This window comes from Arvicanthis niloticus, chromosome 16 (genome assembly GCF_011762505.2).
Source record: "Arvicanthis niloticus isolate mArvNil1 chromosome 16, mArvNil1.pat.X, whole genome shotgun sequence".
In the NCBI taxonomy this organism is placed as follows: Eukaryota; Metazoa; Chordata; class Mammalia; order Rodentia; family Muridae; genus Arvicanthis; species Arvicanthis niloticus.
The window spans coordinates 15540742-15612072 of NC_047673.1; the positions used below are offsets into that span (position 1 = coordinate 15540742).

The 71331-nt window shown below is 46.6% G+C and overlaps 1 protein-coding gene across 1 annotated transcript; it reads left to right on the forward strand.

Moving 5' to 3' along the window:
- The first annotated feature begins 11417 nt into the window (after positions 1-11417).
- On the forward strand, positions 11418-50445 carry Sfrp1 (secreted frizzled related protein 1). Its single transcript, XM_034520006.2, has 3 exons — positions 11418-12222; positions 17111-17188; positions 47024-50445. The coding sequence occupies exons 1-3, from the start codon at positions 11679-11681 to the stop codon at positions 47344-47346; spliced, it is 945 nt and encodes a 314-aa protein (XP_034375897.1). The 5' UTR covers positions 11418-11678; the 3' UTR covers positions 47347-50445.
- Positions 50446-71331: the final 20886 nt, after the last annotated feature.

A 71331-nucleotide genomic window follows, 5' to 3' on the forward strand; every position in this document is an offset into this window, starting at 1 on the left:
CATGGCCAGACCAGGAGAAACATGAAGGGCAGAAGGAAAGGGTAGGGGCTTTGGGGTGGAGCCTGGCTTGTCACATATGGCCTTAAGTGTAACAAATGAGGCCGTGGGAGCTGTTGTCTCTATTGTTCCGCTTTACAAACCCAGGCCCACATCCAGAACCTTCCTTGGTGGAAAAAGGAAGCTGGATGGTTAGGCTGGCCCCAGTGCTCGTCCTAACAGGACCCTGGGTTGGAAATGTGGCTTTCTTGGCTCCTGGGCTGGATGAGCTCACTCCTCAGAGCTCGCTCTCCTTTTCTGGACATCGGCACTACCTTGTTATTTCTCGTCCTCTGTTCTGTCCCCTCCTCCATTATCAGTGAACTTTCCCTTATAGGTACCTGCCTCTGTCTTATAAAGAAGCAGAACGAAAACCTACTTTTTAGAACAGTTTGGCAAGGAACGAACAAGCAATGCAAATGTGTGCATGTGGATGTGTGTATGTGTGTGCTTGTGTGTGCTTGTGTGTGCATGTACATGTATGCATGTGTGTATGCCTGTGTGTATGTGTGTACATACATGCATGCATGTGTGTGGGCGTGTGTGTATGTGTATGCACATGCTTGTGTGTGCGCATGTGCTCACGCGTGTGCATATGTGTATGTGCCTGTGTGTGCGAGTATGTGTGCATGTCATGTGTGTATATCCATGTGTATATATGTACCTGTGTGTATATGCATGTGTATGTGTGCCTGTGCCTGTATGCATGTATATGAGTGTACATGTGTGAATGTGCATGTGTATGTGTGAGAGAGAGAGGGAGGGAGAGAGAGTGAGAGAGAGAGAGAGAAAGAGAAGGGGGAGAGGCACTCAGTATCATCATCACAGGCTCACACACAGCGACCTCATTTCCTTCCAGGAGGCCTATTTCCTAAATGTTCTATTCTTTCTCAGTAGAGGCTGGTGACCAAGCATTTAGCACACAGGCTTTGGAGTGTTTAGGATCCAAACTGTAGTGCTGACTGTGTGTCTCCTCGGGCTCAGCTTCCCATCTCTACCTGTCCCATGCCATCATGCTGTAAGTTCTGTTTCCCTTCTTATCTTTGCATGCGTCTCTCCTCCTCCCTTGGAGGCCTTCTGGAGTTAGGGATTAGGCAGTCCATCTCCAGGTTCCCTTATCTCCACGGGATCCAGCTCCAACCCTGGGGCACTGTGTGTAGATGGTCCACACATGATCGCTGACCACTGACTTCTGGAATCTGGGGAGCAGGGCTTAGAGAGCCCCGGCTACAAACTGAGCTGCATCCAGAGAGACAGGGAAATTAGACTCCCATGTGAAATCCTCATTAATTGTGAGGAGACAATTTCCATGGGAGGGGAGATGGAAATAAAACCCAAAGCTGGGAATTCAAATGAGTTGAGGCCATGCAGAATGTGGAACATTTCATCCTCCACAGAGAACATATTCTCCTTTCAGAGGACATAACAATAGCAGTAAAAGCAGCCCTGCAGGATGAAGCACGTGAAGACTTCGCAAGTACTTAAGCAACAGCCGGTTATATATTTTTTGGATGGACCCAAACTGTTGTAAACCCCTTCACACCAGAGGAGGGAGTGCAGAACTTGGAAAGCATGCGTTAAGGCTAAGGGACTTTATTCGACACATTGTTATTTATGAAGCTTTAGACTGCATATTAAATAATTCGGTGGTCTGACTATAGTTAACGAGCAAAGGGGTTTGATGGACAAATTATGGGGGGACACTGTGGCTTTTCCTGTAACACTGTTTAACTGTTAGGAGGATCTAATAAAAGGCTGTTTTTGTGCAGAGACAAATCTGAATATACTGAGTGTGAAAGAGCTAGGCGATCCCAGAAGTCTCCACTCCCCGCCCCACCCCCCATTCCCTGTTCCTCTGCCCACCCAAGAGTCTAATGTCATGCCTTCCTCTGAATTATCTGCACTCAAGGAGGCTGATAGACCCCTCAGCGTTCAATCTCATCTTTGGAAAAGTGGGCCTCCAAGGACTCCCTGGGGGGCTGCAAGATAGAGGGAGACAGTCTAATGTGTGCTCACAGGCTGACACATCCAGCTACACCAAATAGACTGTCACAGCATGTGGCGGAAGCAGGAGGCCACCACCAGGTACAGGGGAGAGGTTCCCAAGGTGGAGGTGCATCTCTGTCTTAAGTACACGTGAAATTTCCTTAGCTCATGGCACCGCACATTCGGATGGAGCAGTTCTGGATGCAGCAGCTGCTGGTGCTGGTCTGGAGACCGTGTTTTGAGTAGAGAATTGCAAGGAAATAGTAAAACTTGATCTTTCAGCCTTTACGTTTTCTAACTGCCCCGAAAAGCCCTGTGTTAATGATCTGTGACATTTACTGTGCTTTTAGTTGCCTAAGATAGAAAAGCCGTTGAGTCTGGATATAGTGTGATCGGGATAACGTAGGTCTCGCCTAAAAGCGTTTGGGCTGGGCAGCTCTAGGGTCCTTCTGCCTTTCTGTCCCAGCATCACTATGTGATTCACAGTCAGGCTTTACCTCCTGGTACTGTACCTGAATTTCAGACAGGAGAAAGAGAAAAGAGCCAAGTCATGTGGCCTCTAAGGCTGTCTGACTTACAACACTTTCCCACATACCAACATCTATTTACTGGTCATGGGTTAGAGCCGGGTCATAAAACTGATTTCAAGTAGATACTCAGCAAGATAGCTCACTGGGTACAGTCATTTGCCACCAAGTCTGATGACCCAGGACAAACATGGTGAAAGGAGAGAACCTATTCTGGAAAAGTGTCTTCCAACCTCCAAAGGAACATTTGTGACACACATACAAGCAAGCATGCACATACATGTACATATATACACAAGCATGAACACACACATGCCCACATGCACACACATGCACATCATACAGACACATACACACACATGTACACACATACACACAAGCATGAACACATATATGCCCACATACACATATATGCACATACACAGAATATAATAAAAATATACAGTTTCTGTTCTCAAGGACCTTCCTTTTCTATAAGACAGGTAAGTGTGTTTAGCTAAAGGCTATGGAAGTTGTGATCCTGGGGAGGTGCCAGTTTCTTGGTCCTGGTAGGAAGCACACTTCTGCTTATGGGGCAGCCTGAGCTCAGCCATGATCCTGAGACCTGAATGTCTGCCTCTGAGTTCTGTGGAGCTGCCCCAGAGCTGCCCTGGCTGCACGGCTGGTTTCTCTGTGTGCTGTCTTCTTGGTTAATGCCTCGTTAGGCGTAAATTACTCGTTAGGCATAGATTCTGTTCACTATCAGCCTCAGAAGATTCATGCAACTCCAGCAGACATTTGCCTCATACCTGGTCTCCTCATGGGCATATCCCGAGCCTTCTCAGCATTTCTATCCAGGAGAGTTCCTCTGGGCCACCTCGTATCAGCAGACTGTCTATGTCATCTTCTGGGCAGCAGCATGCACGCTAAGACAATGCTGGCTTAGCTCTTCCCTGTGGCCACCAATTATGATCTGCTGCACCTGATCTGCTGTAGTGTTCACTGTTAATTCTACCCTCCTCCCATTCCAGACCCAAAAGCAAGGCACCTCACACGCTTGCTTCACCCAGGACCTCTTCTCTTTCCCCTCAAAGGCTCTTGAAAAAGTCTGGTATATGAATTCACAGTAACACGTCACTAACTGCCCAAAGTGCTCAGGTCCCTCTCTTTCCAGGAATTAGCCAAAGGCAGTCAAAGTTAGCCCAAAGCCCAAAGCCTTGTGTTCCTGACCTTACTCTACAGTGCTTTGGGGACTGGGCTACCGGCAAGGGACCCACTACTCTGAGTCCCTGTATTTGCTTCTGTTAGATAGAAACACCGAATCCACGGCAACTCAGGTTTTGAGGAGGCCCACACATGATAACACACATCAAAGGAAGCTGAGGATACATATAAAAGTCAGCCTGCTAGGAAAAGGGGCTTACTTAGCCGAGGTTAGCCATGCCCCTCAAATCCTGGAGGACTGAGGTACCGATCAACCAGGTGGAGCTAGGATGTACATTACAGTAGAGAAAGTACATTCAAGGCGGACCATGGAGGACTTTCCTGAGGGGCGGGGCTGCTCCTCTTCTCTAGCTAGCACCTGATTCCAGGGGGCCTCTGTTCAAGCCCTTCATGAGGGTGGCAGACATCTGGCCTGTGAGTAAGGGTTATGCAAATTAGCACATGGCCCTGAGGCATGCGCTCTGGAGTTGGCTTGTCCCTGGGGTGCAGTGTGAGCAGATTTATGGGCCTCCCCTCCTTTTCACTTTCACTCCCTGCCAAGAGCAGACCGATGGTCAGCCTGGTTTCCTCGAGGCTAGTTTCTCCTGCTCTGTGATATCCCCAATCCCTGAAGCTATGACCTGGAGCTAGGTGTCACCCAGGGAGCCCCTTGCTATTAGCTGCCTTTCTCCTCCCCCAGATGCTGCTGCTGGAAGCTCCCAGGACACCCATCCCCCTTCCCCTCGTACTGTCTGTGTACTGTCTCCTGTTGTATATGATACTGCTTAGGGGTCTGTGTGCCAAGGGCAAGATTTCTGTCCGGAAAGCTCTTATCTTTGCCCGGAACCAGCTGCTCTACTCATGACCACCCATCTCCCATCCTCTACTGAGCAAATTCTTCCTTGGGGCAGATAGTGGTAATGGGGGTAAAACTGCTGCACACAGGGTGACTTTGGGGAGGGAAGAAGCCTATACAGAAGGCTTGTATTCTAATGTCTTCATAAGGCACCAACAACCAGTCACCATAGGATTCAGACCTGGGAGATATTTTTCTTTGCCGAAAACACAGGGAACCACATGAGCTACTTACACATACTTACTTCCTTGGTTCTCAGAAATCTTAATGCAAAATCAGTGTTCAAGGGCAGTGCTCCACCAAGCCTAGGCCTTTTTTTTCCCTCTGTGTGTTCTTACCAGGATGCAGGGCTTCGACGTTCAGTGTATGTATATACCTGGTACGGTGTTAGGGGCTGCGATGCAGTGACTGCTGGCAAGACGTACCAAGGTCCTGCCCTCCATAAACTCAGAGACGTGCAGCAGATCCTCAGAAGCCAGCAGCTGTGCAGTGTAGACATAGAACTACTTTGAGATGAGTGGATGTCTTGGGTGCCTTGGAGAGATGAGAGGAGGGGGAGCAGGAGAGGGATCGGGAAGGGGAGAGGAAAGGGGGAGGGAGAAAGAAAGGGTCAGACAGAGCAGCCTATAGGAAGCATCACTGGAAAGAGGATGGGCAGGGCTGCCAGACAAGAGACAGGACACCCAGTGAAATCCAGATTTTACATAAACAAGAAGTGCATTTTTTAAAAAGTAAAAGTATGCCCCAAATATTCTATGGGGCACACTTACACTGCAGATGACTTATGGTTTATCTAAACTTCAAATCTGACTGGACATCCTATTTTTTACTTATAAGTTTGTGGACCATAGAGAAAAATGCACATACAAACAAAACCCCAAGAGATGGGGAAGGTCAGAGGGTGGCAGGAAGTGAAGCCAGGGGAGCACTTTGAAGGACGTGCACTGACATCCTGATACTGCTGGACTCCATCCTGCAGACCTGGGATAAAGTCAACTTAATCCGAGGTCTCTGAGGATTTAAATCATAGAACTAGTTGACTACTTTTCTTTCTCTCTTTCTTTCCTTCTTTCTTTCTTTCTTTCTTTCTTTCTTTCTTTTTTTTTTTTACAAATTTGTGTCTAAATTGTGCTATTTAACTCTGATTTCTTTCTCTCTTTCTTTCTTTTATGATTATTCTCTCTCTCTCTCTCTCTCTCTCTCTCTCTCTCTCTCTCTCTCTCTCTCTCTCTCTCTCTTTACAGTCCAGTCCTTATTCCCCCTTCAGGTCCAGGTCCACCCTCTGTTCACCATCCCATACCTCCCCTGCCTTGTCTCCAAAAGGATGTGCCCACCCACCACCCTCACTCCACTAGTCCTCCCCAGTCCCTGGGGCCCCAAGTCTCTCTAAGGTTGGGTGTGTCTTCTCTCACTGAGGCCAGACCAGGCAGCCCTCTGCTGTATATGTGTCAGGAGCCTCATATCAGCTAGTGTATGCTGCCTGGTTGGTGGCTAAGTGTCTGAGAGATCTTGGGGGTCCAGGTTAGTTGAGACTGCTGGTCTTCCTATGGGGTCACCCTCCTCCTCAGCTTCTTCCAGCCTTTTCTTAATTCAACTACAGGGATCTTCAGCTTCTGTCCATTGGTTGGGTGTAAGTCTCTGCATCTGACTCTTTCAGCTGCTTGTTGGGCCTCTCAGAGGGCAGCCAAGTTAGGCTCCTGTGTGTAAGCACACCATAGCATCAGCAGTAGTGTCAGGCCTTGGGGCTTCCCCTTGAGCTGGATCCCAATTTGGGCCAGTCTCTGTACCTCCTTTTCCTCATGCTCTTCTCCACTTTTGTCCCTGCAGTTCTTTCAGACAGGAACAATTATGGGTCAGAGTTTTTGACTGTGGGACGTCAACCACATCCCTCACTTGATGCCCTGTCTTTCTGCTGGAGGTGGGCTCTACAAGCTCCCTCTCCCTATTGTCGGGCATTTCATCTAAGGTTCCTCCCTTTGAGTCCTGAGAGTCTCTCACCTCCCAGGTCTCTGGTACATTCTAGAGGTCCCCCCCACCTCCTGCCTCTGGAGGTTGACTGTTTCCATTTTTTTTCTGCTGACCCTCAGGGAACTTGATTCTTTCTGGAAGATAGTACTTAGTTCACAGTTCATAGATTTGTAAACAAATTGCAATATTCAGGAATGAATAAAGGTGTGTAGGTTCAATTTCACAAAGAACCTCCTGGAGAGTGGGGAGGTTTATCTTTGATCAGAGAAGCAGGGATAGTGACCTTAGCGTCTCATGGCAGCTAAGGTCTTCCCAGGACCACTGCTGGGCTGAAGGTAGAAAAGAAGGCTATGCCACCTGAGGGGAAGTAATTACTGGGCGTGAAAGCTCCCCTGCAGGGAAGAAAGAACATTCTAGTGGACTGCATCCACAGTGGCTGTGTCCCAAAGACAGTGAGATGGTCTGAGAGTAACAGTGAGATTTGCAGCTGCTCCAGCTGAGAACGGTCCTAAGGGATGTATACATTGGGATGGCCTTTGGTCCTGACCCCCTTCCCCTCTCTTATCTCCCATTCTGTGAAAGCCTTCTGTGCAATAAGTCCCCTTCCTATCGTCATGTCGTTGTTTGTGTGTGACCCCTGGCATTCCACCAGAATTGCTTGCTTGCATGCACATCCACGGCAAGTTATTTACCGGGGCACTTACAAGTGGCTACAACACCCTCTATTTTTAGCAAACTTTTGATGCCGATAGAGTCTCTGGGAGGAGATGGACGTCATGCCTCCCCTCACTCCCCATCACAATTAAACGTTGCTGGGCCCAGTCTTGTGCAGTTAACCACAGCTGCAGTGGGTGAGCTCGACACTGCAGTGGGCATGCCATGTCCAGAAGATGCTGGTTTTTGTCTCCCCGTCCTTTGGCCCTTACATTCTTTCTGCTTCCTCTTCTGAGACTCTCCCTGAGCTCTGGAGGAGGAAATCCAGATGTCCTGTTCAGGGTCAAGCACTGCGTAGTCACATTTTGACCAGTTGTGAGTCTCTGCACTAACTGCTACCTGCTGCACATGAAGTTTCTCTGACGAAAGCTGAGAGCAGCACTAATCCATGGCTATAAACATGAGTATTGAGAACAGGTTGGCGTTACAACTGTTATGGTTTGCATATGCTTGGCCCGGGGAGTGGCACTATTTGGAGGTGTGGCCTTCTTGGAGTGGGTGTGGCCTGTCACTGTGGGCGGGGGCTTTAAGACCCTCATCTTAGCTGTCTGGAAGCCGGTCTTCTCTAGTTGCCTTTGGAATAAGAGGTGGAACTCTCAGTTTCTCCTGCCCCATGCCTGACTGGATGCTGCCATGCTCCTGCTTTGATGACAATGGACTGAACCTCTGAACCTGTAAGCCAGCCCCAATTAAATGTTGTCCTTATAAGAGTTGCCTTGGTCGTGGTGTCTGTTCACAGCAGTAAAACCCTAAGACAATGACCATTTGGCTAAATAATAGTAGTAGCTTCCCTTTTAGGACCTTTGACCTCTCTATCATGATCTTCTCATAGGTTCACAGAACCAGGCCTGACTAAGGTTTTAAGATTATTTCCAGACTTTCCCATAGCCACCGAGGGACAAGTCAGTTGGTAAAGGAGTCAGGAGATTCAAAGTTACTCACCCAAAGGTGGACTGGAGAAGTCTGTCTCAGGACACAGCCCCATCTTTTGTGATATCTCACATTGAGTACTGTGTTAAGGCATTCATACGTGACTGGAAGTGTACCTCATACCATCCTGGATACTGGTAATTTAATAATTTTGGGGGTGGGGTGGGGAGGACAGGGTTTCACTGTGTAGTCCTGGTCAGCCTCAAGTTTACAGAGACCTGTCTGTCTGAGCATTCACATCCTCTGCTTTACAAGCATCGGAGTACAGCCGAATACACATGCATATTAAATAGCTTTGCACGACAAGCAGGCTACCTTCAGAGACACAGGGTGTGTACTTCATGGGAGCTGGAAGCATGTTGGGGGCATGACATAGTTCCTAACTCAGAGGCTCACACTACTCTTTTCTGTCTTATGTTAGAGCCACCATACCCACCCGGCCATGGGCAGGAGCCCTCTGTCTTCCGCAGCTCTGCCAACTGGTGAGCGTATGCTGTTCTTATTCCTGGACAGGATGAAAGTTACTGGTGAAACAATAAGAGGATGGAAGAGGAGCCAAGGCCTAGGGAGCTTCCTCCTCATCCAGTTTTAAGTTCTCTGTGTGAAGAGGGGCAACCAGCAAGATACTGGGAGGCTCCTCTGTGACCCTCGGTCTCCTGTCAGCTTTAGATTAGTAAATGTTCCCTGAAGCCATGGAAGAGCCTATTCCAATCTTCATGTACAGGCACTTCAATGTGTGGAAACAAAACAAAACAAAACAAAACACGGAGCTTTCCCAAGGTGAGAAAGGAAAGGCAGGGTATAGAGCTCCATTTTCATCCCTGCTCACTTAAGCTATTAGGGCAGGAAGAAGCTGTGGCATTCTCCTGGTTTAAAGTCCTCAAACTTAGACACCAAGGTTTCTGGGAGCAGTGCTAGGACAATAGCATTTTAAACACCCTTTGTTCTAGAATTTTCTCCTGTGTATACACTATCAGAGTAAGAGAGATTAGAATTTAAAGTGTGAGACCTGGTGACCTGAAAACTAGGGAGTAGGCACAGACACTGTCCTGTAGTGTGGCCTACAGGGACGTCTTTCATCTCAAAGGGATGGACATCTATTTAGATCAGGACTCAGAGACTTCCCTTCCCAGCTGGACCTTAGAAGGATTCAGAAATATACAACTACTGACATTTCTTATCCAACCTGATAGTTGTGCCTATAGCCTAGCCCCAGAGGGCAAAGCAGAGTGGTGAACACAGGAGACATCAAAATCAACAAAGCTGACTGGATGTAAGTTAGTTCTTCCTGTGAATGGACGTATGACGGCTTCCGAAGCCACCCGAGGTGGAGTCCCCTCCATTCGTTCTCAGCATTGTAACTGAAGGGAGAGCCAAATTCTCCTGCTATTTGGGAGAATGGTACACAGGTGAGTGAGGGGGTGGGTGAATTAATCTTGAGATTAAAGCAGAGGGCAAAGGCTGTTGTTTATCTACCAACACGAATCTTTCCAGAGGATAAGCGAACAGACATCTGAGCCTGGAAAGAGGATCTGGCCTGGGGAGAGAACAAGGACGCTCTCTAGCAAGCAGTTTCAGCCCTGACTGCTACTGAATGGAGACACAGTCGCCTGCCCTCTGTGCTCTCTGAAGAATGTGGCTCCCCAGCTCCTGAGGGAGGACAGCACTGAGGACTGTTTCTTGATTAACCCCTGGCCATCCGTAGCTTTGCTCTGCATGACTTTTTTCCTTACCCAAACGTGCCTGTTTGGCTCTGGGCCTCTCTCATTGGCCTAGGAAGGACAGGCATGTTGACCACCTGCTGCAACTGCAGTAGAGTCACAGCATCAACGTGTGTGTGATTGCTTTAAGAAGGTATCCCCTCATCTTTGCAAGCTCCAGAGTTTTTACTTGGAACGGAGAGATTGGGTCTATTGAGTTGAAAGCAAGGGTCCCCATAGCTTTATAAACAAGCTGCCTGGGTCAGCAGCATCTCCAACCGGGTTGGGCCTTGCAAGTAGGTGTGGCAGCCCATTTGCCACCCAGTATGGCAACACACTTCATCCACAGGCTAACCCCTCCACCCACCCTGAAGAACACAGAATGTGGAGATCCAGAGAACTTCACTGACTGCTTGTGCGGTCTACTCTCTTGATCCCACCCCTAGCTCTCTGAATTTAAGGGGAGTATTTGGAACACTCAAGCAATTCCCAGGGAGGTGTGTGTGTGTGTGTGTGTGTGTGTGTGTGTGTGTGTGTGTGTGTCGGGGGGAGGAATAGGGGGCAGGTGTGCGTGGGGGGGGGGCTGGCGGACTCAGCTATTCCTGCTTGCTTGGCTTCTGCCTTATGGGGGAGGGGGCGACACACCTTTGGGTTTGACCTCTGAATTAGCGTATGTATCTGACCGATACAGTTGGTATCCACCCAGTCATGCTGGTATTTTTAGGGCTTTGGCTTTCTAATCCACAAACATGTCTCTCTGTGTGTATGTTTGTGCACAGATGTGTTGTCTGCAGAGCTGAGACTTTAGTAGGGTCTTTAAAAACATAGTTTAAAAATGTAAACCGTCCTCGGGAGCTAACAACTACGTAACCAATCTTTTCCTCCACCGTGAGCCTCTTTCCCGTTCTGCCTTCCATCACCTGGAAAGATGTTGCATTTTGAACACATCCACAAGCACCACGTTTGCAAAAGCCCAGACTCCTGGGAAATTTAAAAGATCTTTCCAAGTTCAGTCTGCCCATCCAGCAGCTGGGAAGCAGCCTGTCTCTTTACATAAGATTAAAACCATGGAGCGAAGGGTTTGCTAGTCTGTTGCGTTGTTCCTTGGAATTAGGAAAACGAGTAGAAAAAAAGTCTTCACAGTCGCATCAATTTGCAAGTATTAAGAGTCCCTTTCTTTTTCTTCTTCTTTTTTTTTTTAAGCAAACCGATTCACGATAATTACAGCGTCCAACACCGTCTCCACCCACCCCGCACTTCAAACCACTCTCTTCCCTTTGCATTTGCCTCCCTCGAAAGTACTTGCTTAGTTTTTGGTTTTGCTTTTTAAGGGGTGTTGACCTGGGTTTAGGTCTAGTAAACCGATCCCTCTGGCCGGCTCGGCGATTGGTTAACTGCGCGGCTGACTGACGGCGGTGTGGAGAGCGGCTCCCGGCAGCGCGGAGCTGATTGGCTGCGCGCGGGGAGATCCAGGGCTCGGCCACCCGCACACCGCGCACTCGAGCTGCAGCGTCGCAAGTAGGTGCAGCAGCCCGCAGCCCGCCGCGCCTCCGCGAGCCGGGACGGCACTCGGTCCCGCGCGCTCCCCGCCCCGCGCCAGCCCCGCCGCGGCGACCTGCGGCAGCCGAGGACCCCATCGATCGGATACCCGGGGCGCAGCTCGCGGCCGCGAGCAGGACGGGGCCGGGCACTGCGCCTTTGTCCCCGGAGGCTCCGGGAAGTTTGCAGCGGGACGCGCGCGTGAAGGCAGCGTGGGCAGCCCGGACGTCGCCAAGCAGCATGGGCGTCGGGCGCAGCGCGCGGGGTCGCGGCGGGGCCGCCTCGGGCGTGCTGCTGGCGTTGGCCGCCGCGCTGCTGGCCGCGGGTTCGGCCAGCGAGTACGACTACGTGAGCTTCCAGTCGGACATCGGCTCGTATCAGAGCGGGCGCTTCTACACTAAGCCCCCGCAGTGCGTGGACATCCCCGTGGACCTGCGGCTGTGCCACAACGTGGGCTACAAGAAGATGGTGCTGCCCAACCTGCTGGAGCACGAGACCATGGCAGAGGTGAAGCAGCAGGCCAGCAGCTGGGTGCCGCTGCTCAACAAGAACTGCCACATGGGCACCCAGGTCTTCCTCTGCTCGCTCTTCGCGCCCGTCTGTCTGGACCGGCCCATCTACCCGTGTCGCTGGCTCTGCGAGGCCGTGCGCAACTCCTGCGAGCCGGTCATGCAGTTCTTCGGCTTCTACTGGCCCGAGATGCTCAAATGTGACAAGTTCCCCGAGGGCGACGTCTGCATCGCCATGACCCCGCCCAATGCCACCGAAGCCTCGAAACCCCAAGGTAAGGGTGCACCTTCCCACGCCCGCGAACCCCCGCGCCCAGTCGCACTGGCCCCGGGCTCTAGAAGGAAAAGCCCGGGAGTCGCGCACCGCAACCCGCAAGGTGTGCAGACGCGATCCCGAAAGCTTCTGGGAGGCCCAGGCGTCGCTTGGCGCTTCTCCCGACCCAGGTACTCCGTGATTGCTGGGGAGTCTCGGCCCGGGGGAGGCCTGGAGCTGCTCTTCTTAAGCTCCGGTCTATTTTCCATACCTGAAACAAAGCAAAGCTTAAGTTTTAAATAAAAGGAGGACGTCCATCTCTTCAGGGAGAGCGCGGGGCCCTCATCCAAAACTGTTAACATCCTAGATAGACACTGCTCCCTTGGAAAACCACTCGCTCAAACTACAAAAACAAACAAACAAAACAACTCCAAAACCTCAGACTGAGGGATTTATTTTCATAAGTTTGTAAACTATTTTTTTTCTAAAAACAAAACAATCAACAAGAAATCCTCTCTGCTTGGCTGATCTTGCAGTCGTGTTGCAGAACTGGCTGAGGAAAGTTTAGAAAGCGCAACTTCTGTTTCTTCGCCTCTAAATTCAGGCAGCATCCTTGAGTTTAGCAAACCTGAGGGCCAGTGTGTGTGTGTGTGTGTGTGTGTGTGTGTGTGTATGCAAAAACCTCTCGTTGCACCAGCCTTGCATACCCCTGCCTCTCTCCTTAACACAAATCCTTAGGTAATTAGAAAGATAAAAATGTAATTAGCTCATTGTTTATCTCCTCCTGGGGGGTGGGTGGGGTGGGGAGTGAGGACCTGCAAATTGGGCGATGCAAATACTGAACCCTGGGGGACCAGAATTTCTCTTGGGAACCCCGTGTTTAGAGGGAAATTTTCATGTGAGAAGGAAAAAGAAAATCTGGAGATTCAAACACAACAAAACCAGAAACACACACAGACCCCATAGGTGCACCACAGCAGCCTGGTGGTGTGAACCCCGACTGGGTTCATTCCTGTGGAGTGAGCCTCAGGAATATATAACAGATATTCTTGTTTAGCGTCCCTTGTCACAGAAGCGGGTGCCTCCCGGCCATTTCTGAAGGGGAGACTTTACTTGTCTTGAAGTGTTGAGCGACTTGGCTTTCTGAAGCTGGGTCTTAGTCTCTTGGTGTACAGCCCAGGCTGGTCTTGAACACAAATTCTTCCTGTTTCAACCTCCTCATTTCTAGGATTACAGGCAGGCACTCACTGCCAAGTGCCTCTCATTGCTGCCTCATCTAGCTGCCTCAGCGTGAGGACTGGGGTAGGCATGAGGAAAGTTTGAAGGCTCCTATTCATTCTAGAAAGGAAGGTAGGTCCAAAGTGACTGCCCTTGTCTGGCGTGGGAGCCAGCCTGTAAGGTGAAATGGTAGCCCTGGGCACCTCTGTCCTCAGGGCTGGTATGTGTAGCCATTTGAGGTGGCTCACTGGGGTTGAGCATTTCCCTAGACCAGCACTGTGTCTTCTATCCCCATTGAGCACCCCCAACCCCCTGCAGACCACAGTTTCCTTTCTAGCTCCTGCCTGCCAGGCCAGCCTGTGACCAGCTTTGCTTGAATTCTGTCCATTCCTCATGGCCACTGATTGACTGCCCTTTGCTGGGGCTATTGGTGGGCTTAAAGTAGAAGCCTGTGAGAAGCAGCTTTGTGTAAAGGGTCTGATGTTTGCAGGCAAGAGGACACGGTGGGGGTGGTGCTGTTTCTGAGGGAGAGTCCACGAAAACAAGTGCCACCAAGGGCAGGGCAAGGGCACACTCACCCTCACCCATTTGTGGATGTCTCTGCGTGGTTCCACGACTCTGGTTCCTCCTTGCCTGGTGCTCAGATGGAGGAATTCTTTGCTGAATCAAGGTGTGTGTGTGTGTGTGTGTGTGCGCGCACACGTGCGCACGCTTGTATTGGTGTGTGTATTGATGCGTGTGTACTGTTTGTGTGTGTATTGGTGTATGTGTGTGTGTGTGCTTGTATTGGTGTGAGTGTGTGTGTACTGATGTGTGTGTACTGGTTGTGTGTGTATTGGTGTGTGTGTGTATTGGTGTGAGTATGTGCGTGTGTGTGCTGTCTGGCAGGAGTGTGATAAAAATCTTAAGTGATTTTAGCTTTTTGTGAAAGGTACCAGTGTCTGCTGAGAGACATCATTAGAAGGGTGCTCCACAGGACGGACGCCCACTTTTGCCCCACAGGGCTGTCCAATTATCAGTTGAGTGTTAAGCTGTCTATGGGAAAAGGTTAAGACAAATGACACTACTGGTCCTCAGAACCTTAGGCTGGTGGCTCTGGAATAAGTCCTGGACCTTTGGGATGATAGTAAGTTTCACACAGGTGCCTTGTTCTCTTGCTCATCTATCCTGTATTCCTAGTACGGAAATCTAAATTTTCAAGACAGCATCACACCTTTGAATAAGCTTGGACACAGGTTTTGGGAGTATTGGAAAGCCCCTTGTTATTAAAGGTAAGCCCAGTCATGAGAAATGAGCCAAAGACTTTTTTTTTTTTCTCTTTCAAACAGTGTCTGCTCATGGTACCTTAGCTTCTGTCGGGGAAAAGCAATTACGTTGTCCATCCCGGGAAACTGACTTCTAAGTCTTGGACATACATTACACTCATTTAATAAATTGTCGTTCTCCTACCCTGCCAGGTTTCACTGAGATGTAAGAGCGAGCCCGTCTTGTTCAGTCCTGTTGTTTAGGCATGTTGTGCATTAAATCAGCCAGGTTAAGTCACAGACTGGAGAGGCGGGTGAGCCCTGGCTTCTCCCTGACTTCCTCCTCTTCCCTTTGGGAGCAAGCTGCCCAGGGGAGATTGATCTCCCTGCTTTGGCCTCTCCCTTCCCCCACCTCTCTCTCCCCCACTCTCTCCTTGTACACATTGATTTCACAAAGTAATCTTAATCTAGACTCCAGTGTTGGCCTTTCTCCTCCATTTCCTCATACCCATTAAGTATTTCATGCATTTTCTTTGCACTTGACCGCCATGATTCCGTTTACCTGTCCAATGGACGTCTCAGTCGCTTGCTCCTGTGAGGCAGCCTTGCAGGGCCCCAGAGACACAGGAGGGGCAGAGATTAATATTGCATTACCTCTCTCTCTCTCTCTCTCTCTCTCTCTCTCTCTCTCTCTCTCTCTCTCTCTCTCTTCCCAGCTCTTAGCTGGGAGTACTGAGAGGAGGGAAAGACACATAGAGAATTCACAGTGATCCACCCCTCACCCTGCATGCTCCCCCCACCCCCAACCCCCAGAAGCCACTGAGAATGCTTGCAGGCTGGGCTCAATCCAGAGATTGAAACTCTCGTCCTGTTGGAGTACAGAGCCTGGAAATGCCAGTTGAGTTTTGGGGAGTATGAAGGAGGCCTAGAGTGCCTTGTTCAGCATTTTACACCTTTGAACTTTGCAATGTGATAACTTCTACTTAAAAAAAAAAAAAAAAGAAAAGAAAAGAAAAAAAAAGCCACTACATAAACAGAGGAAACCCAAACACACTGTTGATTTAGGTCACATGGTTCCGTCTATAACTTCCTTTCCTTTTTTTTTCTTACTTTACATGGAAAGTAGACACCATGATGGAGATTTCTGGGAAAGGTTTGTTTGTTTGTTTTGTTTGTTTGTTTGTTTGTTTGTTGTTTTGTCGGAAACATTACTTCCAGAACCTAACTACAAGCTCTGGGAGCGAAACCGGTGTATTTCCAACATCTGGCCCAAAGAGGCTCGCTTAGCCTCTGCTTGCACGGCGCTTCCTTCTACGCCTAAAATTTGAAAGGCAGCTGCCAGAGTGTGGTACATGTGGGAGAGAACTGGTAGATACAGACTGGAGATGTGTTCTCAGCCTTGGAGGGAGAGGCCTGGGGAGCAGCAGGTCCCAAGGGTGCCCATTTTACAACCTGAGCCCTGATGGGGAGGGGGAGAGATCAGAACCGGTGTTGGTGAAACCTATGGGATGGGAAAGGAAAGCCAGCGAACCTCCCTTTGGCTTCTGACTCAGGGCGACTTTCTTTCAGCTCCAGCCAGGCTCTAGCCTCCAGTGTCCAGGGTGAACTATGTTTAGGTTTTCTAGGCCATCAGTAAACTGTGCATCGTTTGGTAGACAATGAGCAGCGGAGAAGGAATTCAATCCTTGAAGAAGTCTCCTATAAACACAACGTCTCCGCCCTGGCAAAGAGGCCTCTAAAGCCCCTTCCTATGGGGGTCTAACTGCACACGCACGCACGCACGCACGCACGCACGCACGCACGCACACACGCATCTCTTCAAAGCACTTCATGAAAGATCATCCAAAGGGTTTCCTTCCTGGCCAGCTCTGTCCTCCATTTGGTGGCTCTTGCTAGTTCCTCCCCTCCCCCACCCCACAACCTATAGCATTTCAGGGTCCTGGGCTCGAGTAATTGAGTATTACTGTTCTCTTGGTCCTAGAGACCTGGTCAGATTGATGGGCTGTCTCGTTCAGAATCTGCAGATGGGGAAGGGCTGGAATCAGAGGGGGCAAGATAAAGGGAAGGGGGAAGACCTAGAAACAATTCATGAGAAGACCTATTTTGGCTTATAAGCTGGTTTATTTTGTTTGTTTTTGTTTTGTTTTAGCTTTTTTTTCCCCTCAGGTACCCCCAGCAGCCTGGACCTGCCCCTACCTAACTCAAATAGCAGTTGAATAAATAACCGTCACATTCAGCCTATCTAGGCCTGAATGTTGGACGAAAGCACTCGTCTGCTTGTGCGTTTGGTTCTGAGTTCAGAAACCCTTCACTGCCACTCACAGGAAGCCTTTCAGGAGCCCAGAAGACCTCCGGTGCTTGTTAACCTGGCTCCTGCCTGGCCTGTTGTCCGGGGGTCCCCATCACTATGACTTACGGCGTCTGTTTCTGCTTGTTTTCCCTTGCTAGGTACAACAGTGTGTCCTCCGTGTGACAACGAGTTGAAATCGGAAGCCATCATTGAACACCTCTGTGCAAGCGAGTTTGGTAAGACAGAGTTCCAGCCTCCTGTGGGGCTTTGGGATCCCTGCCTTTCCCTGTTCCGTATTCCCCACCCCCAACCCCCACCCCATGAAGACATGGGCTCATGGGAACATAGTGTTTGAGCTTCACATCTTCTGCCTCCACCCTCTCATTTTCTCTCTTAGGCAAAAGGAAGTCTGTCTAGGCAGAGTGAGCATGGACCATCTTTTGTCCATGGCTGTCCTGGAACTCGCTCTGTAGACCAGGCTGGCCTCAAACTTAGAGATCCCCCTGCCTCTGCCTCCCAAGTGCTGGGATTAAAGAAGTGCACTACTGTGCCAGGCTTGGACCATCTTTTCTTCAAGTTAGACTGTGTATGCCTCTATGTTTCAGATTTTGAGGAGCTTTTGTTAATGGCAGAGGGGTGCAGACTTAGGGACAGGGATGAAGCTGAGGTTCTAGACTGCAAAGTTCTCTTCACCTGCTGCAGAAGCAGCCCTGAGTTGGCTCTTTATGGTTTGATTTTTTTTATATCCACCCCTAGGTGTCAGCACTACTCTACCCTGGACTGAATCGGCTCAGGGTGGGTGGGGTGCCTTGCCAGGATGGGGAGATTTCTGTGCCTATGGGAGTCACCTGAGGCCCTAGTCTGAGTCTTCCAGGCAAAGAACATTAGCATTGCCTCAGGAGTGTGATTTCTGTTCCTACTTCCCAAGTTACTCTGGGTTGAGAGCGAATTCTGAATCAGCACCTGCAGCTTCCCAAGCGGGGCTAGCCTGGGCTAGGGAGCAAATCCAGGATCCATGTAGGGATAGCCTCTGACCCAATGACGTCTGAACCTCTGAGAACACAAATATGAGCTGTGTCCTTTGGGCGCCTACTCCATCCCTTTCTTGGGTCCCCACTGCTGGACATAAAGCAGCAGCCAGGGCCAGGACCATCTTGCTTAAGGACAGACTTGGGCTTGCAGTTCTAGGGTGGATTTCTTCCAACTTCTTAGGAGAGAAGGCATAAAGGTAAGTAACGTGAGTCTTCATGTCTATTCAGAGCCACTGTGTTTTTATTAAGCCGACATGATAAAGTACAGGGCGAGTCTGATATTATAAGGTACGGTGCTCCAGTGGCCTCCACACGGGTACGGGAACACTCACAAGCCCAGGTAGTTTGTGCATCATGGTACACATATTCTCCGTGCCTGCAGGTGAAGCTGGGCTGTTTCAGCCCTTTGCCACAGAAACCTTAATGGAAATAGATGTTTATTTCTTTTTTAACTACGTGTATGTGCTCGTGCATAGAGAGATGAGAGAAGGAGGTCAGAGAACAGCTTGAAGGAGTTGGTTCTCTCCTTCCATTTGCACGGGTGCTGGGGATGTCAGGCTTGGTGACAGGCACCTTTCCTCACTGAGCCTATTGGCCACACATTCTTAAAAAGTTGTATTTATTTCTCATGGTTTTTAATTTTGTCATGAAGCGTTTGTATCTGTCTCATTTGTTACCAATAGTACGTGTAAAAAAAACACCCGGTTTCTGCTACATTTTGTTGCTTGTATAAGCCATACCCCCCCCTTTTTTTCTTATTGTCTCTTAAAAAATTTTAAGACTTTTTTGTTTTTTAAACAGTCCTGGGCCAGGTGGTGGTGGCGCACGCCTTTAATCCTAACACTTGGGAGGCAGAGGCAGGCGGATTTCTGAGTTCGAGGCCAGCCTGGTCTACAGAGTAAGTTCCAGGACAGCCAGGGCTACACAGAGAAACCCTGTCTCAAAAAACAAAAAACAAAAACAACAACAACAAAAAAAACAACAACAAAACAAAATAAAACAGTCCTGGATGTAGCCCAGGATGGCCTTTCACTGGCTATGTAACACAGGCTAACTTTCGACTTTACATCTTTTTCCATCTGCTTCCCTATGTTGATTATATACGTACAGGACACCATATAATATACCTACAGTTTTATTTCGAGTTTTATTTAAAATGTTAGCAAGAAATTGGGTATAGTGGTGCATACCTATAATCCCAGCACTTGGGGGTGGAGGAGGCAGGAGGACCTTGAGTTTGAGACCAGTCTAGGCTACATAGCCAGGTTCCGTGTCAACAAGCAAGTTATGGATGGTATATGTGTAGTGATTCACTCAAAGTCAGATGACTCTTCCACTCCGGTCTTGATGTTAAGTCTCTTTTCTGGCCTCAGGAGGAGCCCTAAACTGGGCTCAGACTGGTGGGTACTCAGCCCCATATTGCTGCAGCCAAAAGCTTTTTATCCATGAAGATAGACAGGAGTCCTTCCCAAAGATAAACCTGGAAGGAAAGGAAACAAGAGGGTGACTAGAATCTCAGAGGAGCCCTGACAGGAAGCCTTTTGTTCCATGGGGGAGAGCTGGAAGAAAGCCAGAGGCTCCCCAGGAGGCCTAAAGAAGGGGTTGTTCTTCCCAAGTCATCGATCTTAGAGATGGTGGACCCGAGTGTTCCCGGTTACCGATTGCCCTGACATTGTGTGAGCCTGGGGGAGCGATCTCAGATGGAGCCCAGAGTGCAGTGCTCTGCTGGATGCCGTGTGTTTGTGGGGTTTTATCAGGTTTAGGGGTGTGTGATGGAAAGCCCTAGAATGGAGGCGATTGATCAGGACTGACTTTCTATTCAGGAAGCTCCCAACTTGGTGTGTGTGTGTGTCTGAGTCTTTATCTGTGTTTTTCCTTTTACTTAACGTTTATTGAGTACAATGAATTATGCTAGACTCCAGTCCAAATCTACCTACCTGGAATAAATTAAAACTCAGCTTTAGATTTTAAAATCCCGACTAGACACTAGTCGCCAACTTTCAGAGATTGGTGGCTTTCCTTTAGAGCAGAGATTATAGAAATTAAAAGGCCGAAGCCGGTCTTGTTGAGAAAGTGGATGTAGGTCCAGAATCTTTGTCTGGAACTTATCAACCCCAAATGATCATTAACCTCCACCCTCACTCCCTTCCCCTAAATTCTTTTCCTGGGGGTGGGGTGTCATTGTGGCAGCTAACGTAGATACATTTGGAAGTCAAGGGCTAAAGAGGCAAGACTTTGAGAGAACCGGACAAGGAAAGGTTGAATTTCTAACAGAGGCAGAAGTCCCGAGGATGTGCCTCAACTTATCTTTGTCAGTCACTCCCCCACTGTTGTAGGTTCCTGCCAAGCCAGCAGCCCCCAGGCCAATGATACGTAAAGGATGGAGCACCTCTTATTGATAACCAGTCGGTCTCCGTGGTCCACAGTGATGCGCTATTTAAGATTGCCATCTTGTAACCCTAAAAGTATTTTCTTGTTAGGTTCATGAGGTCCTCCAAGACCTTGCATATGGAATCCTCACAGTGATGCGAAGGAGCTAGCTGCCTTTCTCCCTTGGCGTGCTCTGACACCGAGGGGCCTCCTCCTCCTCCTCGCCAGTAAGATGGAGAACAGTATGTGACTATGGCACACAGGTGCCAAGTGTGCGTGGTGAGCACTGGGTGTCAGGCTTTTCTGAGGGAGAGGAGAGCATTTTGTTTGTTTGTTTGTTTGTAAGGTTTTTAGAAAATGACAAATAGGATATTCTCATTCTCTCTCTCTCTCTCCCTCTCTCTCTCTCCTTCCCTCCCTCCTCTCTCTTTCTCTCCCTCCCTTCTCTCTCTCCCTCCTTCCTCTCTCTCCCTTCTCTCTCTCTCTCTCTCTCTCTCTCTCTCTCTCTCCCCCTCTCTCCCTCCCTCCCTCCCTCCTCTCTCTTTCTCTCCCTCCCTCCTCTCTCTCTCCCTCCTCTCTCTCCCCCTCTCTCCCTCCCTCCCTCCTCTCTCCCTCTCTCCCTCCCTCCCTCTCTTCTCTCTCTCTCCCTCCCTCCTCTCTCTCCCTCCTTCCTCTCTCTCCTCTCTCTCTCTCTCTCTCTCTCTCTCTCTCTCTCTCTCTCTCTCTCTCTCTGTAGGGACTGAGCTTAGCCCTGCCCTTTTTAGCTCCCTGCAGAATGCAGCCTTGTTGAGAAACTTGTTGCCTAGCTCAGTTCATTGCAAGGAGGAGAGGCAGTCAGCCACACTGATGGGATTCAGTTAGAAAACAAAAGCATTGACAATGCAAGCTAACCCAAGGCAAAGAATGTTTGACTCCCCACTCCAGGGATCAAGCTTTGTAGTAAGTGGCCCTGGTGTCCCCAGTGGGAAGATATCAGTTGCTGGAAAGCATTGTGTGAGCACACACGCTCACTTGCTCTCCTTTTGCGTCCTAGTCCCCTCACCTCACCGCCAGCATGGAGCCAGACATGCGGAGCCTGCTACCTTCCCCCCTGAATGATGCATTTTTCAACCCTATGTCCTGTCTGCCTTGCCATATTTTTTGCTCTTGCGCTCTACCCTCTTGGTGCAGAGCACATTTTTCCCCCCTCAACAGGCAAAAACAACAGTAGAAAGTGCGTGTGCTGATACTCAGGAATGCAGCCAGATCAGCCTGGATCAGGCAGCAGATGTGGGGAGCCCATGGTTAGCTGATGCAAAAGCCTTTGCTTTCAAAATGGTGGTAACCCTGACTGCTCAGTTCTTCCCTGCATTTCCTACTTCCTACTTCCTTTAAGAACTGGGTGCTGTGCTCAGTTCTTAAAGAGGCCAGGCCAGTGAAGCCTTTGCAAGCTTCCACATTGACAACCTTAGTGGCCTCCCCCCCCACTCCCTCCCCCCCACCCCCATTCATTTATCTTAGAGAGAAGCTAATCTGATTCATGGCCACCATGGCGTGTTTATTCCACTTCCAACTACTTTGATTCTTTTCCACTTTCTGTGAGTTCCCATAGGCCTTTCTTTCTGAAGCATCTGTGGGATGGTTACAGTCCTTTCCCAAGGAAGTGGGGTGCTTCCCTTGTGCTGGCATCTTTACTTTTGGGGCCTGACAGTTCTTGTTCAGCCCTGTGTTTGTGTTTCCTTTTCACTAAAAAACGGTGTCTTTGCCACCACCACCACCACCACCACCCAAAATTTTCCTTGCCCTCTGAGAGAATATCTTCCCTTCGTTTGTTTACATGTTTCCTCAAAGAGAAAAACTGTACCTGGCAATAAGTAAAATTAGTCAAACAGGAAAGGAAAAGAAAATCTACTCCGAGCCAGCACTGGGAATGTTTCCTAGAAGTATTTCCCGTGGTCCCTGCTCCTCTGTGGATCTGTTCTCACTCTGCCTCAGGAATCTCTCAAGCTATGTTGGCTGAGCCGTTGTCGGCGGTTCACTGAAAGGCAGTTTGCTCTCTTGCAAAAAGTCAGCTCAGACTTTCCAAACTAAACTTTAGGTTTCCTCTTGGATATGGGGGAGACCAGCTGCCAGCATGGCAATTATAACAGCGTAGCTGCTCGAGGGCAGCTCTGTGTCTGGGGCCATATTTACCTTCTGTGTGATTAATAGATGCTCTCTCTGCCCAAAACACCGACAAAGAACACATTAACCTCATTGCTAAAATGTGAAGAAAATCCGAGGCTTAGAACAAAATAAGGCCCATTTCTGCTTTCAACTAGTCCCCGGACAATGTCTCAGACAGAGTAGGCACACAGTGAAGGAGAGCACCCCTTCCAAGTGGATCTGTGCAACTTGTTGTTTAGTTGATAGAAACAACATGCTTGGTTTGGAGTGTCCTGGTCCAGTTCATTCAAAATAAAATGAAATAGAGAGGAGGGAAGCGGGGGGGGGGGGGGGGGGGGACAAACAACTTGGGGCACCTAGAACACTGGTCTCATCCACACTTGCTCTCAAGCTTGGGACAGTTGTCAAGTGTCCCGAGTGCAGGGAATGGTGAGTTTGGCGCTTAGATGCAGGCACTATCTGGTGTAATATGGCTCGCAGCCTACATCTCATCTTAACCAGGTTTCCTATGGGAATCTGTGTTGAAACCGTGATGAACTAAAAGCCTCGAAATTGTCTGGGGTGATGTAGCTGATATAATCGCCAACTCATCTGTGATCACATATCAGAGAGTTCCTATAAAGGTTTGGGACCCAAGGGACTGACCCAAGGAACCAGGGCCTAGGCAGGAGAGTAGCTGGGTTGAGGTCACACATTGAAAAATCGGGAGTAAAAGCTGTAATATTCTCATCCAGTGAGCAAGGTGTGCCCTTCCTCTCTCACCGGTTCTTGGCTGTCAGGAAGATGTTGAGGCAAATGTCATGGAGCATTGTGTCATCACCTTAAAACCGTGAACCCAGGACGGGGCTGCTGTACCCTCAGGTGCAGAGTCACACTCTTTGAGTAGCTCTTTGCTGTGTTTGGGCCCTGGCCATGCTGAACAAGCCTCTCCAACTCTTTGTGCCTCAGTTTCCCCTAGCAAGATGGAGGTTGATAATGGGTGCAGATTTGGTGAGAAACAGGGGATGAAATGTTCACTAACCCCCAAGCTGGATTCAAGCTCATTTTGTTGCCTGTTTTTTTGTTTTTTGTTTTTTAAATAGATCTGTCTTGAGTGAGTAGGGCCTTCATGGCTTTTACCCGAGTTAATAAGAGGTGACTTTTGGATGCTCTGGCACCTCTCCTGTGTTTTTTTTTTTTTTTTTTTTAAACCTTTTACCGTCTTCATGCTGGGATGTATGGCTACAGATTACCTTACAGATTGAGGTATATCCACATTAGGATCGGCTAATGTGGTCCAGTCTAAGGGTCTAAGTTTCTAAGTGTCCAGTCTCTAGTTAAATCTAGTTCTGACCAGGTTATTCCCTGGGACCAGTCCTTTTCATGCAGCGCCATCTAGAAGTCTTTGGGAAGTACCTTCCTCTGGATGCTGAGACTCCCTGGTCTTGAGTACTCTGGACCGCAAGCTTCCTTCTTTTGCTACAATGGTGTACCTAACAGAAATCTTACCATTTCAGGTGTTTCTAAGTGTCCAGTAAGTGGTGTTAAGTACACTGGGGAGGGAAGTCACCAGGTCTGTCTTTGGAGTTCTTATTACCTGCACTGAAACTTTGTGCCCGTTAAACAGTAATCTCTTCCCTTCTCCTTCAGCCCTTGGCAAACACCATTCCTCCATGCTTTGACGAATGTGACTACTCCGAGGACTTCAGGGGAATGGCTGAGACAGTATTCATCTGTGCATTTGGTCTACCTTACGAAGTCTGATGTCCTCTCTCCTTTTATTATATGATGGCTATTATAAATAACAGTCATGAGTAAGGTGACCAAAGAGGATTTGCCCTCAGATGTCACCCTTTCGAGGCCTTTCTGGTAGGTGATAGAGAAGGACAGAGATAGGGGACCATTGGGATGTGGGGAAAGCCTAAACTGCTTATGTCTTTGAGTGCTGGGTGGCTCACTGGTACCAGTTTGTCACTGGAAAGGTAGTCTGAGTTGGGTGGAACCTCAAAGACCAACCTGTTCCATGCCCTCCCTTTAGAGACTAAAAAGCAAGAGAAAGGCATTATTAGCCCAAGGCTGCCTGACCTGGACTGGCTCCCTGACAGCTTTCCTTTGCTAGTACTTGCTGGGCAGCAAGCTAGATGATACTGTCAGGTCTCACCTTCTCGTCCTTGCACACCCATCACCTCCTCCTATCCTGCTGAGACGGTGGAGGAGCTCCTAGGCAGGAAGACGGCAGAGTGCTCCTTTGGTCTCAGAATGTGGACTTTCAATGCCCTGTGCCTTACACAAAGAAGGTACTCAACCTTGTTGGCTTTCTTCTTGGTGGAGAGGCCAAGCTGACTGAGCCAGACAGACTTAGGTTAAATGAAGAAGCCTTTAAGCTGGGCTACCACCAGGAAGTCTCTCAACCTCCCTGGGCCTGCTTCTCAAATGGTAATTACAACAGTATGTTGTTCAGAGAACTGAATTAATCAAGTCGATTAATTAATTCCATTTCCTGGACTACGGAAGCCACAGCAATGTTCACTTAATGCAAGGAACCATTTTAGGATGGAACCCAGTCTAGGGAGAAGAATTCTCAGGAAACCATCTTGTTGGGCAAAAAGAGAAAACTTTAAAAAAAAAAATGGAAAGCTTAAGAAATACAATGGACTATCTAGGTGATTCTCTGGTTAGCAGAAGGTTTTTATGAGGTAGTCTGGAAAACTTAAAGGATTGTGTTGCTTCAAGATACTGTGGTTAACAAACCAAACATGAACAGGCAGCCCTGCCCCTCCTCCAAGCCTCAGAACCTCTCTATTCTAGAAGTGAAGGAGATCCGGGAGCTTGCATTAGAAGACACCTTCAGTCATGCAGCTGGAAGCCGCCAGACAATTATAACCCAATCTACAGCAGGTCCAGGACACGCCCACTGAAGTTGTCTTTTGTGTCAATGTGCTTTTGAGAAATCTTATCCGTAATATATTCTGCTCATAATTTATTGGGGTCTGTTTCAGAGAGATTTGAGAGCCCCCTTTGTGTTGGGGGCACCTCCCTCTCCCTCCCCTTTTTTTCTCAAGCAGTATTCCAGTCCGGGGTTCCTTTTCAAACCGGTTCCTTGTGCCACTCAGCCCCACAAATAGGCTACATTCAGAAGAAAGGGGCCTTGAGATATTGGTAGGTTTCATCCAGTTTTGCAGAAACGAGCCAAAAGCTTCAATCTGTATTTTTTTTTTTCCTTAAAAAAAGGAGAACAAATGGCCAAAGAAATGTCAGACCCTTGCCCTGCCCCAACCTGCTTAGAGCAGCCAATTAAACACGCATTAGCTTTGCAAGGCTTCTCAAAGGCTGCAGATTACGCATGAGATCTTTGTTTAGTCTTTCAGGAACACTGTCACACGGATGATTTATCAAAGAAAGTTGTTTCTCTGGCAGTAAAATAAACTCTGGGCCTGCTCAGACTAAGATTTCCCGTGAATTTCTACCAAGGTAAACAGTGGTAACTGGCAGGTTGCACATTCTGTGTGAAAGCCAGACACATACGATAAATATTTGAACTATGGCTTTGGCATGTAAGGGGCCCCGCCTGTCACTAGTGCTGTCACTCTGGCCTGCCTGAGAAGACCTGGCTCTGCAGTTGTCTGTAGAGCTGCCTCAGCCACCTTGGCTTTCCCGTTATGAGTGCCACTTAGTGCTGGCACTTGGGACTTCCTGGTTCTGGGAGGGGCAGGCCTCAGGATGGCCTCCTTTGAGGGAAGTGAACCAGAAGCCGCCAGCTTAGGTTTCTTTGAAAATAGGCATTTGTTGAGTCAAACGAGTAGGGGGCTGGTTGTATTGAATGCTTTGGAAGCTGGGGCCTGTGCATGGGGGTGCGTGTTGAAAACACGTTTCTGTATTCTGCCGAGTTTGAATTCTAGTGGGGGAAAAACACAGGCAGACACTGGGGTTTCTTCCTCTGCTCCCTGGTGGTTTTAAGGGAATGTAGAGGCACAGAAGTCGGTGCCCAAGATGTGTTGAAACGACAGAGTGAGCAAATGAGGGATTGATTGGAAGGAAAGGCGGGAAGTCCTTTTCAGGGAAGATGTCGCCTTAACTGTTCACACAGTTGTAGTAGCGACTTTTTGCTGTGACTAAAAGCCTGAGAGAAGCAGTGTAAGGGAGGAAAAGGAAAGGTTTGCTTTGCCTGGTGGTCTCAGGGTTCAGCTCATGATTACTTGGCTCCATGCACTTGGGCAGAGCATCATGGCGGTGGGTATGTGGGGCGGAGGAAGATACTTCATGGCAGACAGGGACCAAAGATCAAGAGAGGAAGGAACTAGGGCCGAAGTACCTCCAAGGACCTGCGCCCTGTAACTTATTTCTGCCTCCCAAAGTTCCCACGGCCTCTAAAGTAGCACCACGAGCGAGGACCTGGCTTTCAGATGGGAGTTTCCAGGGAATATGTGATGTCCTTGGTAGCTTATTCAGGGGGCCTGAGCTGTAAGTCTCCTTCTGTGGCTGTTTAATCTGCTGGAGCCATAGGATCATACTGGCTTTGAAAGGGGCTGCTAGTAAGGACTGGTCTGAGAAGTGAGGTGAGTTCATCCTATAACTCAGGCTCCAACTGACTCCTTCTTCAAGAGGCTTGAGGGAGAGCAATCATTTGTTTAATGAGGACAAGAACGTTGTGGGTGAGGTCTAGGCTCAGGTGAGGCAGTACGGCCTTGGTCCCACAGACCCTGTGAGACAAGGCTGTTCTTTAGGTCTGATTCTCAGCTAAGAGGCATTTACATTTAGAGGAATAAAGGATCATTTTCTTCAGGGCAGGAATTAAGGGAAATTATTTACAAATTCTGAAAGGATGTTGTGATCCAAGATGGGGTGCCAAGAGAGTACTTTGGTCCTGGTGAAAAATGAGGAGTTGGTTTTCCTAAACTGAATTCTTTCTCACTCAGGCAGGATTAGGGGATTTCTCTTGCTATTCCTCTCCCCGCTCCCCCCTCTTCCCATCAGCAGCCTCCATACAGTATTTCCTCTTGAGACTATCTCGGGGGTGCCTTTTGTGTGCATGTTTGGAATTAATTCTTAAGGTGTTTTCCACTGAATATCCATTCAGTTTTGGGAAGTGGTTTGGATGGAGGAAATCTCAATGTCTGGGGCCTTGGAATGAGAGTGGGCCAGACGAGCCGGGTGGTGGTAGCACACGCCTTTAATCCCAGCACTTGGGAGGCAGAGGCAGGCGGATTTCTGAGTTCGAGGCCAGCCTGGTCTACAGAGTGAGTTCCAGGACAGCCAGGACCACACAGAGAAACCTTGTCTGGGGGGGGGGGGGGGGAAGAAGAAGAAGAATGGGCCGGATGCATGTGCTTTTAACCCCTTAGACACAGCCACTTCCACATAGCGTGATCCATCCCTCAAGGCATCATCAGCCTGTCATGTGTGATCCCTCAGACTCACAGACTACACGTTCCCTCCCTGTACTTCCTTTAGTCTCAGCTCCACAAAGAGGGATTCATTCTAGCCTTGACACATTGGAGAGGACCCTGGCAGGTCACTTCTGATAAGTGATTTGCAGTTTCATCTTTCAGGCCTGAAGGTTTTCTATGGGGTTTAGAGAAACTGGGAGAATTTCTGTAGCTACTAATCAGAGTTAAGGACAAGAAAGAAGTCAAGAAGGGTATTCCTGGGTTCAGGGGTCAAGGCCAAGGAGGGGGATTTAGGAACCCCAACAAATACTAGTGTTGGAGTATCAAAGTTGAAATCAGATAAATATGTGAAGAATGTTAGCCATGGCCCAAGTTGAGGCTTGGAGGTAGGAGGGAGGGAAGGAGGGACTCCAAGGGGGTACTTGTTAGCTGTGGACAAGGTCTTGAGGTATAGGAGGACAAGACTGAAACTCTGCAGGAACCCTCTAGCCTCCAAGTGACCCACTGAGGTTTCCTGTAAGGAAGAAGCTTTGGCTCCCCCTTCTCGTCCAGACGAGCAAGGAGGCTCTTCCAAGTGCCAAGTGTTGCTAGGGGCTGCCTTTCAGATCACAAGCTCTTCACTTGACAGTTATCCATTTAAATACAGGCTCACGGGGTATGTGAGGTTTCTTATGCAAATCTAAGCATCCATAGAAAGAGTCAGTGCCTATGCAGATTGCAATGAGTCCAGAATGTCCAGAATCTCTTTACAAAGATCTTTCCATATCCGTGGAGTCTGGAATCATCTTCTAAAGATGTTTGGATTGCGTGGATGGAAGTGTTTGTGTTGCTTCTCCGGAGGATATGGGAAGAAGTGGGATCCTGCTGATCAGCCAGGCAGCCAGAGAGCCAGCCCTGCTGATCAAAAAGGTGCAGGTCTTTTCCTTTCTTGGGGCGGGGGTGGGGGGTGGGGGGGTGGGGTGGGGTGGGGTGGGGGTGGGGTGGGGTGGGGGGTGGTGGGGGGTGGGAGGGGGTTCTGAAAGCAGCCACAGTCAGATTCTTGGGGAGGGAGGGAGGGGAAATCTCTGTTGTCCAGAAGGCAGCGCTTATCTTTGTAAATAAGTATAGGTTGGAGAGGTTGCAGTGAGATAATTGTTTTACACTGTATGATGTCCTTCATGCCTCCATTCTGCTTCCCAGGCCATAGTACCTGCCTCGATGTTTCTCCTGATGTTAGTTCTGCTTGGGGTGTTTGTGTGTGTGTGTGTGTGTGTGTGTGTGTGTGTGTGTGTGTGTGATTGCCTTGATGGAGGCTTCCTGGGGGAGTCTGGGATTGAATCGGTGTATTACAAGACAGACTTCCCCTGGTTAGTCAAATGACATGGTCGTTCAATATGACTGGGATGCAATCCCTGCCCCTTCTGCAGCCTCATAATCCAGAGATCAGAAGCCATATGGGATAATGCCTTTCTAAAGGCTTGCGTTCAAATAGTAGCCAAGAGTTGGGGCCGTGTGGTAGAGAAGGGAAGAAGCGTTCTTCTGATGAAGGGGAAAGAACCACAGGGAACAGTCACCTGCTCCAGCTGGGTCCAGGAAGAGCTCTCTGCTGGGTATGCCTGGCAGACTAGCGCCTGAGTCATCTCCTACACAAGACACCACAGAGCTGGGTCTTAGCGAGAACAGCTGTCCTTAGAAGCAGTTACAGCGCCATGTCCTTTCTCTCCGGAGCTTGTGAGTTATCCCGGCAGAGAACAAAGTTTCTAGAGCTACCCTATAAAGGATAGACTGGTAAGGACTGGTCATGGCTGACAGACCATGACAGACCATGGCTGGGTCAGCTCAGGTGTCTTGGTTTCTATGGGGGAGGGTGAGAGTGGCCATAGCTATAAATAAGGGATGAAGAAGAGATGCATGTAGAGTGTGTGTGTGTGTGTGTGTGTGTGTGTGTGTGTATGACCCATGCATATATTGTTTACGTTCTGGGTACTTGAGTGTGTCTGCTGGGTAGGTGTCAATGCACCAGCACAGTCTTTGGCTCTGTACCTGTGGCTCTTGTGTGTTTGTGAGTGTGGACGCACAGTTGCCTAATAACGTGGCTGGGCTGCTGAGCTGCTTGGAAGCCAATGGCTGTCTGCCTCTTGTAGCCTGCCTGACTCCTCCTGTGCAGGGTGTCCACTCCTGCTCCCAGGCCTTTCTCAGCCCCCCACTGCTTTTTAGAGAAGCCCTGGGGAGTGTGCTACTGCTGTCATTTCTACTCTGGCTGAGGTTGGGGGTGGGAGTGTGGAGGAGCTTCTGAGGGACCTCTCTGGTGTGGTGGCTTTGTGTAAGCCAGAGCCACCTTCCTAAGTTCGGGGGACACTGATTACTTACTCCACGTGCCAGTATGTCATGTGCAGGCTTTAGTGTTTGCTGATTCTCTGGGCAAAGTCCCCTTTGAGCAGATTCCAACAGTTGACAGGGATTTCATGAAGGGCATGTTGGAAAAAGTTTGCTTAGGTACAGAGTTGTTAAGCCTGAATTCAGTGTTTGGCTCTTCTGACTACTAGGTTGGCACAGGCTGCACTTGCTCTGTCTGTACCTCAGTTTATTCATCTGCCCCAAACCAAAAATAAATGTTTCAGTGTTAAGAGATAAAATAAGGGGCTGGAGAGATGGTTCAGTGGTTAAGAGCACCGACTGCTCTTCCAGAGGACCTGAGTTCAATTCCCAGCAACCACATGGTGGCTCACAACCATCTGTAATGGGATCTGACACCCTCTTCTGGTGTGTCTGAAGACAGCTATAATTGTACTCAGAAACATAAAATAAATAAATCATTTAAAAAAAAAGAGATAAAATAAGAGATGACAAAAAAAAAGAACAACAACATAAATTTTGGGGTCATCGGAGCTAATTCTAGATTGGTATTGAGTAACCTAGTAACTGTGACTTGAGCTAGTCAGTTAAAATCTCTGCACTTACTTCCTTAAGCAAGCTGAAGTGTCTCGTAGGTGAGATTTCCATCTTGGGACAGGTGGCCTTATCAAGAGTGTACGCCTCACTATTGGAAGCACCCAGAGGCAGGGTATCTACAGTCTGTGACTTCTAGAATGTAACTTGGCAGAAATCAGAAGGTATTAACCACACACTCTTTTCTAACCCTTCATATCCCAGGAGAGTAATTCTTGGAGCACCTGCTGTGTGTCTTCCAGAAGGTGGAGGAAGCAGGGTGACAGATAACCCTGCTTCATCTTTCCTGGGGAGGAAGATGGCTTTCTTTTGTGTTGCTGTGATAAAGCACCGTGACCAAGGCAACTCATAGAAGGAAGAGTTATTGGTGGCTCACAGTTCCAGAGGGATGAGAATCCATGATGGCAGAGAGGAAGGAACAGGCAGCAGGTGGTTGGAGCCATAGCTGAGACTGCACATTTCAAGCCAGACACAGTAAACAGAGAAAGTAAATTCAAAATGTCTTTTGAAATTTCAAAACCTTGCTCCCAGTAACAAACTTCCTCCAGCAAGGCCACACCTCCTAAATCTTCTCAAAACTGGCACCAACTGGTCACCAATTGACTTTTATTCATGCTAATTTGGTCTGAAGGACTGAATGCCCAGTGACTTTTGAGGGACTTCTCATTCAAACCACCATGACGGTTTCATGAAGAAGTTGAGTAGATTCTACCAACAGTCGAGGCTTCCACCCCAACCTCGTTTCTCTCTAGACACAGCTCTCATAGATAGGCCCAGCGTAATGAATGCTAGCTGAGCAAAAGGAGGGTCTGCAAGCACCTGGAGGTCTCAGTCTTGCAGATGGAGACCAGACAGCTCAGGCTGTCAGCAGCCAGATCCTGAGACAGTTGTCCAGTTGCCAGCAAAGAGGTCCAGCAGACATGCAGTGAAGCTCAGGCCCTGGGGAGCCCCTCCCCTCCTCCAGTCCCCCTCCTTGTAAGCCGGAGTATCTGGTCCTGCTTCCCTCTCCCAAGGCCCCTCATGGTATCAGTTTTCCTGGTAATTTTTTAAAAGCCTTTTTTTTTTTTTTTCCTTCTTGCCTTTACAGTTGCACTGCTGAGGATGTGGTGGGGAAACAGGAAGGAGGGCTGCGTGTGAGGCTGCCCTTCATTGAGCAAGGAGTAGAATCAATATATTGTTTTGCTTTCTCGCCTTGACTGACAACTATTTGCCTAGAGCCTTCTTTTCTTACAGACTTAATGTATCTGCTGGCACATTTTCTTGTTTGCAGTGATTGCTCCAAAGCAAGAGTAGTCGAGCTGGGGAAAGCTTTCCCCTCCTTGGCCCATCAAGGTCAACTTTTTCCCACTCTTTGGTGCTCAAATGGCAAGGAGACACTGCCATGGACTCACCATTGCCACCTGGATTCCTTCAAATGATAAAGCGAGGCCCGGGCCCTGCAAGGTCTTTCAGCCTGGAAGATCATGGCACCCACATGCAAAACCTCCAGGAAGGACACCAGCCTTTGGTCTGGAGTTAGTTCTGTCTGTACTAGGTCTCTATATTGCCTGGACTGTTGGTCAAAAGACAGGGCTGGGACAGACGTGGAGAAGCCACAAGGGAGCTCAGAGAACTGTGGGTTGTGGGCCTTGCTGTATCTGCTCAGTGGTTCTGGGATGGGAGGAGATAGCTTTCTCTAGGTCTTTGTGCACTCAGGGAGCTGAGTGCAGAACATGCTCCCGTGCCCTTGAAGCAGCATCCTTTTCTTCAAGGGAAATTGTGGCCAGACTCCCTTATAGAAATCCGGTCAGTATGTGCCACTAGGTAGGTAGAAGAGGATCTAAGGCCAGCTGTTAAAGCCATGGTTCCTTTGGGACGTCTGTGGGATTTGTGGAAGGAGAGACCAGTTAGTGAGGAACTTGGCTTTCTTCTTGGGCTTGGGTGAGGTTCCTGCCTCACAGACAGTGGGGATAAGACACTCAGTCACATCATGAACATTCTCCTCTGTGTTCACCTGAGCTCTCCAACTGCTTGCCAAGGGTCCTGTGGCCTCCATGGGTAGTGACTGATTCCTGTGCCATCTTTTCCAGGCTCTCTTATTTGAACTGCCTCTACCCTGCAGTTGGCCATGGCTCCTGGGGTTGGTTTCTGGTTTTGCTGCTGCCCTGCCCATCTGGCTCCCTAGCTAGCTGAACTGCTGATGAGGTGCAGTCACATTGACAGGCTGAAGGTCCTTATTTATGCTTAGCTGTCACAGAGCCATGCCTGGAGCCTGGGTACCGTTGCTATAGAAGAGCATTGGTAGGCTGAACTGTCCAGCTGTGTTACCACCTCCGGGAAGACCGCTTTCTCCCACAGTGTGGACCTGTGTTAGAGCTCACCTGAACTGGACTAGGAGCTTCAGTTCCTTCTTCCCATCAGGCCCTGCTTCCAAGGCTGGGTTGATAAACTAGAGTCATCCTTAGTCTCAAGATTTTCCCAGTGGCTTTTATGTCTTTGTCTAGATGTGCTGGTCTATGTGTAGGTCCCACTTCCTGATAACCAGAGGATGGATGGCTTGCTTTAATGCTCACACACTCAGTTGCAAACAGGTAGCTAGGATGTGGTTAGGGAGGGATGCCTAGTTGCTCATACTCGCCGCATGCTGACTCAGCTGAGACAGCTGTATGGTGTTGGGTTGGTTCGAGCTGTTGGTTTAAGCAAAGAGATGAGTCCTCTTTAGTTGCTTGAACTACTTGAAAAGGGACAGCAAAATTGAAGGTAGTAATTTTTTTTTTATATATCCTTCTACAAAAATGAGTGTTGGGGCCGGGCTGATAGCCCTGTGTATAAGGTGGTTGCTGTGTATTTATGAGGGCTACATTCAGATCCCTAAGAACTTCATGCAAAAGCTGGGTGAATGTGGCAGCCTGCCTGGAATCTTAGCATATGGGATGCAGAGACGAGAAACCCTGGGAGCAAACTGGCTGGCTACATTAGCTGAACCAGCTGAACCAGAAAGCTCCAGCTTTAGTGAGAGACCTCCCCTTAGTATATAAGGTTGAGAGTGATTGTCAAAGGTACTCCCCAGTACACAGCCTCGGACCTTCGCACACCCACATGCGCTTGCACATGCACCTACATATACATAAACAGACATGTGACTACACATGTGAACACTCAGGTACACCACACACATACACATCTGGGAGTCTTTTATCAGCTCATCTCCTTTTGTTGTGTCATGCTCAGAGAATCGGGCATCTCTCAATACATCTTGAGAAGAGCTACAAAACCAATATGCCTGTCAGGTATTTTCCCAAGTATGGTTTTACTGGGTATCCCACAAAAACCTCCAGGTCTATTTAATATAGGGGACTTGCGGGTCCTAGGGAAGGGCCTGGTACTATTTACTCCCATTGCATAGGGGGTCTCTCCAGAGGATGTGACATCTGCTCAGCAGTCTCTCAGGGCAGCTTCTAAGGGAACTTACTTTTAATCATAGCCAAGGGAAGATGACTCGAAGCTCAGTAAATACAATGTTGAAATCTCCGTGGCTGAAAGGGAGAAAGATTGTGTGTCATGAAAAAGGCAAGAGCCCACACTAAGCAGTGCTCTTGCCTACTTGCTTCCCCAGGTTCTTAGCACTTCTCCTCTGCTATTTGTACAAATAGAAGAGAGATTAAGAGGACTGGAAGGCAGGGACCAGAATACGGACTCCAGGCTGACATCTGTTGCTACCCTGGGTGAAGGCTAGCTCAGAAACACCTGGAGCATCTTGATAAACATTGGTGATAGAGTTGAGGCCGGCCTTGAGATAGGCCGGGGGCCAACTCTCATTTACATTTGTACTCTTAGCTTCAACTTGACCCATAAAATGTCAGGACTAATTTTGCCTTGGAGAGAGAGCCTAGCATTCTTCATGGCTATACGTTGTCATGTCCCTGGAGCTCCTCCCCACAGACTTTGTAGAGCTGTGGTCTCATGGACCGGAAGGTGTATTTTGAGGGCCTGGGCTCAGATTGGCCCTAAGCACTGGCTGAGGGCCAGAGTCAGTGCTATCTGCCAGAATCTCTCTGATGTGAGCACAAACCCTTAGAAGGGCTGAAAATAGTCGGTTCAAATGTAGGAGGATAGGGTATAGAATGGGAATGAGCATGGAGCTTACCTGAACACAGTACATAGTTACAACTATGTACTGTGTTACATAGTAACATAGTTACATAGTTACATAGTAACACAGTGCATAGTAACAACTATAGAGGCTAGCTAGGAGGTGGGTGTAGGTATGGGAACAGAGTTTGTGATGACCGAAATGAAGGATTTGGGACATCTTTGTTATTGGTCTTCTTAGCACAAGTTTGTGTTGAGTAAAAGGGATAATATCCTCTAAATCTTTTGATGTATATAATGTCCTTGGAAGGAAAAGAGGCCAGTGAGACTTGAGTGAGATCTGTCCTGATTCCAGGCCTGAAGAGCAGCATTCTACCGTAGACGAGAAAACTATTGGGGACACAGGGATCCCGGATATTACATATGTTTTGTAAGATTGACTTCCTGGGTTCAAATTGCAGCTCCACCATTGTCTGGTTGGGACTTGGACAAATGAGTTGCCTGCTCCCATGTGTGTTATCTAAAAACCTATGTGCAGCTCTCAGTGTCTTCTTCCAGAAGTTAGGGGCCTGGGGGTGCACAGAGAAGAGCCAAAGAATGCGTTTGCGTGAAGAATCACAGTCTCAAGAATGAGGCTGTGAGCTTCAGGGCAATGACTGTGGTTTTATTTATTTTTATGCCCAAGAAATGCTTAACTGACCACTCTGGTGGCCGGGCGTTTGCGGTAGTTGCCAAGCAGAGTTTGTGTGCACTTGCATTGGGGAGGAGGGTGGGTACAGCATAGTCAAGGGTCATTATCATGCAAAGCTGTGTCTGCTCAAGGTTCAGGCTTTGAGGGCCATGGGGGACAGGGTTGGACCTGGCTGCCTGAGAGTTTCCTAGAGCCGAATGATTTTTGACTTAAATAGGAAAAGCATGCATGCTGCCTCTACGTGATTCAGTGAGCCAACAGAGGGTAGAACGTTGTAGTGTGTCTGTCTCTGGCCACCATTGCTCAGGGGCACAGGATTCCTGGCTTCTTCAGAGAACAGCATAATACCTGTCCTGGGTCTCTCTTGACATCTTTTAATGGGATGACATGAAGGCCTACTAATCACCATGCTTGGAGTGTGTCTCTGGGGTTGTCCTTGAGTTTGGACGAAGGTCATTGTCTTGGGCTGTTATTTGTCAGCCTAAGGCTGGATTTGGGGAAACGCAGGCAGCGTCTCTGGGCAATATGAGCAGAGAGGGCCACCTGGGCTATCTGGAGTATTTACATCTTGGGTGGCCTGGGATTCAGTACTGGATTTCCAAGACAGTGAAGGGCAAACTGGAAGATTTAGATTTAGACTGCAGGCCTGGAACACCTAACTGTCTCCCTCCCTCATTCTGCAAGTGTTTATGGAGAGCCAGAGAAGTGAAGTGCTTCACACGTGTTCATGTGAGAAACTGCTGGTAGGGTTCCTGAGGTCTGCTAACTCTGGGTGTGGGCCCATGGTCTTCCAGAGTGTGCTGTCTCTTGCTAGAACAGCCTTTGTTTTCTGGCTTTTCGAGTGCCACAGCTGAGGGACTGAAGCCCTAAGGACTCCCTGACTGGTAATGCTGCTAGATCCAAACAGTCCTTACTGCAGACCCCTTGGGTGTTTCCCAAGCTGGTGCAGGCCCAGCCAGCAGTACTTTTCTGGAACTTACCAGGAGTGTGAATTATTGGTTCCTAACCCATGGCTGCTGAGTCAGAAACTGGGGGAGGAGAAGTGGGGGAGGGGGGAATGGGAAGTGGGAGGGAAAATGTCTCAGAAGTCTCCACCCTAAGGTGCCTACTGAGTGATTTTAATAATGTTTAGGGCTGAAACCTGTGTTTGCAGTCACTGCTGAGAGAGCTCAGGGCTTATCCAGTTCATGGGCTCAGAATCCCCTTCTTTACATTTTTGTCCTTCCGAGAGACTGTGAGACATTGTGACTTTGCCATTCCTGTGAACACCAGGAGGTGGAGTGGAGAGGGTTGGAGGTTCCGTGACCTCACGGTGGGAATTGCTGTTTACTTTGGCAGATTTGCCTGGATTGGAGCCAAGATTCAGTCAATCCTAATGATTGACTTTAAGGGCAACTTCTCAGTCTCTTGAGTGTTAGGGAGGTGGGGGTGGTTATGTTGGCTCCCAGGAGGAGAAAGCACCAAACCTCTTGGTTCTACTCAGGGGTTCAAATTCTTGGTGCCAGAGCCACGCTTCTGAGATAAAAATCATAGCACTCATGACTTTGTTTTCCAGGTGAGAGTACCGTATTGCTGCAACAGCCTAAATGAGTTGGGGGTGGGGGGGAGTGCAGTCTGTGGAGTCTGATTGTTAGCAGTAGGATTCCAGATGGCTTAACTCTGAAACTGCTGGTGTGTGTTTGTGAGTGTGTGCGTGTGTGTGTGTGTGGGGGGGGGGGCGGCAAACTTCTGTTCTATAGTCAGCTCCCTAAATTCTAGATTATCTGAGATCCAGAAAACAGGACAACTTCAATTAAATAATTGGTTCCAAATGAATCACCTGAAAATTTTCAATATCTGTTGTTCTTTGTAGGTAGGCAGGTCCTTCAGTCTTATCTGTCTGTCTGTCTATGTGTGTAATGTATGTCCTGTAGCATTCCAGGAAACGCCCGGAATTATGTAGTGTGTAGCTTTGTGGTCAGGGAATAGAGTCTGAGTTATTGTGACTGAGTAATGCCAGCTCTTTTCTTTGCTAAATGCATCAGTGATGATACACCCTGGCTCCTGGTGTGAACACTGGACTCTTGTCAAGCTGCCATTGGAAGGCCTTTGTTAGTAGGACACGTTTGGGCCCCTGTGTCTCAAAGCCAGCCCTCCATGTTGATCAGGCCCTCTGCTGCATTCTGGAAGGTGCCTGCCGCTCTTACCACCAAAGACCCTTGCCCAGGTGTTTCTTGCCTCAGGCCTTGGGAGATTTATGAACTGAGAAGAGGAAGCAGAAAGCTGGCCCTCCAGTTTCCATAGCTGAGTGAAGCATTGTTATCTAATCATACTGTTTTACCTGGGAGATCTGTAGGAGCTATGTAAGCTGTCAGTATGGCTGCGGCATGAGGTAGCCGATCTTCATGGGCTAGTGATCTGTAACCATCTTCCCAAACCGTTGGTTAGCTGTCTCTGCAGGTGAAAGGCTATGGTGCAACGAGGTTGTCAGTTTCCAGAACCAGTTTGTTCTTGCTCCCCAGATCATCTATTTGAAAACCTCTCTGAAACAGAAAGTAATTAGGATGAAGTAAATTTCTCGAGTCAGGCTGGGTACCCTGGTGTCTACCCCTGGTAATGTGCTCATTTGTGCTCTTGGAAAGAATGTGTGCGGAGGAGGGGGGGGGTGTTTGGGTCAGTGGTCCTCATCCATCCGTTCTTGCTCCAGGAGACATTGCAGCTCTGGGCAGTGGCTGGGACAGGTGACAGCCATGGCTCTGAGGGTTTCTGGCTTACTCAGGAGTAAGTTGAACTCCAGTTTGAAGTAAACAGAGTGCACTCTGACCTAATGGGTTTCTCATCTGGGAACTGTGGGAGCCGACAAGAGGTGTGGCTTGCCTCTCCTTCACCACTTAAAAGACAAGACAACAAATCAGTGGCGACAGAAAGAGAAAGAAAGAAAACAAATTGATTGAAAGGCAAAGTTTTTATTCAAGGGGCGCTGCTGCCCCAAACCGAAGCTGCTTTATATAAATTCCTTTACCAGCTCACATTTTGTGACTCATTCCCATCCTGCCTGAGACCATACCACGCTCCTAAACATGCATGCATTATGTGCTTCAAAATACAGTTGAAAAGTCAACAAACCAAAAGGGCAGCCATCTCCCCCACGTCCTCCCACCCCAGGGTCACAAACCAAAAGTGATAGGTTTCCCTTGCTACAGTTTCTGGAGGGTTAGCAGAAGGCTGCAGCAAGTACCAGGGCCTGCAGGGTTTGGTGTCTTTATCTCCTTGTTCACAGTCTTTATTGACGGTTCTGCATTTAAAGTGGAAGACAGCCTCTTCCCTAATGCAGCCACACAGCACTCTCTCGGCTTAATGTGCACGCAGTTTAATTTCTTGGCGCTATTTGCAAACTAGCAATAAAGTGTCCCACCACCGTGCCTTGTCTCCTTTCCTTTATTTCTTCATGTTCCTTTGAGATAGTAATCACCTCGTTTTCTTTTCTTTGTTCATTATTTCCTGTTAGCTGTACATCAGTCTGTCTCCCAAGCTCTCCCTTGCTTCAGTCCCAGTGGACTGAAACTGCACTGCTGCGCCAAGAGTTACAGAGAAGCCCCTTTAAGCCTTCTTTTTGGGTTTCCTGAATCTTACACTTCTTTTCATTAACTTATTCTTTAAAAGAAAAGTAGGTTCCTCATGAAAGACGCATAGCAATTTCTATTTAACCCTCTAATGTCTGAAGGTGTCTACATCCCATTGGCAAGTGCTGACTGGCAGTTTGGCTCAGGATCATATTTGGGGATTTTAAAGGCTTTTCTTCATTGTTCTATGGCTCTTAGGGTTGCTGTTGCAAAATCCAGTACCATCCTGATGCAGGATCCTTTGGCTTAGATGGAGATAGTCTTTTCTGTGTATTTAAAAATGTCTTTTTTTCCCCCGTTCCTTATGTTTCTAAGTGCCATGATTCTTTGAGCTGGGAACTGTGTAACCTGAGAGTTTATGTTCTTCATCTGAAAAAAAAAAAAACCTGACTGGTATTATTTCCTTGATGTTCCCCACTTTGTTATGTTTTCTGTAATCTCCTTTATTCAGATGTAGAGACTCTTGGCTTGATAGTTATTTTTATCTTTTTCCTGCCTCCTCTCTCTCTCCGTCACTTTGTTTATGATTTCAGGAAATGTCTTTAAACCTGTCTTAAAACACATGTATTGAACACAGTCCTGTTTTGTGAACTTTTTCTTTAATGGTTTTCTGTTCTTGTTATGTGATGTAGTAACTTACGTGATATTATCACATTTTAAAGATATGCTTTTCTACATTCTATTATCTCTGAAATCCCCTTTTCCATTTTTTTTTTTTAAATATATTTTGGTCTCTATCATTCATACTTAGACTTTACCTCAAAATCCCATCAATTCTTTGGACATTTGAGTTTTAGCGGTTTGGAGTTGAGAGCTCTGTTGAGAGTCTGCAGTTTGGTGGGTCTAGTTGAGATTTTAAAAGAGGGAAGGCACAACAAAGCATGGTTTGCTCCGTTGAGCTGCTAGAATTTTCAAAGAGAGGGACAGAGACAGGGACAGGGACCATTCAACCCTCTGACTTGGAAATAGAAACCAGTGTCCTTTTAAACATTTTTATCACATTTATTTACGTATGTATGTATTTATTTGAGTATATGTGGGGGTCAGAGGACAACTCTTGGCAGTTCTTTTCTTTTGTGATTTTGGATCCAGGGAATGAACTCAAGTCATTAGACTTGGCCACAAGCACCTTTACCTGCTGAGCCATTTTGCCAGTCCGGAAATTCTGTGTTTCAAGATTTGAGGGTCCCACTTTTTACCACACACCTAATAGTCTCTCACCTAATGCTGTGACATCTCCAGCACTCCATCCCTTTCCTCTGTCTGATGCAAGCCTGCTATGTAGAGTAAACCCCTTGGCTGCTGCTGGGGTAGGTGGTGAGATTAGCCACTTGAATTCATAGCTGCATCCTATGGCACAGCCCATTAACATCTGTGGCCTTGGTTATGGGGACCAACTTACTCTTACTAGCATGGGCCATCTCCTTCTTTAAGCAGCTGGTTTCAGCTTGTCTTTTCTGTCAAGCCAAGTCTGACCTTCTTTTGCTTTCTGCTATCCAGAATGCTTTTGATGAGTTCTTGTTGTCTTTACCATTTTCTTGCAAGGGTTTGGTTTATTTTTATTTTTTTTGGCTTTATTTATTTTATTTTGTGCATATGTATGTGCACTGTGGGCATGCCTAGTACCCACAGAGTTCACAAGGGGATGCTGAATCCCCTGGAATTGTAGTTACAGATCACTGTGAGCCACGGATGTGGGTGCTAGGAATCAAACCTTGGCCCTGTGCAAGAGCAGCAAGTGGTCTTAACCACCGAGTCATCTATCTCTGCAGCTCCTGTAGGGGTTTTGCTTGTTTGTTTGTTTTGTTTTCTTAAACTAATTTTCAGTTCACTTTAGGAGGAAGCAGAGTGCTGTGTATGCTTCATCTCATGTGTTTGGCTAGTGATCCCAGTGGTTGTTGCTCTTCCAGACATTCCAGGAATTCAGAGCCTGTCTGCAGGGAATGCTTTGGTCTCTCCTTTCCCTTGGCTGTCAGCTCTGTGGAATAACCTCGACTGGCTCAGATCCTGGCCTCGCACAGGTCGTCAGTGACCTGCATCACCAGGCAGTCCGGTTTTAGACACATTCTTCAGAGCATGGGATGGGAGGCATCTCCTCCATTTGAAACAGCTGCTTAGGTTGTTTTGTTCATTTTTAATCTTTGCCTCTGACACTCCTCTAATAACTCTTTCTCCCCACACCCAAGCAAAGATGCTTCTGTGGGATTCTCCATATTCTTTTGTTCTCTGGATCTTATTGTTCGATGTACCTGTTACCTGTAATCAGTTTCGCTTCAAGCCTGTTTTCTGCCCCAACCACATTCACCCCTACTTTCCTGGTTTTCTTCTTTTCCCCTCTTAGATTCCTACATCGATACCAGGTTATTGGCTGTTTACCCGCATGGCCCTTGCTTGTCTGCTGGCTGCCTTTCCTCCAGTGGCTATACCTGCCCGTGACTGGAAGAAGGACAGACACCTTTAGGAGGCTGGGAGGTCAACCAACAATTGAAGAGATGGTTTGGAAGGAAGTACAGGCTTGGGATGAGTGTTAGGACTTTTCTGATTCTCCTTTTGGCCTCAGAAATATGGCTGAGCCTTGTGGGAGGCTGTCAAAAAAGTGTAATTTGTGTGCAGAAAACATGGTGTGAGTGACTGAGAGTGGAATGAAGCTTTCATGGTCTACTGAAATGTGCTCAGATGTACTCAGACCGAAGAGATGGTTTGTTTTAAGATTTCTGAGAAAGACTCAAACAGTACAAATTGCAACCTCAAGTTTGGAGTTTTTCAAAGTTTCAGAGCGTCTGAATTGTTGGTTGGCAGTACTGCGTAGATAAGAGGGATACTTGACCCTTGGGGGATGTTACGTTGTTGCTAGGGAGGAAAAAAAAAAAAAGAATCCTTTTACTTGCCTGGTTTTTCTTTCTTTTGTTTTAAGGTGGCTGAAATCTGGAGCCCAAGTGTTAGTTACAATGTAGTGTTTATCTAACAGGGCAGGTGAGCAGAGCGCTGGAAATGGCCTAAGGTATGCCAGCAACCACACTGTGCCATGCGTGCATCTTATGGAAGGAAAGCCGAGACCCAAGGCACTGGCTGCCAGGCTTTCCGTCCATACACTATTGTGTCCTGTAGCGGTTGCCCCCTGTGTCTTTAAGGCCACCACCATTTACACTACAAACTTATCCATGGGTGAATTCCCTAGAGCCCTGGCAGTAAGCATGATGGTACTAGAGAGTAATGGTGATCAATTCCTGGTTATTCTGGGCCCTTACCAACTTCTGCCTTCATGCCACAGGTATGGCGCGATGGTGGTGGTGGTGGGGTTGGTGGAGGAGGAGGAGGAAGAGGAGATGAGAAGGAGGAGGAGGGAGAGTGTGCCCAGGCATTTAGAGATGAGAAGAAGTTAACTTTGGATGGGTAATTGCCTATCAAACACTGCTGGTAATCTGCATGCTGAAAGCAGACCCTGAGAAGGAGGAAAGATGTTAGCAATTCTGGCCATATGTGCCTTCTTCCCTACTTTCTCCACCTTGAAAAAGAAAGTGAGCCAAATAGCCAAGAACTAGAGAGCCTAATGCATACCATATTTCCATCAATCCCCCTCCCCTCACCGCTCCCCCACCTATGTAAACTAAATTCCTTTACATGGTCATGACAAAGGAACTTTTTTTTTTTTTCTTTTGAATTGTGATTAAAAGCAGCACAATCAAGAAACAGTTTCCACTGAAGCAATAGCGTTTTAAACTTAGTAATGGCTGGTGAGAGAGCACGGGGTCTGTGGGCTTGGCTGCGGGTTCTAATCCTGATTGCTCCTCTTACAAATTGCAGGCTTGTGCTCTTGTTCTGTAGCTGAGGTTTCTTTTTGATTATAATAAACCCCTCAAAATGGCCGTTTAACCGTCACTGTGATTAGCAAGCAAGAGCTGCCGGAGCAGTGGGTCTCAACCTTCCTAACACTGTGACCCTTTGATACAGTTCTTCATGTTGTGGTGATTCCTGACCATAAAATTGTTTCGTTGCTACTTCATAACTCTAACTTTGCTGCTGTTATGAGTCGTGATGTAAATACCTAATACACAGGATATCTGTGTATTAACCTCCATGGGGGTTGCATCCCACAGGTTGACAACCATTGTAGTAGATGGAGCACCTCGGGTCTGTGTACATCTCAAGAACACAATGCATGCTGGGTATTCAGTAAATGATGACACATGTCACTGCAGAAAAGAAGGTCCCCTGTTGTTTGCTTGATATGTGCATTAGCCTCTCATGGTGACCCAAGTGGTACTTGACCACCTCTAAAGTATAGTTTGAGTCTACACACTGGGCTTGGGCATTATCTAACTACCTGGGCTGGAAATGCCCTGTGAAGGGCTGGAGTTGTTCTTACTGCCTTGCTACTCTGTAATACTTTGCAGCCTTTCTTTAATAAGCAGTGGGTTAGTTAATCCACCTGCCTCTGCCTCCCAAGTGCTGGGATTAAAGGTGTGCGCCACCACTGCCCGGCGTGGGTTAGTTTTCTATACAGCAAATAGCTCATAGAACCAACTTACACAGGAGACGTTAGTGCATGATCAGTGGGCCTGTTGCCTTCTTAGAGGCAGTACATTATGGCTAGAACACATCTTGGGCTAAAGCCACTTCCTTGATGGCCAGAAAGTCCCAAAGACTGTAGGAAAGTATAGGGAGTGGATCCTACAGTTCCTCTCAAAAGACACACAACAGTGGCCTAAAGTCCTCTCACGCACCCTGAGAACATTCCACTACTTTTTAGCAGCTCCACTGAGGACTAAGCTTTTAACTCATAGGTTTTGAAAGGGCGATAGGATGCAAACAATAGGAAATGTTATTGTTGGATTTTTTTTTTTTTTCCCATCCCCAATGGCTCTATTTGGCAGAAGGGGGCAGAGATGAGATTGGCTTGGCGTCGGCCCAGTGGTGAGTCTGTTCTGGCTGGTCTTCTCACTCTGCCCCTCCAAGAACTTCTCCCATTCAGCAAGTTCTGCACTGGAACAAGTGATTTTTTTTTTTTTTCCCAAGTGAACTCTCAGGTTCAAGGTCTGTAAGCCAACAGTGGGAGTTGAGGTAAGCTGTGGGCTAGTTTGGGCCTGTCTAGGGTGTGGCAGGCCTTGGAGGGATAGTCTCTACTGTGTGTATTCATTGCATACCCAGCTGCTGGCTTCCAATTGTTCTGTTTATCATGGGTGTGAGACTCAAGCAAATCAAAAGCAGTGGGCAATGAACCCCTGGGGTTGGGGTATGTTGACACTTTTGAATTGGAAAGCTGTGGCTCACTTAGCAGAGCGCCAGGAGGTCAGTAGCTCTCAGTCTTCTCACAAGGAAGGATTGGTCCGCTGTGACCTACCTGCTGGCCTTGGCAGGAGGCATTTCTCAGGCCTGAAGCATTAGACAGGACTTAAGTAGGCCTCAAGATCTGGATGTCCGTTCATCACAAAAAGAAAGCCCTAGGAGAGTATTTTAAATTCACAGACTTAGACATTAGTCATTGAAGATTGACTCTCAAGACTCTTTACCCTTCCTTTTTTTTACTTGTAAGGCAGCCAAGGTTTAGCCTTGTAACCAACAGAACAATCAGTAGTAAATTCTCTACTTGCACGGTCTCTTTTCAGCCATAAGGCCTCTTGTGCCATTTAGGAGCCCATGTGAGTCCTTTATTTTCTTGATTCAATTAATGAACACTCTTAAGTCTTTATAAAGGATTCTGAAGCCACAGAGGCAGCATACACAGTCCCGTGACTGGAAGCGTGCAGTTAGTAATGGCGCTGTGGTTTGTTATAGCCCCCTGAGGCCTATGTGCTAGAGTCTCCGTCCCCAGCCTGTGGCATTCTGGGAACTGGTAGAACATTCATTCAGAAGGTGGGGCCTAGTAGAAATGAGTTATTGTTGGCATGTCTTAGGGTACCCCGTTTTGTTTCATTTGTTTTGTTTGGCTTTCTAGCTGTCATGTGGCTAGTTGCTTTTTCCTGTTATGTGACTTTGCTGTGATGTACTGTCTTGCCACAGGCCCATGGGACAATAGTGATGTGTTGAAACCTGGAGCTCCACTCAAATGGACCTTTCCTCCTTCTTAGCTGATTTAGCTCAGGTATTAGCATAATGGGAAGTTGATTAATACACATAGTTTGGAATTTAAAGTTAACAAATGAGCAAGCCAATCAACTAGCCAGATGTCAGTCTTCTCATCTCTTATGTGGGGAAAGTAATTGTCCTTTCTTCATGGAGTTACTATAAGCCATTCATTAGAGAAATTAAAAAAAAAAAAAAAAAAAAAAAAAAAGATACTCAAGTGTCCTTACAGGTTGACCTCACCTTTCAGAATCATTATCTACAGTGTGTGGTTCAAAAATAATCACGGAATGCAGTGGAAGTCTTGAGTTATTTAAAAAGATGTCAGGGGTCTTGGTAACTGTTAAAAGCATTCAGAGGATGTACAGATTATCTGGTACTGGATGCTGGAAGATGATTCCCAATTTCAAATATCTGGTGCTGGCTAGTTCTAACAGAGTACAACAATGTGTGCTTAGTGAACATCTTTAATCACTGGTTCCTATGTGGCCACCACAAAAGGAGCTGTGCATAGGTTAAATAGTGTTCAGGGCTGAGGGAAATCCAGTGGTAGAGCGCTTGCCTAGCTACATAGGTGCGCCATGTTCCGTACCCCATATAGAAAAGTGACACAGAATTCGTGGAACACAAAGCAAAGAGGAGGGAGGGCTGATGGGTAGGCTTTCCTCTCTCCTGTTCTGAGAACACAAATAGCTCTTATTCCATATTAGATGTGACGAGCATTTATCCCCTGGATGTGTTTCCTAGGACTGTCTCTCAGCTGCCAGGGACTCAGCAGAGTTTAATTCTGCATGGATCCTTTCGGTAGATGAGAACTCAGTGGCACCCATTGGTGGCTTATTGATTAGCGGGCAGTGCCGCCGTCAGCTTTTCCTGAACATACAGTTAGAGGAATTTTGACTTTGTCTGTGCTAAAGTTGGACATTGCTGTTGAGTGCACCCTGGCTACTGTTTGAACTGCTCTCGGAATCTCCTTTGCTGAGTATGCACACAGATTCTATGTTTTGGATGTTATAAAAACAAACCACACCGGGTAGTGGTGGCATGTGCCTTTAATCCCAGTACTCAGGAGGCAGAGGGAGGAGGATATCTGTAAATTTGAGGCCAGCCTGATCTACACTGGTCTACAGAGCTAGTTCCAGGTCAGCCAAAGCTAACCAAAGAAACCATGTCTAAAAAAAAAAAAAAAAAATCAAGTAAAACCCAAAGAACTAACTTTCTTCTGAAAAAATTTAGAGTAATGTTTTTCTTCAAATTTTTTTTAAACATTTCTTTAAACAAGTCTAATAACATTGGACGATGTAGATTAAGTTGAATTATGTGACCTCTCCTTTCTTTCCACTGCTTTGGCATATAAAAGAGTGAGCTTCCTTAGCATTTTTTTCATGCATGTGTATCGGGCTTTGCTTCTATGGATTCCCATTGTTGTCTTTTCCCTTTCCCTTACTATTCCCCTTTTCCCTCACCACAAGCTACCTTCCTCTAGCCGCCCCCCTCCCCGCCCCCCCTATGCGCAAACACACACAAATATCTATATTCTGCGCAGGACAGAAAACATGACTACTTAGCTTTCCGATTCTGAATCATCCCACTTAACATGTTGAAAAACAACACTGATTTGAGGCCAGTCTTGATGCCCGCAGCAATCCCTGGGCGTGCTTGTGGCTCAGTAGCACACTGGGTAACTGAGATACATTGTTTCCCTTTCCTGAAGAACTGGGTTGGATGTTAAGTGCTTTGTTCTAACGCCTTCTTTCTTGCTTTCCCTCCCCTCCCTTCTCTCTGCCTCCCTTCCTCATCCTAGCACTGAGGATGAAAATCAAAGAAGTGAAGAAGGAAAACGGTGACAAGAAGATTGTCCCCAAGAAGAAGAAACCCTTGAAGCTAGGGCCCATCAAGAAGAAGGAGCTGAAGCGGCTCGTGCTGTTCCTAAAGAATGGTGCCGACTGTCCCTGCCACCAGCTGGACAACCTCAGCCACAACTTTCTCATCATGGGCCGCAAGGTGAAGAGCCAGTACCTGCTGACAGCCATTCACAAGTGGGACAAGAAAAACAAAGAATTCAAAAACTTCATGAAGAGAATGAAAAACCATGAGTGCCCCACCTTCCAGTCTGTTTTTAAGTGATACTGGGGTGGACTGGGGAGGGAGTGTGGCTTGGGGTGAGGGTGGGGCCGCGTGGGTGACCCTGGCTCTTGGGGCTCACATATTGCTCTCACCCATTACAGTTGTGGCTTTTGCATCACACCTGGCTCTGTTCCTACAGCGATCCCTTTCCCTTCCCTCCATAGCCACATCCAGCTAAGGCCACGGCCCTTTAGATTAGGAAGGCTTTTTTTAAGGGCTGCAGCAGGGCCAGCAAGCACCGTGCAAAAGGAGAGGCAGAATCCTTTCACTGAGCCTCCGGCACAAAACAAAAAATGTTTGCCGGTTTGGAAAAAAAAAAAAGATTACAAAGAAGTGCGGGAGGATGGCTGCTCAGCTCGACGTTCTGGACATCATTACCAATTACTCGTGGAGTCTAAGCCTTTACAGGTAGAAGATTTTGATCATTGCCAAGCCAGGTTGCTTTCAGTTTGGTAGTAATCCCCCTCTTTCTGCCTTAGATAGAAATATCACCACCTTTAAAACACACGCACGTGCGCACGGACACACACACACACACACACACACACACACACACACACACACACTTCTGAAAGTAGCCAGGGTATCCCAGTACAGAATGAGATAGATAAGGGGCTGAATGGGAGGCCACTGCCTACTCTACCCTCCGCTTTTGAACCAGCCACCTTTGATAGGAAACTGTAGGTGTCAGATGGACATTTTTACTGGTCCATCGGGATACAAGGATGACAGGGACCTGCCTGTATTAGGAGGAACATGGGCATGAAGAGACATGAGGCATTTCAGGCTGAGAAGTCAGTGGTTACTAGTTTTCAAAAATATAATGAAAGAAATGAACAAATGTAGACTGTCAAGCAGGTCATGAGTCAGGGTGATTGGGGATCCTGTGTGAATGGTCTCACATTGTAGTTCCATCTGTCACAGTTCAAAAAAGAACAGCAACATAAACAGGAATAAAATACACTCTCCAAGGCTTGGATAAAAGTCCACACTGAGCATTTAAAAGACTAATGTCGCTGACTGCCCAAGGCTGCCCTTTCAGTAAGCACACTGTCTGCGCATGTGCTGTAGAAGGCAACTCTGTCTGCGCATGTGCTGTGGAGGAGATGGGTGTGGCATCATGGCTGTATCTAGCTGCCATAGCTGTGGAAGGAGACCGTATCCACAGTGCTGCCCAGACTCTGCTTTTCTGCAAGGAGAGCCCTTTTCCTTACACATGATTGCTTGTAATTCAAACAAATTTAAAATCGCTGCCTGCCTGAGCCCTCCACCTTTACTTTTGTGTTCCTTCACTCAATACTCTTTTGAGGCTAAGTGCCCTATCCAAGAAGATGGTTTCAAAGGCTAACCATCGGCAGTTTTCCCAAGTGCCCAAAGGTATTCCTCAAAGTTGGTATACTTAATAAGTGATGTAAATATTTCCGTTCTCTTAGGCAGCCTTACTCCTGTTGTCTGGGTAGGTTTTTTTTTTTTTTTTTTTTTTTTAATGTTAATTTCTTCCACCAAAGTCTGATTATTCACTCCCCACCACATCTCACGGGCCACAATAGCTGTCCCTTTGGCATACTTAATCCAGAGTCAGTATTGGTCGTGAGGAGTCATGTTGTCTAGTGGCTTTGAATTGACACAGAAACAGGAAAATTCTGGTTACTTCTGAAAGACTCCAGCCTGAAAAATTCACCACATCAACCTAGTTACCGACCTGAGTGGGGTAGTAACCTAATTAACTTCATGTTTAGTAATCCTATTATTTTAACACTTAAGAATTCTTCCAACCTTAACCATAACGTTCTTAGGAGCCTTGAGTGATTTGCCTGTAATTGTGGATGATTTAAAAATGTGTATGTGAATTAATAATTAGAAATAGTCTACCTTCTCATTGTCCAACTGAAATGCAAAATTTCATGAGTGTGTAGATCTGGGCCTCGAGCCACTAATTCAGTGCTTGGTGAGGGTCTGCTCGTTTTTTGGCAAAGTGCATCATGCGGCAAGGCCCTCTACGTGGCCTGCGTGGATTTTTCTGGGGATGCTTTTCACAGAATAAAAGGGAGGGCCTGTGCTGAGCAGCTCCAGATTAGGAATCCTCAGGTAGGAGGCAGCATTCTCAGAAAGGATTCACAATCAACTGATCTTTTGAAAGGCAGCGGCTGTCACCCCCCTCCCCCGCTCAGAATCCCCGGCTTTAGAGGTCCATTGTGGACCTGTGAGGATTTCAGACACACACAGATCAGTTTTGTCTATATACTATGTCAGCAGTTCCAGACAAAAAGGGAGACTATCTAAGGGCCCAAAGCTCTGTGATCAGCAGCCTTTGTCCTTTTCAACAAAAGGTAGAACAAACCAATGTGCAGACTCATTGGCTTTGTCCCTGGCTTCCAATGGAGGAGGTCCATGTGCGCTCTGACCAGCGTTGCTGGTGAAAGGGTCAGATTTGGAAAGCTTTAAAACAGTCATTCTGGAGAGTCAGGGAAAGCTAAACCCACCAAACTTTTGGAAACTATCAGTAGTTAGCTTAGGAAATAGACTGGGGGATGGGGCAAGAATTGTAAGAATATTTTACTTTAAAAACATTCTGTTATCAATACTCAAAGCTCATGGTTGGTGGGTTAGCACTATGCCCTCCCTGGGGCAGAGTCTAAGCCCCGCTCCAGGCTTCCTATGAATGTGTAAATTACAGAAATCTTATTTCCCCAAAGCTAGAACCTGTTTTTCTTGTTAGCCTCCGTGTAACCAGATGCTCTGTGGTACCTTCATAGCCGGAAGTGTTTCAAGGTGTGCTTCAGAATCAAACCCCAGGCCACATCTCTACAATGGCACCCCGGCTGCTCTGACCTGGCACTGTGGGTCCCAAGCACATAGACGGAATTCCTGTTGGCCTAGTTCCTTCGTGAGGACTCCACTTTATAGCCTAAGCCTTTTATAAAAAGCTTTGAATACTGTGAAGATGTTTTACATTCCATTTCGTTCGTGTTGTTTCTTAACTACATTTGACCAGATGTTTTGATGTTATCACGTATGTTAATAGTAATTCCCAGATGTGTTTTGTTTTCATGCTTTCCCTGCCATGTATTCACTTCACTAAAATCACTCGATCAATAACAGTGTGAGTTGTGATTGACCCAACTCCCTGTCATCCACTCTCCACGCCCTCCCCCTCGGCACATTCCCTTGAGTCGTTTCAATGATGTTTTCTGGTCCTAGCTGGGTGGGATGGGGTGGAAGAGACCTGGGAAGGACCATGGGCATTCCCTGCCCTCCTTCCCCACTAATCATTTCTGTATAAGCCTGGTGTCTGTCTGTCTGTCTGTCTGTCTGTGTGGTTTTCAGTTCTGCCAAACATTTCTACTCTATATTTCAGATGCCCTCTCCCGACTGGTTCATTTTAGTGTCCACATTCAAATTACCATCGAGAACTTTAAAAATGGCTTGTATTTGGTGCTGTAGTCCCATTTGGTACTTTGCAGATGAAGAATACCATGTGACGTGTCTGGGACTTCCAGAAAGACTTTGGGTCACTGGCACAGCTAGAATTAGAACCCACAGTCCTGGCATCCCAGCTGTAGAGGCTGAGTTCTCTGCTGGGCTTGCCTTTGTACCCAGAGTGACACATTTTGCTGATCCCAGGCTGTTTATTTTGGCATTGGGCCTCTTCCACTGTAGTGCTAGCTCTGTTGGATGGTGCCCTTTGGTCATAAAAGGGCTTCCACACCAGAACGACTAGTAGTTTTTCTCCAAAAGTACCCAAGGCATCAAAACTTCATCCAGGCACAATAACACCATTTTTAAAAGGCAAGAAACAAGGATTTTCACATACTCTCCCTGTTCTGGTGAAGTGTGTGATGGCCAAGTAGAACATTGTACTTCCTCTTAGGTCTGTGGTTTAAAAGTAGAATTTCCTTTAGGCTTAGCACCACCCCTACAGAAGCCATACTGCCATGACCCATACCATGTCACAATGCTTCAGATTGTTCTCTTTCTAACAAATTAGGCCAATGGTGAAGATAGGTGTGAAGAGATGTACTTCAGTTTTGTGGGGTGCTGGGGAATTCAGGATCCTCAGGGCCACGAGTTTGTGGGCCTGCTTAGGCATGTTGGTAATCTAGCTTGCTTGACCTCACTCTGGGTCGCCCACACCACTCCTCAGATCTCCTATCAAAGGGCAGCAAGAGATGGGTCCAAGTTAGGTTGGCTTTACCATCTTTCCACATGAGATCCAGACATGCCAACAAATCCACATTTGCTTCTGAGGAAGAAAAATGGGTCAGTCTTCTGGTGACAATCACAAGAGCGAAGGGAAACATTTTTTGTTGTTGGCTTGAAGAGTGGTCATGGGAAATGGCATGCCCATATCTAGTTTCTGGCTTCCACCCAGAAATCTTGATTAGGGAGGATAGCAATGGGGGTCATATGTTAGTTTGCCTTCTCTTCGCTGGGGCAGATGCCCATGACATACAGTAAACATATACAAGTCATACTAAGAAGGGACCAGGCTAGTAAAGATACAGCCTCTGAGGACACTACCCCTGCGATCTGTTTCCTCCAGTCAGACCTCACCTTTTGTGGTTCTCCTCCTAACAGTGCTTTCAAAACTTTAATTCATCAATGGACTCAACTATTAACTGAGTCAGAGTCTTCATGGTCTAGTTATTTCCCTTGGGCATATTACAATTGGTTCACCCTGGCTCATTGCATCTTTGCAAAAATATCCAATAGCACAAACATGGCTTCGGAATGAAAGACGGGGAGTTATTTGCTGTAAGTACACATTGCTGCAAGGCCTCCTGCAAGTATTGTGGGTGATGTTAATATTAATAAAAGTGGCTCAGAGGAAGGGGATGAGACGTTGGTTTTTCCTTTACAGTGGGGCACATCTGGCTCTTTGAAGAATGCTTCTAAGATGTACTAAGCACAAGCCACGTAGACCAAGTGCAGAATGTGGTTCTGTAGAGCTGAGATGGAAATCTCAATGTTTCTGAGGACCTCACACCTCTAAGGGTGATGAGAGCTGGGGTCTGCAGAGCCCTCCTTGGGCAAGGACACTCTTGGGGGCTCCATGGTGTCCTTGCACCTGTTGCAACAGTCCTGCCTTGGGAATCCTCATTATGGAACCCCTCAAAACTCAAGATACGAACAGTCCTTGAAATTGAGAACAAAACCAACTAAAGTAAGAGCTGATTATAAACCTAGATTAGCTGGAGCTAATCTTTATTCACTCCCCCCCCCCCCAGTGTTTCCAGCCAGACCCAAGGCCTTGTATATTCGAGGCAAGCTTTTTACTCCTGCCTATAATCTCAGCCCTAGACTGCCATCCCTTTGGGGTAGACTCAAAGATCCCATCTTTTGTCCCCTCCCCCAACTCCTCCTTCTTGGCAGTCTATTAGCCTTTCAAGTTGTCCTCCTTAATGGTCCTGGTTGTCACTGGTGGCTGTTGGAGTTAACCACCTGAAGGTGTTATCTGGACAGCTGAAGTAATACAGGAAGTTGCCAACAGAGGTGGGACTTTTCGTGTTCCATTTGCTCACATCTGGGCAGTTTCAAGCCCTTGTGGTGGGGCAAGCCCAATTGGGAAGGGTGACTGAAGTCTTTGGCGGGAATAATCCTATCTGACAAATGGAGGACAGCATGCCAAGCACGGCTGATTTACTAGGTCGCAGGCATTAGACTTTCTGTCAGCGGAGGCCAAGGAAGGCTGCTCTGTGTCAGTTTGGAGAAGATGGGTCTCAGAGCAAGCTCTGTCTGGGAGCAGAAAGCTCCCATGTCTTCATACATCTGTGTAGTATTTAGATAAGAAGGGGCTGCACTTAATCACGGGGAGAGTTGTTTGCTTAAATAGAGGGAGGGAGCGTTGCATGTGTGTGTTTAAGGAGAGAAAGGAGGTGGGAAGAAGGAGAGAGGAGCCAGCAGTTTTAAACAGTAACCCACCCCACCAGCACCAGGTGCTTTTAATTAGGATGACCTTCTCATCACCTGACCACCAAAATGAGCCAGTCTGGGTGTTGGGAAAGGATTAGAATTCACATGGCCTGGTCCTGGGGGTTTCGGGGCGGGGGTGGGGGGTGAGGTGGCGGGGCGGAGCTCTGGGGAAAGTTTCTGCCTCTATCCTTTCAAATGCCTGTTTCAGGGCCTTTTTAGTGTCTGTGGTCCTTTAGAAGCCTGTTTATTGAGTGCCAGTGAGACCCGGGGCCAGAGCTTCTCTGAGAACCCCTGGGTATCAGGGCGTACAGAAACCGATCCAAATGTAAAGCTGCACATGCGCATTCGATTTCTTCTTCCCAAAGACAGAACGGGCAGATCTCACAGAGGCATTTGTCTATGCATCTCTGCTGCACTTTTCGATGATGCCCACTAAGACTCACTGATACTATTCTGACTTGAGGAAAGATGGCTTAAGGGTCTCGGTTTCCACTTGGCCGCTTCAGTCTCTGAAGATACTACACAGATGTGGGTAGTTTTTCCTCTTTGCCTGGATAATAAAATCATCATTTGAATTAATGAAGGGAGAATTACATGCAGACACCCAAGGGGCTGTTTTATGCTGTTATATGACATTCCTCCCCAAGGCTAGTACCTGAAGCTACCGGGAACCTGGTTTAGCAACTACCATTCCAAGATACTCAACGGCTACAGCTGTAGCAAATCAGCTTTTGACTTGGGTCAGGCTTGGGAGAGGTGCCAAGGAGGAGGAGGAGGAGGAGGAGGAGGAGGAGGAGGAGGAGGAGGAGGAGGAGGAGGAGGAGGAGGAGGAGGAGGAGGAGGAGGAGGAGGAGGAGGAGGAGGAGGAGGAGGAGGAGGAGGAGGAGGAGGAGGAGGAGGAGGAGGAGGAGGAGGAGGAGGAGGAGGAGGAAGAGGAAGAGGAAGAGGAAGAGGAAGAAGAAGAAGAAGAAGAAGAAGAAGAAGAAGAAGAAGAAGAAGAAGAAGAAGAAGAAGAAGAAGAAGAAGAAGAAGAAGAAAAGGTGGCTAGTTGTTGGCTAGGGATAAAAAAATAAGCATCACTCAAGAGATTGTAGTTCAGGTCAGCACAAAACATTAGCCCTGTCTTCAACTTGACCACCTCTGCATTACAACTGTCCCGCAGCCTCCTGGCCAGGAGTCTCTTAGGCCACCTTTTCTCTACAGTGCCAGAAGTTATTAATGCTTCTTAGGGAGCTAGATATCAGTGAGGAGGATATTCTCTGGTGGAGACAGAAGATGGTCGGGTCCGATGTTCATCAGGACAAGACATCCATGTTTGTTTTCATTAGCTGATTGGAAGGAGGAAAGCCTCTTCCCGGATGAGGAGCTAGCATTAGTTTGGCTGTGCCAGGACTCCATGAAGGAAAAAGGTATCTGGTGTGTTGCAGACAGTCTGGCTCCGAGCAGGAATCTTCCGTCCTGGATCTTCTTTACTGTGACTCCTTTGTTCTGAGTTGGAGGGCAGAGTTCTGTCCTGGGCCACTTCTCTCCCAACCTGCTCATTCCTGGGGTCCTCAGGCTGAACTTGCAGTTGGATCCCCAGCAGGTAGGATTCCTCATCTGATGTCTAGTCCTCCCTGCCTGGTGGATGCAAAGGAGTTTTTGTGCAAGAAGTAGACTCAGCTGAAGGGAATGGGTTCAGCTTCAAAATAAAGGTAAAAAGAACACAAACAGTCACCCTTGGGCTTACAGACAGGTCATAGCTCTGCCCCCAGAACCTCCCACCCTTCTTTTCTCCAGAGAAAAAGCTGCTCTGGCTTTAAACTCTTTGCTACCCTGAATGACCACTGTCACCTGTTTCTTCTCCTGAAGTTTCCTACTGAAATCAGACCTTCCATTTCCTCTTTTTTTTTTTTTTTTTTTTTTTTGCTGGCCCTGCTCTGCCTGGCTGCTGGCATCCTTGCTGTGTGGATTGACTTGGGTTGCTGGGGTTTATCATGTACACCTTCTGCTGCAGGACTGCGGGGTTAACGGCTTGAGGGAACCACTCCTGGTTGCTGAGCCAAACATAGGACAAGGGAGGCTTGACAAGGGTCTGGCCTGCTTCCTGATTTTGGATTAGGCCAAATTTGGAGTGTGTTGTACACCCCCACCCTCAAGTATTTGAGAGGAAATGTGACCCTTGTGTTTCTGATTCATGTGCACTTAACTCATTAAAATGCTGATTTACAGACGGTGGCGATGTCCAAACTAATCTCTGGGGCCTCATTTTTAAGTCAGTCTTTTCTTCTCTCTCTCATTCTCTCTCATTCTCTCCCCCTCGATCTCTCTCTCTCTTCCCTCTTCCCTCCCCCTACTCTCTCTTCTTTTTTCCTTTTCTTTTTCTTGTTGTGAAAGTGTAGGTGGAAAGAAGAAATCAAGATTTTGCTTCCCAGCCGGGGCAGTTGCATTCCATCCATATTGGAACTTGGGCCTGGAAGGCAGGGACAGGAACTTCGACCTTGGAATTGATTGGGTTCTCTGCTGGAAGAGACCTAATCAGAACCACCTGGTGTTCTTCAAGGCCCAGTCGTTGTCCAGGCTGCAGGAAGCATTTGAACTTGACCTGTGCTGAAAATGAGCCAGGCTACATGAAAAAGGAAGACCCGTGTCCACTTTCCGGAATGAATGTAGGTCTTGGGAGCACGCAGATTCTGCAGTAAACACGCCAAGCCTGGCTCGGCTGCCCTGCAGCTGAGATCCCATCAGCTTCTCCCGCTAGCACTGGTTTCCTCCTGGGATCTTAGGGTGCATTTGTTTGCATGGTGCATATGAAACTTGTTTGTAATGGGAACAGTGGTAGATCATAAATTGAACAGCTAAATTCTTTAGGGAATCTTGGGATTTTGCCCCATTTTTCATTTTTATTTTTAAGGAGGAGAATGTTAGGGGGGAAAAAAGCCCTAAATTGGAGTAAGAAGAATGGGTCTCTTGTTATTATGGTGGTATCAGGCTGTCTATGAGTGATCAGAATATGTGTGAATGTGTGGGGGTGGATGAGTGTGTGTATGTGTGTGTGCGAAGCATCATGGCATTTGCGTGTGGTGGGTGGGTGATAGCATCAGAGTACAAGTATATTGGTATCAGTGTATTGTATGTGACATCAAAATGTATGTGGGTGTGGTAGTATCAGCGTGTTTGTGGGTGGCATCAGAGTGTGTGTGTGTGTGTTATGAGTGTGAGTTTGTATCTGTGTGTGAGTATGTGTATGTGTGGTATGAGTGTGAGTTTGTATTTGTGTGTGAGTATGTGTGTGTATGTGTGTGTGTGGTATGAGTGTAAGTATGTATTTGTGTGTGAGTATGTGTGTGTATGTGTGTGTGTGTGGTAGTATCAGGGTATTTGTGTGTAACATCAGAGTGTTGTTGGTATCAGTGTGTTTGTTTGTGTGTGGAGTGGTATGTGTGGTAGCATCAGAGCTTGTGTTGTTACCAGTGTATATGAGTGTGTGTGTGTGTGTGTGAGAGAGAGAGAGAGAGAGAGAGAGAGAGAGAGAGAGAGAGAGAGAGAGAGAGAGAAGTTTCTATTGCTATGATAAAACACTGATCAAAAGTAACTTGGAAAGGAAAAGATTTACACCATCTTATATCCTGTAATAAGTTCATCACTGAGGGACACAGGGCAGGAACCTGAAGGAGTGGAGACATGAAAAGCCACTCTTTACTGACTTGCCTAGCCAGCTGTTCTAAGAACCCAGGACCAACAGCTCATGGGAGGTACCACATTCAAGGGGCTGGGCACTCCCACACTGATCACAGATTTTTTTTTAATAGCACTACACATTTTCCTACAGGGAACTCTTACTGAGGCATTTGTCCCAAATGACTCTAGCTTGTGTCGAATTGGCATAAAAGCAGCCAGCATGCTGTGTGCCTAGTCTGTATGTATATATGTGGGGACTGTTGGTAAGTATCTGTGTCAGTGTGTATAGGTGTTAGGATGCACGTTTCTTGCATTTTGTTGGTGTCACTGTGCAATGTGGCTGTCCTGGGGTCTTTTCTCCTCTTCTGGGAGTACTCATTTTACATGGAGTACAAAGTTGTGTGGTATTAAGTCTACCATGCATTCACTAATCACCTTATTTCAGTATGTCCCACAATTACTTTGGCTTGTTTGTAGACACCACAATTATAATACACTAATTAACACCCCATCACTGCCATTTCTCAAAGCCTCTTACCTGACATATGTAAAGGGAAAGGTTGAAGCTAGTGGATCTTAGCCTGTTTTTGGACCACAGCATTGGTAAGGCCTTAAGGAAAGGAAAACACCTATGGAAGGGTAGAGAACCTGGACAGCATCCATACCTTTTCTGTGCCTGCCTAGGATTTCTTCCTCACATCCTGGTGTCTGAAGTCAGTGGTTGATGTCATCTTCCATTAAACTAGATCTGTGTTTCCATTACAAAAGGAAAATGGTGCATTCACTCAGTAGATATGTATTCTGAGGATTACTCTGTTCCATCAGCTGCTGACTTACCAATGAAATGAGAGGAAGGCTGGTTTCTCAGCATTTCTCTGGCAGAAGTCCTAGTCAATGACATTGGACCAGAACTCAGGCTTATAAACTGAGTGGGGACTCGGGTCCTGATGCTTCATAGAGCATTCTCAAAGAGGTCTCACACCTGTGTGTCTGTAAAAAGACTAAATGTCTTTACTTGGCTCCCTCCCCCAGCCCTGTCAGTCATTTTTTTGGGGGTGGGTGGGGGGGAAGATCTTCCCTCATTTGAGAAGTCAAAATCTGAGCTATCTGGCAATGCTGGGAGGATTTCTTCTGAATAAGTGGCTGATTGGTTCATTTCAGATATTGTATGTAAAGATAAAGATAATTTCCAAGGTTTCTCACTATATGACTTGAAAAACCATATGAAAAGAAATGAAAGAACCAGAATGAAAGAACCAGACACAATAAAATGACCACCATGAAAATAAAGCCTAACCAGACAACAATAAAATAAATAAAAATAAGGAAAGATACCCCTTTCCCCCTGTAGCACACATATGCAAAGAAAGGATTTCTGTTAACTCAATGAACAGGACAAATGACTGGATGGAGAGGCCTAGCTCCTAGTTGGTTGGGGTATGCTCAGCGGAAACAAGACTATGAAACCAGTTCATAACCATCATTATAATCAGAACAGAAATTGATCTCCCTTTTAGCTCAGGAACGTCTTTGAGAAGAGTCACAGAATTGACTTAGAGTATTGTTTCTTATAAGCCACAAAAGGGAAAATAAAATTGGATTGCATCAAAAGATTTAAAGCTTCTGTGAATCTAAGGAGAAAAAAAATTGCTAGCAAAAAAGAGTTAACCCACAGAATGAGAGAGAGACTTTGCAAATCATACATATGCCTGGTGAGATGTTATTGTTCAAACTGTATAAAGAACTTCAACAACAGCAGCAACAATAAAATAATTGAATAATTTAATTAGAAAATGGGGAAAGGACTTGAATAGACATTTTTCCAAAAAAGACCTACAAAGGGACATGTGGAATGATGCCCAGCATCATGAGTCACTAGGGAAGTATAAATTTATAGTAAGGAGCTGGAGAGATAACTCGGTCGTTCAGGACATTGATTGCTCTTTCAGAGGACCTGGGTTTGATTCCCAGCACCCACATGTCAAGTAACAGCTATAAAGTCCTATGGAATTTGATGCCTTCCTCTGCTCTCTCCAGGCACCAAGCATGCATGGAGTACATAGATATTCATGTACATAAAACACCCATATAATTAAATGAATCATTAAAATAATTATTAATTAAATAAAAATAATTTAAAATTTAATTTAATTAATTAATTAAAATAATTAAATAATTTTTTGAAGGATAATTTGAGGAACCAGTCACCCTGGGAAAGATTTTACTACTGTTACATGATCAAGTCACACATATTTTGCTGAGGGCTGTGTTCCACCTGATCTGTTTTTTTCTCTTCATGGAGACCACAAAGGACAGATGTCATGTCTGTACACCTGTGTAGGGTTTCCTTGGTGGTATAAGGACACAGATCTTATGGTGCCTATGGGAACAGATCCTTCTTGAATACCCTTGGGCAGCAGGGAGAGCCAGAGCTGTATCCTGGCAACAGCCTTGAGGTAAAGCCATAGGTGGACTTGGGAGAGGCCGAGCAGCACCTTGCTCTTGTGACCATGTTGGGTCCCATCTCTTCTGTACCAACTATGAACCCATGTGTACTGTGCAACAGGCTTACTGAATAAACTAGACCTGGACTGAAGTAGGGGAAGAATGTCATGTCTTCCATAACGTTATGGTCCCTTTTAGTCAATAAGAATCACTTGCATATTTGTGGACCAAATACTTCAGACTAATCCTTTTAAAAGATTTTTTTTTTTTAAGTTCTTACTCAAGGCAAACTGCCCAGCCCCAACCCCAGCCCCAGCCCCAGCCCCAGCGGCTCAGAAACTGCAGTGGGAAAGAGTGGGTGGATGTCTCTGTCTCTTCCCTCACTGTTTCTCCCCCATGTTGAAGATGTGAAAGTGTGTATGGGAGGATATCTGAAACTTTCCACCCTACCTGTCCCAAATTCATCCCAATGGACACCCTTCAACGTGCTAGAACTCACAGCCTCTTGCCTTTGGGATGCCTGTGAATGCTGAACACCTTTCCCCTTCCCGGGCAGTTCTGCCATATACCAGGGGATATAGAAGTGTCCCTTCAATTTCTGCTTCGGAGGTTTCTGCCCACATCTGTCTTTTAGAGTCACTATTCCCAGAATGAGTGTCTATGAGTGTGGCTCTTCAGATTGGCTCAGCCTATTTGCTGTTTCTGGCCCCATGGCCACTCCAGCACCCTCCCAGAGCAGACTTTCTCATTGGGCCTTCTATGTAACTGCCTTCGCTCTGCCCTCTGGTTGTCTGCTGGGGTGCTCCTCTTCCAGCTCTTCCCTGCCTCTGCCCTGGTCCCAGCACCCCCTTTCCTTGATGTGTCAAGAAAGACAGACATGCATACAGACTTCTATTAAGTCTCATTCTAAGAAGTCCTTATAGCCCTCTCTGTTTAGCTTTCTTCCCCCCCACCCCCCCTTAAACTGGAGAAGAATGACCCGTCTTGATAGGAGATGGAAAACACATGTTATCTTAATAGGGGCAATCTAAATAATTGTGAACAATACAAGTCTCCAACCACGTGAGAGAAATGAGAAGACACAACAGGCTGCCTAAGTCTGATTGACTAAGAATTATAGCAAGTGGGTACTTTCTCAAAGAGCAGAAGAAAGCTGAGATTAGGAAAACTTGGCCCCCTGCCCAGCAAGTGCTAACAGTGTCTGCAATTGCTCTTCTGCCACAAATAACCAAAACACAGAGAAAACATGTACGTATTGTCAGACACTTGGTACAGGCAGCCCAAGAGAGAAGGAAAAGGAGAGAGTGCCTGACTGCTCTGGCTGCTGGAAGCCATATGCGAGCAGAGTGGAGGGAGGGAGACCCCAGCTGTTCCAAGCAGTTCAGGAGACAGAGACTGGGAGGCTGATAAGTTTTGAGGACGGGATTGGACATGAGTGACACTGGGAGGGTGCCCCAGGAATATGTATAGAAGTCACCTTAAATGATAGACTATGTAGGATGACACTGGTGACCATCAAAAAAAAAAAAAAAAAAAAAAGTAACTTATACGGAAAAAGAATAGCATTGAGGAGCTGCTGGCTCATGCAGGGAGTCATCCATTCATTGTGGGTAGAAAGAAAATGTCTCTGACGAGCTCATTCATTTGAAGACTTGATCTCCAGTTGGTGGCACTGTTTAGGAAGGATCAGAAGGTGTGGCCTTGTTGGCGGAAGTTTGCCATTGGATGTGGGTTTGAGAGTTTAAAGGCCTGCACCATTTCCAGCTGCTCTCTGCTTCCTGTTTGCAGTTCAACCTATGAGCTCTTTGTTTGCTATTCCAGCTGCCCTGCCTCCTCCATACTGCTACCATAAACTCATATCCCCATGGAACCATAAACCCAAGTAAACTTTTTAAAGTTGCCTTGGCCATGATGTTTTACCACAGTGTCCAAGAAGAAACTAAGACACAATTACTGCAGAGAGCACAAGCACAGAGAAGCCCTGCTCCACGATGTAAAGGCATGTACATGAACAGTGGCTGTTAATGTCTCCAAACCAGACCAGAAAAATCGATTTTTAAACAAATGTTAGAAAGATCAAACTTTTTTTTTTCAGTAAGCAAAAGATCTTATTCAATGTCAGTATAAAAATTCAACACTCCTCAAAGAAACGCAACATAACTCTTAACACTCAGAAAGATAAAATTCACAATAGTACTGGATTGACAAAGTGAGAAAACACAACCTACAACTTAATGTACCCAGACATGACAACGTGAGGAAAATTAAAAATTTTCTCCTCTCTCTCCTCTTTAGTGCTATCTGGATTCAGTAGCTCACTCTCAGAGGATAGGACATGCAAGGGAATAGAGGGGCCCACATAAAAAGAAACTCACAGACTGCCTCAGCAAGGTCTTGAGCTTAAAGCTGCCAGGACATTAAACTCAATCATCCACCAAAACCACACCACGAGACCACATTTCACTTTCGTGGCCAACAGCTCATCTAAGCCCAGGATTACGAGAGGCAAACAATGGAGAAAAACTCACTGAGGAACATTTACAAAAGACTGAGAAGTCCTTTTGAGATCATGAAGAACAAGGACAGCTTAGACTATGCTACTATCCATAAAGGACTGGGGAGAAATACAAGGCCTGACTGCAGGGCAATGTCCTGGATTGGATTCTGGGACAATAAAAGGGAATTAATGGAAAAAGTGGTGAAGTTTGAATCTCTCCTGGAGCGTACCGATTGTCTAAGACTGTGGTATGAAGAACCACAGTCCTGGTGGTTTACAGCACTTACACCACTAGAAATCTGTTGACTCATGGCTATGAAAGCTAGTGGTTTTGAAAGCAAGACACTGTCAGGAATATGCTTTTTAGGGAATGTGAGAAAGGAGAAACTCCCCCTTGTCTCTCACCATACCTGCTGGTGGCCAGCAGGAAGAGACATGGAGGCAGAGAGCCAGTCTTTTCCTCCCTCACCATGTGACATTCTTTTCTGGCTCTTGTATAAGGTCTCCAGCTATACTGGAGTTAGGGTCCACTGCATTCCGATATGATTTCATCGTAACCTAATTACATCTGCAGAGATTCCATTTCCAAACAGGGTCATGTTTACAAGCACCAACAGTTAGGACTTGAGTGTGTCTCTTTGGGGAAAATTTTGTTCAGCCGCAACACTTCATTTTAGGAAATGTGACATAGTTACACACAATGGACACCAGGAGGATGATAATCAGAGAGTTTGTGTCAGCTTGGCAACTTTTCTGTAAACCTCAATATGAAAATTAGAAAACCCACTTATAGAGAAACAGCAGAGCAGTTGCACAGATGAACCCGCAGAGGTTGTGACAGCATGTACAAGACATACACAAGATCAAGGCAGACATAACCCTAGCAGGAAGGGAGAAGGTAGCCATCAAATCCTGTCCCAATTGATGGCTGCTGGGGGAGAGTCAGTTTTTCTTATGAATAAAACATGAGATGCCACCCATGCTCCAGTAGATGGTCATATATCCATTCACATTCTGGCTGCATTAAGTGGATAGAAGGAGGAGGAGGAGGAGTGGGAAGAGGAGGAGGAGAAGGAGAAGAAGAAGGAGAAGAAGAGGAAGAGGAAGAGGAAGAAGAAGAAGAAGAAGAAGAAGAAGAAGAAGAAGAAGAAGAAGAAGAAGAAGAAGAAGAAGAAGAAGAAAAAGAAGAAGTTGGGAGGGAAAAATGGTGGCCATGCAGAGGAAAACTGTAGTGGAGGCAAAAGAGGTAGACTTGATCAAAATACATTATACATATCTATGAAATTCTTAATAAAAAGGGGCAATAAAGAAGGAGGTTCCAGCTATTAATGTGCTAAATATTCTCAGAGACCTCGGCGAATGTGAAGATGATGAAGGGGTAAAGAGAAGACACAAAAAAAAGCTAAATTAACCTTCTACAACAAACAAACAAACAAACAAACAAACAAAAGTATCAGAAAAGAAAAGTGTGACTTCTAGTTTCTAAGTCTACTTTAGCCGTGATGGGCTGGAGCAGATCTATCCCTGGGTAAAAGAAATCCTCCCTCCTCATTCTTGTCAGACATTTTGCTATAGCAAATAAAGTTATGGCAAAAATAAGAAGCAAAGAGAACCTTTTGAAATACAGAGCAGCTCCAGGTACCTTTCTCAGGAGAAAGTTAGGAAGGACAGGCTCCTCTTCTGGAATTTTAGCAGAGCTGCCTTGACCTGGAAAAGAGGAACTCTTGACCACAGTCCATCCTGTACTTCCCAGTGGATGGAGGGGAACTCTGGGTCCAGCTCCCCCATCCTTCCTCTACTGTCTGTCTAAAAGTGGAGAGATGAAAATACACATCCTGCTGTTCTGTAGAGTACAAGCTTTCAAGACCTCTGGGGGCACTAAGGATGGAGACTATAAACTGTTAAGTATAGAAATAGGAGTAGAATTTTATTCTACAGCGATAGAAAAACAAAGTAACAAATTTGTTAGGACCTGCTCTGTGCCCAAATCATAGAAGAAATTTCCCCCAAATCAGGGGAAAAACCATCTCAAAGATCAAACACAAAACCAGAAAAGACTCTCCCTTTAGTTAAATTATAATTAAGCTACTAAACACAGAGAACAAAGAAACTATGCTGGAGGGAAAGCACCAAGCACATAAAGGCAGGGCCATCAGAAGAGTAGCACATTTGACTGTGAAAGCCAGGGGGCCTTGGAATGATAAGCTTCATATTCTGAAAGCAACGACTGCCAACCCAGACTACTATACCTGGGCAAAGCTGTCTGTCATAACAGAAAGGACAATGGTCCAAGTCACGAGCACTAATCTTGTTCTACAGAGCACGCTTGAAGGAATATCCTGGACAGAAAAGAAAAGGAAAGAGAAAAGAATATTTATGAGGCTACAGAAAAGGCTTCATGACAGTACTCAAGAAAAAGAAAAATAGGAAATGCCAAACACTATAAATCAATAAAAATTTGTAGGAATTAACATACACCTTTCAATATTTATTCCAAATTTAAAAACAATCACGGGATGAAATGATGATATAGATCAATGGACTTAACAGATAACTGCAGAACATTCCTCGCAAATACTGGAGAATATGCATCCTTCTCACCAGTCCATGGACTTGTCTCTTAAGTTGATCAAGTGTTTGAGCACAAAGCAGGCCCTAACCAATATAGAAAAACTGAAATAATTTCTTATATCCTTCTTGTCTGATCACAACAGGACAAACCTAGAGAAACAGCAAGAGAAGCTATAGTGTTCGTAAAAACACACGGAGAGTAACACTATAGATTAAAAAAAAATCCTTGAAGGTCATTGAGAAAATCAGAAAAGCAGAAAAATAAACACACTGCACCAAAGCACACGGAACTCAGTGAAATCAATCTCAAGATGGAAGTCTATAATTCTGAGTGCCTACATTAAGAAATCGGAAAAAAAAAAAAAAGTTAAATAAATAACTTAATGATACACCTTAGGGCCATGGAAAAACAAGAAGAAGCCAGAACAAAAAAAATCAGTGGTTGGAAAAGTAATTAGAGGGGGCAGAAATTAATGAACTGAAAACACGAGAACTGACAAAACAAAGCACTGGATCTTTGAAGACATAAAATCCAACAAATCCTAAATAAATTTAACTATGAAAGAGACAGGCAGCTCACCCAAATTAGTGCAACTAGAAGTGAAAAGGGAAACATTACTAAGGAGACCATACACTAACAATAGATAGTAGGGCATACACTAACCATATATAGACTAGCAAATCTGAAAATCTAAAAGAAATGAATGGAGTCCTAGATATATGTGACCTAACAAAATGAAAATAAACTGTGATAAATGAGTTTAACAGATTTGTGACAAGCAGGGAGACTGAATCAGTGACAAACTTCTGACTAAAAAGTCCCTAGGCACAGATAGATTCACTGGTGATTTTATCAGACCCTGGGAAAACTAATGCCTATTCTTCTGAAGGTATTCCATAAAGCAGAAATAGAAGAAATATGGTAAAACTCCTTTTATGAAGTTAGTATTACTCTGATAGCCACACCAGATATATACACAACCAAAAATAAAACTGTAGCCCAAGATCCTTGATTAATATAGATGCAAAAACCTCAACAAAATACTTTCAAACTAAAGTTAAAAGAATGCATCAATATGATTATTCTCTGTGATCAATTTAGTTTAATTACAGAGATGCAGATGTAAATCAAATTAAATCAATTATTGTAATTCATCTTATAAATGGACTCAAGGACAGAAAAACAACAACAAAAACCAAAGACAAACCTGCTGAGAAAATATCAGAGAAATAATCTCACTGAAAATTGGCACAAAAAGCAAAATAAATACATCAGAATAAACCTAGGGAGTTGAAGAACACTATAAAAGAAACTGAAATATCCAAGAAACGGAAGACACCAGAATAGGTCTCCTCTGCTGGGGGGCTACAAGAGTTGGTATTGAGAACATGTCTATCTTCCCAAAAGCAATCTGTAGCTTCAGTGCAATCTTTGTCAAGATCCCAACCTAATGCCATTCTCAACGGAAACATGAAAAGCAATCCTGAGACACATCTAGAAGTATCGCATCTATTGCTCCTCCCAAGGTCCTGAGGACACACGGAGGCACCATTCCACCAGAGTTGGCTCTGGGAAACCCATTCATTCGCTAGGTAGGCTTCCTTACAAAGCCTAGGTGAGGGGCTGCTTACAGGATGTAAACACTCCTCACCAAGTCAGCTGCACCTGAAAAGCCTTATCTCAGAAAGGATGAGGACTTCCCAATAGCCACTAACCCCAGCTCTCCTCTTCCCCAGTCTCTGTATACTCAGTGACAATCTGATGCCCTAATAGAGAGTGTAAACAAATCCACTGTGTTGCAAGGAGGCGGGCAGCTGAACTACCCAAGATGGAAGACAGTCATTCATAGCAAGGTTCTCAAAATAAAAAAAAAAAAAAAAAAAAAATAAACAAATAAATAAAAGCAGAACTATTATATGACCCAGCTATACCCACAGGACTCCACACCCTCCTACAATAATACATGCACATACATGCTCACTGCTGTTCTAGTCACAATAGCTAGGAGACTAAGTCAGCCTCGATGCCCATTGACTCATGGATTATGAAGATTATCCACGTGGTGCAAACACCAACCCTTTTCTGAGTGCCTTTAGGTAGCTAATGTTTGCTAAGAGAGGTGACAGCATTTTCTTCAATGGGTAGGCTGGCAAGTTACTCATGCTCCTATAAATAACCCCTAGCCAATGTTCCCATATGCTATCCAAATTAAACCACTGGGACAGACAGACAGACAGACAGACACACACACACACTTTTAAAAGTAGAAGGGAAACTAGTTGCAAACAGGAAGAGAGCAGAAGTCAGAAGTGAATAAGAGAATGTAACAGGCTGAATGTAATCAAGATACACTCCTATACAGCGAGGCAAGATGGCTTGCAGTGTGGCAAGGAGCAGGCAGGGACTTAAGGCTATTTTATTGTCAGAAATCTCAAATCAGAAGGCATCTTTGATATATGGGAAGTATGGAGGGACATGCTAGCCTAGGACCCTTCTCCAGGAAAAAGAATCTTTCCCTAAAAAGTGAAATCAGACTTTTCAGACAAAACCAAAGAAGAAATTTCTCTAAGAGACCTGCTCTGCCAGGAACGTTAGAGGAATCTCTAAAGGCAGAAGGAATCTGATAGCAGACTGGACTCAAATGTGCCTGGAGGTGGGAGGTACCAGGTTTGGAAATGCATGATTACACACACAAAAGGTGTTGCTTTCATTCTAAACTTTCTTTAAAAATTATGGGCACTTTCATAATAATGTGCTGTGAAATTTACAGTACGTGTGTAAGTGGACTGTGTATGACCGCAACGGCAAAAATGTTTGCGTGTCTCGTAAAGCCTCTAACTTTTAGTAATGCGCTGTGTCACGTGAAGGTAGACCACTTAAGCCTTACACAAAGAGGTACCTCGGGGAGGCTAGCAGAGGTAATAAAAGGAGTTCATTAAAGTAACTTGCTGTCTATGAAGAAAGCAGGAAGTAAGGCCGAAAATAATCCAAGACACTGAGCAGAAGAAGGAGAACCAGAGAAAAGGATGCCCCGTCAGTGAGTATTTTAATTACAGTCAGTGTGAACTGTCTAAAGACATGGATGAGAATGTAGATGACATGTTCACACTGTGTGAACCAGCAGTGCTGTACACCACAGACGCTCCCGCAGGATGCTCTGTGGCATACCAGGAAAAAAAAAAAAAACCAACCGAATTCATAAGCCATGGAAAACCAGAATTTCAAGAATGTAGCTGTAGTCTGTAGCTTAGAGGGAAGGCTTTAGTTGTAAGTATTTCTATAAAGAGATAGAAAATCAGTGATGTAGATTCCTGCTTTGCGAATCTGTAAAAGAGAAATTTAAGTAGAAGGGGGAAATGATAAAGATTATTGATGGCCTGGGAGGGTGGAATTTGGTGAATTGCCAATAAATCCTGGGGCCAGTTCTTTGCTCTGCAGGATGGTAATGCTAATATGCTGCTGTCTGGGTCAGAAACTAAGAAAAAAAGACAAGGCTCCCCAGTAGGCATCGTCAATTACAGAGCATTCATTATAGATCTGTGGAAAAGCCAACAGTTACACTAGAAAGTAAAAGTCGCCAAAACCTGACTTAAAATTGTGAGATTGAAATTATGAAATGAATTACAAATTTAAAAATGAAATATTAAATTTACAATTCAAACCCTTCCTATAAAGAATACCTAAAGGCTCAGATGGCTTCAATAAAGGATGAGACCAGCTTTTAACAGAGAAAGGACTGCAATACCACGAAACCAGGGAAGACAGAAAGACCTTTATCAGTTAGTTCGTGTGGGGCCACCGAGCCTCACTCCTCTGACCTCCAGTGGCTGTTTAGTTGGTCTCTGTCTCCCCTTCTCTCTGGAATGTTCTGAGCCGCTGCCTGAACTTTGGCTTCTGGACAGAGCCCTGTAGCACTGAATGCCCAGCAACTATGCACATGAGCAGTCACATGACCACTGAGGCAGGATTCAGTGCAGTGCAGCTCCACACATCCATCCATTTCAACCAGGCTACAGCCTGCTCTGGAAGGTATCAAGAAAAGCTCGGTCTTTTCTCCAACTAGCCTTTCGATAGCACCTTACTACCTACAGACCTCAGGGCCTCCTAGGTACCTTCCTTCCTTTCCTCTTTACATCTCTCACTGTGCCTACTTCTTCCCTTGAGATAGGATGGAGGTATTCATCCTATGGTGAATACCCATCCTATCTCAAGGCAGAATGATCTAGTGAGAGGCAGCCAGCGTAGCCTGGTTGAAATGGAGGGGGGGGGTGTGTGGAGTTGCACTGTATGGAATCCTGCCTCAGTGGTCATGTGACAACTCTGCTTTCCAGCCTTGTGTTGGCATTCTCTGTTCTGTTGTACAGGGCTGGGGGGGGGAGGGGGGGAACCTTAATCCAAGTTTGTCTCATCCAGCCACTATCGTTGCTAGTACAGCTTTGATGATGAATATAGTTATGGCTGCCTGGGAAGGGGAAGTTGGAAGTCTTGAACAGACATTATATTATGTTACACTCTCCTGAAGTTCATATGTTAAAGGGCTAAGCCTCTAATTCCTTAACGGGGCCTTATTGGAAATAGAGTTATTTTAGTTATAATTATTTATGGTTGAGTCACACTACAATAGGATGAGCCCCTGATCCAACATGAGTGATGGCCTGTGGAGAGAATGGTTTTCTGATTGAGGTGTCACATGCCACTTACCCCGGTTTTCTGGAGTCTGAGAGAGGAGGATTGAGAGACCTTGACCACATAGTAAGAACTTGTCACAGAATAAAAGAACTAATCAGAAAGGAAGGAAGGAGGGAGGTGGGATGAGAAAAAAGGAGGGATGAAATACAGAGAAATTCTTGGGACATACAGACACAGACAGACACACAGACATACACAGAGACAGATGGAAAGGGGGAGGAAGGGGAAAAGAGAAGAAAGAATGGGAGAGGGAGGGAAAAGGGGGAGGGGAGATGGAAGGAGAAGGGGAGGAGAGACAGAGAGAGGGAAGAAGAGAGAAAGGAGAGAGAGAGAGAGAGAGAGACAGAGACAGAGACAGAGACAGAGACAGAGACAGAGACAGACAGAGAGAAGGCAGAGAGCTAAGTAATGTGTCCCTAAGCCAAAGAATGATCACAAATTACCAGCAAACCAGTAGAAGCTAAGAGAGGCCTGCACCAGATTCTTCCCTGTGGCCTGTGAAAAAGACACCTTGATTATGTAGAGTGAAAAATTATAAAGGCCATTTTATGAAATATGTGTAAATTTTTCGCCTTAGACCTTGGGCAGAAAAGCACCTGCCAGCAGGTTTGGGTCCATCTAATTAGTTGCAGAGGAGGGGGAGTTACAGGACAAAGGCCTGTTAAGAACATCCCAGAAACTGACTGGCCAAGAGAGGAACTACACCCTGCCCCATGGTACGGCCTGCTAGTGTTCAAAAAAGGTAAAACAACCAATCCTGTGCACCCGCGCGAAAGTTCGCTTTTTCCCCACCCCGCCCATATATAAGCGCTAGACCCCTGAGCCACGAGGTCAGTCCCTCTATCCCCTATGTGAGATATGGGGATATGGGCTGGCCCAGAGCTCTGATTTAATAAACCACCTCATGTGCTTTACAGCAAGACGGTCTCTTGTGTGTCCTTTGGGTGTGTGCTATCCTGTGACTTAAGTGGACCTCCTTTCTGGGGAGTCCCGGACCTTTCAATTGCAACAGATTCTTCCCTGTGGCCTGTGAAGAAGACACCTTGATTTGCAGAGTACTACCTTCCAGAGATAGGACACAATACATTCCTGTTGTTCAAGACACCAAGTTCTGGGTAATAAATCTAATTCTAGAAAACTGAAAGTGTTGGGGACAGCTGGAGCCCCTCCTAAGAGAGTCATGCCTGCGTTCATGCTGGTGAAGACAGGGGGTCAGTCTCACTGGGGCAAGTAGCTTCACAAGGTCACCAAGTGATTTAGCAGCAGAGCTGAGATACCAGGTTTCTGACTCACCGAGAGGCACTTTCTGCTTTATCAAACCACAGCCATCCACAGGATGAGTCAAGTATACTTCCTCATACTCCTTCCCAGGCTTCTGCAGCAGAGATTTATCTGCCCTGAGTGGATGTTTTGAGTTTGGAAAGTTATAGCTAAGGCCTGTTGGCCCGAGGCCTGGGCCAGCCACAGGGCCAGGAGCTGGGGGAATTAACAGTGTTTAAGAGAATATAGTGCAGGACTCGGGTTGAAAAAGAGACAAGTGTGGTCGTAACTCTCCACGTTTATCTAGGCCAGCCTAGGCAGGGAGTCTTGGCTGCGGCCCAGGCCTCCTCTTGCTCTGCTCCTGCCGAGGCTAGGCATCCCATTTGCACCAGCTTGCTAGGATGAAAAGCTAGCTGCTGCGATTTCCACACACCCATTCAGGGAGTGTTTACTGAATGAGCCACTGGATGAATGGTTGTCAGAACTCATTTGTGAGCTCCTTGGGGGCAGGGAACATGCTGTCTGTTTCACAGAGTTTGGGCCCTGGAGTTGGGCACAGAGCAGAAGTTCTTCTTTTTTTTCTTGTCCTATGTCTTATTTCCAGGCAGGGGACCCCAGCCTTGGGCCTCTTTGACGTGTTTGATACAACCTGTCACACAGTGTCATCCTGTACCACAGGCCCCTGGGTCCTGGTCAGCTGTTGTCCCGACTGCTGGAAAACCCGCTCTTCTGCCTCAGGGCTACAGAGCAACAAGAACTCAAGCTACACGTGGTTTTCTTTGCACAAATGCATACACAGTGTCTCTAATAGGGTCTGACACAGTGGCTCTGGTAAATATTGAATGGATAAATCTCCCCAAATTCCTGTTGTGATTAAGCCCATTGTGGCCCCTCTATAGACAATTTGTCCACGTAATTCGGTACCAAGTCAGCCTCCACCCCAAATTTA

Coding starts and splice junctions, on each gene's coding strand:
- Sfrp1 (XM_034520006.2), top strand. CDS start 11,679: ATGGGCGTCGGGCGCAGCGCGCGGGGTCGCGGCGGGGCCGCCTCGGGC. Junction 12,223..17,110: donor CGAAGCCTCGAAACCCCAAG/GTAAGGGTGCAC, acceptor TTCCCTTGCTAG/GTACAACAGTGTGTCCTCCG. Junction 17,189..47,023: donor CCTCTGTGCAAGCGAGTTTG/GTAAGACAGAGT, acceptor TCCTCATCCTAG/CACTGAGGATGAAAATCAAA.